Source organism: Botryllus schlosseri, chromosome 15, assembly GCF_051294905.1.
Source record: "Botryllus schlosseri isolate E-star chromosome 15, Bs_hap1, whole genome shotgun sequence".
Taxonomy (NCBI): Eukaryota; Metazoa; Chordata; class Ascidiacea; order Stolidobranchia; family Styelidae; genus Botryllus; species Botryllus schlosseri.
Window position 1 is genome coordinate 13,227,943 of NC_137250.1, and position 72,089 is coordinate 13,300,031.

The 72,089-nt window shown below is 40.4% G+C and overlaps 3 protein-coding genes across 5 annotated transcripts in view; 2 read left to right on the forward strand and 1 right to left on the reverse strand.

Moving 5' to 3' along the window:
• The first annotated feature begins 5,908 nt into the window (after positions 1-5,908).
• Positions 5,909-42,311, forward strand: LOC145457650 (uncharacterized). The gene is made up of 32 exons (XM_080335870.1): positions 5,909-6,142; positions 8,013-8,102; positions 9,595-9,663; positions 10,175-11,334; positions 11,532-11,694; positions 13,177-13,499; positions 14,082-14,249; positions 15,181-15,348; positions 15,969-16,136; positions 22,380-22,547; positions 22,662-22,829; positions 23,162-23,329; positions 24,096-24,263; positions 24,916-25,083; positions 25,585-25,752; positions 25,935-26,090; positions 27,102-27,275; positions 28,082-28,231; positions 28,711-28,908; positions 29,020-29,187; positions 30,175-30,342; positions 30,842-31,009; positions 31,645-31,812; positions 32,610-32,777; positions 35,377-35,544; positions 36,299-36,466; positions 37,030-37,197; positions 37,311-37,478; positions 38,400-38,570; positions 38,800-38,967; positions 39,891-40,058; positions 40,599-42,311. The coding sequence occupies exons 1-32, from the start codon at positions 6,088-6,090 to the stop codon at positions 40,773-40,775; spliced, it is 6,246 nt and encodes a 2,081-aa protein (XP_080191996.1). The 5' UTR covers positions 5,909-6,087; the 3' UTR covers positions 40,776-42,311.
• A 2,910-nt stretch (positions 42,312-45,221) lies between these two features.
• Positions 45,222-61,531, reverse strand: LOC145457652 (alpha-tocopherol transfer protein-like). Of its 2 annotated transcripts, XM_080335873.1 has the most exons (7): positions 59,183-61,506; positions 57,913-58,009; positions 57,745-57,847; positions 54,271-54,362; positions 54,106-54,207; positions 48,707-48,817; positions 45,222-45,434 (listed from the first exon to the last, which is right to left on the reverse strand). In XM_080335873.1, the coding sequence occupies exons 1-7, from the start codon at positions 59,359-59,361 to the stop codon at positions 45,276-45,278; spliced, it is 843 nt and encodes a 280-aa protein (XP_080191999.1). In that variant the 5' UTR covers positions 59,362-61,506; the 3' UTR covers positions 45,222-45,275. The 2 variants fall into 2 exon arrangements, with proteins under 2 accessions (XP_080191999.1, XP_080192000.1); XM_080335874.1 differs by lacking the exon at positions 48,707-48,817 and having other exon boundaries at positions 59,183-61,531.
• Positions 61,532-71,110: 9,579 nt separating this feature from the next.
• The window catches only part of LOC145457651 (cyclin-dependent kinase 9-like), a 2,950-nt gene continuing 1,971 nt past the window's right edge, over positions 71,111-72,089 (forward strand). For both annotated transcript variants that reach the window (XM_080335871.1, XM_080335872.1), the window contains exons 1-3: positions 71,111-71,702; positions 71,772-71,853; positions 71,911-72,017. In XM_080335871.1, the coding sequence (XP_080191997.1) occupies positions 71,569-71,702; positions 71,772-71,853; positions 71,911-72,017 (323 nt within the window). In that variant the 5' untranslated portion in view covers positions 71,111-71,568. The remainder of the gene's footprint in view (positions 71,703-71,771; positions 71,854-71,910; positions 72,018-72,089) is intronic.

The following is a 72,089-nucleotide window of genomic DNA, read 5'->3' on the forward strand; positions in this document are numbered from 1 at the left end:
GCCAAAAGATATTCAAATCGCCCATACGTACTAAACTAAAAGATTCACACGAGTTGAAATTGGTATGTCTGCACAGGCAATTAATTTTTCTCTGCGAGATGGCATAATTTTGTGGGGTTCTGATTGCCAGGACAGGAACATTTGGCGCCAGCCATTTAGGCGCATATATACAATTAAATATATATGTCTATCGTATATATATCGAAGTCGGTCAGCATAAAGGCAGGCCTTTTCCCTAAGGTTTTCGCGTTCTGGCCCACTTCTCGGAGTCGCATGTTACATGGCCTGAGACTATACATATCTCTTGGTGCGACATGGTGTGACTGATGCCGAGATGCCCATTTATATAACTCATGCATATTATTTCTTGGAGGAAGGGTATCCAATAAGTAAGAAATATGAGACCAAGAAAAGGCGCGCAGCGCGGAATTTTTTTGAAAAAGTTGCCTAAATTTCCACAATAATTATTGTTAATTCACGAAAGAATTGTGGGCCTCCTTCGATCTCGGGCCCCCATCCCAATTGGGGTTTGGGTGTGGCAGTTACGGTCATGGACGCCAATATAGCCATTTCAACGCGCCATCGCCCCCTATCGCCCCCTTCGTCCGTTTTCGCCCCCCTATCGCCCCCTTGGCTATTTTCGCCCCCCTGGACCGACAAATCGCCCCCCGGGGGGGCGATATCGCCCACGTTGGGAACCACTGGACTACACAAATATTTGCATGACAACGCATGATCTTGAGATTTCTTCTAGCTAGCATTCATGAATATTCTTGTTTGCAATACATTTGATTACATTCCAAAACATACTTGTGCTTTATTGCTTGCGACACGTCAAAATGAGGTAAAATGTGCATTATGGCTGTATTAAGTAAGTTCAACCTTATAAATTTGCGACACGAGATAGCGAAGTTATTGGGGCGTGTTCGGCCTATGATGCAATTCAGACATTATATCTGGGGCGTGTCGGCCTGAGTTGACACTCAGACATCGTGTCTGCGGCGAGTTCGGACATCATGTCTGGGGTGTGTTCGGCCTGTGCTGCCAATCGGACATCGTGTCTGGGGCATGTTCGGCCATTCAAACATGGTGTCTCGGCTGTGTTCGGACATTGTGTCTGCGGCGACTTCGGACATCATGTCTGGGATGTGGTCGGCCTATGATGCCATTCACACATTATGTCTGGGGTGTGTTCGGCCTGTGCTGCCATTCGGACATGGTGTCTTGGGTGTGTTCGGCCGTGTTGATACCCGGACAACGTATCTGGGGCGTGTTCGGACATCATGTCTGGGGGGGGGGGGGTGTTCGGCCTGTACTGCCATTCACACATGATGTCTAGGGCGTGTTCGGCCTGTGTTGATACCCGGACATCGTATCTGGGGCGTGTTTGGACATCATGTCTGTGGTGTGTTCGGCCTGTGCTGCCAATCGGACATCGTGTCTGGGGCATGTTCGGCCATTCAAGCATGGTGTCTGGGTTGTTTTCGGATCTGAGCTGCCATTCGGACATGGTGTCTTGGGTGTGTTCGGCCGTGTTGATACCCGGACAACGTATCTGGGGCGTGTTCGGACATCATGTCTGGGGGGGGGGGTGTTCGGCCTGTACTGCCATTCACACATGATGTCTAGGGCGTGTTCGGCCTGTGTTGATACCCGGACATCGTATCTGGGGCGTGTTTGGACATCATGTCTGTGGTGTGTTCGGCCTGTGCTGCCAATCGGACATCGTGTCTGGGACATGTTCGGCCATTCAAGCATGGTGTCTGGGTTGTTTTCGGATCTGAGTTGCCATTCGGACATGGTGTCTTTTGGGCGTGTTCGGCCCGTGTTGATACCCGGACATCGTATCTGGGGCGTGTTCAGACATCATGTCTGGGGTGTTTTCGGCCTGTGTTGCCATTCGGACATGGTGTCTTGGGCGTGTTCGGCCTGTGTTGATACCCGGACATCGTGTCTGGGGCGTGTTTGGACATCATGTCTGGGATGTGTTCGGACTGGGTTAGCAGCACTAGAAAGTCGTGCCTGGTACTGTAACTGACTTTATAGTGAATATAGCGACTATCCTTATTTCTGACATGACTATCCTCATTTCTGACATGACTATCCTCATTTCTGACATGAGACTCACCTCATTTCTAACATATTTGTCCTTATTTCAAACCAATCGAACCAACCCTGTAGGATGTCTGCTCTCTGTCTCTGGTGTTCGATCACTGCAGGGGATTCCCACTGAAGTCACTGGGGCATAACGGTGAAAGTATATTTTTCACATAGGGCTACTGGCCTGTGTGCATTGCAGCATGGCCATTTATATTTATAATTTACTGGCATTCAGTGAAGACTTCACGTCTTCTCTGACTCCCTACGACCATGTTGTGACGTCACGAAAATGGCCGATATTTTTTTACCTCCAGTGGCCGATACCGATATTTCTTTCCAAGTGTGATATCGACTCGATATTATCGGCGAGCCGATAATCGGTCGGGCTCTAATTATAACTCAATTATTTTATGTTGTGCTTGTCAGGTCTCAATAGCAATTTAATGTAATTGAAATTGTAATTGAGCAAAATTTTTGTCAAATTACTATTACAATTACAATTACACAAAATAAAAATGCTATAATTATAATTACATTACAATTACATTGAAAAATGTAAATAATTACATTCAGCTCAATTACAAATTACAATTGATCCAACTCTGATCCGTATCTGTTATTCTGTGTATTTCGACATGTCAAAGATAGGTCGTTCACGTTGTATTCGCAGTGTTTGCTGTGCCTATGGGTGCAGTTAAGGCAGAAAAGGGTATACTCGGAGTCGTATGTACCAAGTAATAGTGAAGGCAGTAGTGATGAAGAGTAGATGGTAAAGCGTGGATATTGGGGTGGAGTGAAAATGACTTTTTTTTTAATCGATAAAGGGGGTTGTTAAATCCTGACAAATCACCTAAAACTTGAATGAAAATTGGCTTTAGGGTTTACCCCCATTTTCCAGCCGGCAACCCCCCAATTGGGGGGTTAAAATGGCCCATCTCAGCAACCGCTGGTCGTAGAGTCATGATATATAGCTCAAATCTGCGGAAACATCATGTTTCTATCTGTCTTAAGAAGAAAGTTTTCTCTATTGTGAACACATAACGAGTTACAGCCAAAACACTAAAATTTTAAGCGGATAAATGGCGGGAGTAACTATTTTGCATGTTAGTGTGATTTACTCAATACCAGCTACCAGTGGTTTGGATGGAGGGATATCGGTGTTTGGGTGGGGATATCGGGGGGATATTGGGGTTGGGGGAATATTAGGGTCAGAGGTGTGTTAGGGTCAAAGTTGGGGTTACGGTATTCCAAGATTAGGGTTGGAGGAGGGGGGATATTAGGATTGGAGGAGGGGTGATATTAAGGTTGATGAAGGGGGGTGTTAGGGTTGGGGAAGGGGATATTAGCATTAGAGGAGAGGGGATATTAGGGTTGGGGGAGGGGGATATTAGCATTGGAGGTGGGGGATATTAGGGTTGGGGAGGGGGATATTAGAATTGGAGGTGGTGGGATATTGGGGTTGGGGGAGGAGGATATTAGAATTGGAGGTATGGGATATTGGGGTTGGGAGAGGAGGATATTAGCATTGGAGGTGGGGGATATTCGGGTTGGAGGTGGGTTAAGGTATCCCAATATTAGGGTTGGAGGAGGGGGTATTAAGATTTGAGGTCCCAGTTTGAGGTTAGAGTATCCCAAGATTAGGGTTGGGGTGAGGGACACGATATCCAACCCCAATATACCCCCTCTAATCTTAGGATATACCCTAACCCCCTCCAACCCTAATATCCCCCCACCTCCAATGCTAATATCCCCTATCCCAACCCTAATATTCCCTCCCCAACCCTAATGACCCCCTCCTCCACCCGTATATCCCCTCCTCCAACCCTAATATCCCCCACCTCCAATGCCAATATTCCACCACCTCCAATGCTAATATCCCACCACCTCCAATGCTAATATCCCCTCCCCCAACCCTAATATCCCCCTCCTCCAACCCTAATATCCCCAACCCCCTATTCTAATATCCCTCCACCTCCAATGCCACACTACAAAAAAATTAGACAAATTTTGTCTTAATGTCTCAAATCGATTTTTTAGAAAAAAAAAGTCCTAAAGACCAATTAGTCTTACCAAGTACTTTCTGTCTCAAAAGTAAGACACAAATTGATCAAAAACAGTAGCAGTGCTTTGGGGCATCCTTTTCAATGTTGGGGTCTGAGCGAAGAGGAAGCGCGAGAGAGACCTGTATTTGCAGTGTTGGGATAATGCTGTACTAAGGAGTTTACAAAATATGCACTTCATAAAGTTATCAAGGTACATATGCCACTTACTACTCACATTTGATATTCAGAACAATATATATACGGTTGTCTGAGTCAAAACTAGCATTTGTGGTGAGTGGGTAAAATGAGATTTTAAAAAAACGCAAAATTTGTCTTAGAAACGAGACCAAAAATACTGACACATCAAAAACTGTCTCAAAAAGCTAATTATGTCTCATGCTCTTGGCCCATGTCAACTTTTCTGGTCTGATTTTTAAGACCACAAACCATGTTGTTTCTTGATTAGCGAAATCCGTCTTAAAAACAAGACCAAAAAAACGGATGAATCAAAAACTGTCTCAATAAGCACAATATGTCTCATAAGCTGCGCTTAATTGGTCTGATTTTTAAGACCGAATGATTGTGACAGTTTTATAGGGTCTTAAAAAGCTGAATCAGTCTCAATTTTAAGACCTCACTTCATCAGCAAGACTGAAATTGCTGAAAATGAGACCAAATCATCCTCATGTCTTACATTTGAGACGAAATTTGTCTAATTTTTTTTGTAGTGTAGGCCTAATATCCCCTCCCCCAACCCTAATATCCCCCTCCTTCAACCCTAATATCCCCCTCCTACAACCCTAATCTGGGATACCCTAACCCCAACTTTTACCCTAACGCTCTCCCAACCCTAATATCCGTGTCTCCAAAGACAAAAAAAATTGTTTTGACGTTTATAAATTTTCATGTGTTCATGAGAAACATTCATTGGTGATCATGGTGAACATTGTTCGATGTCTTCCTACCATCGAAAAAGCGCCAAACTACTTACTTTAGGAGTTTTCAAATGCAACAAGATCTACTTCTACTTGGGTAGCTTTCTTGACTACTTTGACCACCTCTGATTGTCATAGTGCTCATACAATTTTAGATAGGGCATTGCCGTAGTTGCCCTATGGGACGAGTCACCACTGAGGAGGCTAGACGAACCGCGAACACTATCTTATTGAGATTCTCTAGTCGACCTCAAACCCCCAATCCATTGGAGTTTCAGGGGTGGGTTATAGCTTACCTAGGCTTACCATACGTCCTCTTTTAAGAGGATTTGTCCTCTTTTTTGACTTTTTTGAAAGTGTCCTCGGAGGACGCCCTTTTGTCCTCTTTTTTGAGATTTTATCCTCTTTTTTGAAAACTTAGGTCAGATTTAGTGGAAATCGCGAGTGATATGCCGTAAATTAGCGCAGAAGTGAAGCTCCGGCAAGTATTTCGGAGGGAAAATTGGTGATTTAAGCCCTGAGCGAAAAGATGACCTTTTTTTTTCTTTTTTTTAGTCAACCGATCACAAAGTGGGAAAAATTCACGAATTCTACTCCGGTTTTGCATCTTGCAAATTTCTGAAAAAGTTTCCTCTTTTTACATTTTCAAAATATGGTAAGCCTAAGCTTACCTGAATATCGCAGTTGCAGACACTGTATGGAAACTTCTGTCGTCCCTCACCTCACCTCTAGAATTCACAATTATGTATGTTCTGTTGTCTTAGTAATAGTTATGCTACTTGTCAAATTGGAGTAGATGTATTCCGTTGTTTTAAACTCAGTGAATGGAACTAGGTAGTCGAGTCGGTTTCCAAAATGGTTTCAGTTACACCTAACTGTGAGTTTGTAAATTAATAATACCGGTCTGCTCGATTTTTTGCAGTATGGTTGCATGGATATTTCTTACGAACTACATGGATGTGTAATTGATGACAAAGAATTATATTGACTGATGGGAATATTTCGCAGTTATGACCGAAGACTTTCACAAAAGTGTTGGTGGAACATCGGAGACAGATTATTCATGTAAACATCATTTTTCAACTTAACATATGTCCCTTTTGATGGCCACGGCCAGCTAAAATTTTAGTATCGCTTATCTCAGTGGTTATTAACCGTTTGGAAGGCACCAAACCACACAACCTGTATTCATGCATTCATCGAACCTTTTGCAGTTGTAAATAAAATGTACATTTTTCGGTAATCTTGTGTAGCTGCCTACCAATTTCGAACCGCTAGATCAAACCCCCTCATTAAAGATGAATATCGATATTGCGCAAGGTTGTAACCAAGTCACAAGGATCCGAGTCACAAGTCAATCTCACTTTTATAGTTTTGACTCGAGTCAAGTCGAGTCATTTTTAATTCATCACCGAGTCAAGTCGAGTCATTTTTAATTCACCACCGAGTCAAGTCCGAATCCAAGCCAGTGAGTAGAGGCCGAGTCCAAGTCATTGTGTTCAGTTCACTGTTCAGTTTTGAGTTCAATCCAGTTCAACCCGCTTTTTTCAACTCTGTTCGAGTGATATAGAATAGCACGGATTCATAATTTCATAATATTATAATATTCCCTAAGTCCTAACAGTTTCTGGCCCTATTTTCCAAGTATCAGGACCGACTCATGTGACTTAATTCGAGTCATGTTACGCATTTGAAAAAAAAGAACTCGAGTCAAGTCAAGTAACTAAAAAATTATGACTCGAGTCGAGTCATTACAACCCTAGTATTACGCCGAACAATTGCAGTGCTGCAGGAGATGTCAAGTAGTCATTGTTGGTACTCAAGTAAAGGTAGAAGTAACATTGTAAATTTAGTAGTAAGCCTAGTAGTAAAAGAAGCAATTTTCAAGTAAGTAAAAAACCAAGTATTTTAGGCCAGCTTTTAAGTGAAATAGAAGTAAAAGTAGTCTAAATCAGAACCAATTGAGGAAGTAGTGCAAGTGGTCAAAATTTACTTGAAGTAGGCCTACTTCATTAATGACCACTACGGCTGCTCAAAAATGATTTTTTTTTCAAATTCGACCAGGTATAGTACTTGATCAAATCATTAGGTTGCGTAAAAACCGCTGCACATCAATTCCATCCTGTAGAATCATTTCTGTTAGAGGATAAAGTTTTGGATTTATTAAATAGAAACAAAAATATAATTTCGACTCAATTCCAACCCGTAGAAGCGAAGTAATTGCAGTAGAAAGTTTTGGATTTCAAAAATTTTATTTGCGGTGGCTAGTTTTATAATTAGTAATTACTTTAATTAGAGAATTTGCCACCATAAATTTAATTTTATCAAATCCAAAATCGACTCCTATAACTTCGCTTCTTCGGGTTGGAATTGGGTCAAATTTGATATAGCCTACATCGATTTTTTAAGCAACCTAATAATTTCATGGCGTAGCTTGTAGGCCTAAAATTTGAAAACTATTATTTTTATGTAGCCCACGGTAATAATTCCAAACCTTTATCCTCTCATAGCAATGCTTCTTCAGGATGGAATTGAGCCAAATTGAATGTGCATCGTATTTTTAGTCAACCTAACAATCTTATCAAGCATCCAGTTGAATTAAAAAATTAATTCTGGACAGCCCCAATGACCACCTCTGCAGTGCTATTGATTTCAAGAGATTATTTCAAGATTGCTCTCCTATAATTATCACAAGGAAGTCCACTGTTTTCTTCGTTTTCATATATACCACGGTAATGGTAGTATAGGACTTGCTCAGATATCCTATAATATACGGTATGAGTATCTCAAACGCTTGACTCTGCCAAACCACTGGCGTTCGATCGAACCTGGGTCAAGAACCACCGGCTCGCGTTAAAATAATGAGCCAATTACCATTTCATGGCAGTATCCCTTCTCGAACCCGGTTTTATTTCAAATGATTTTATTTTACTAGGCTCTCATTCAGTCATACAAAATACCAGTGGTGATGCAAGTATAACGGTCAAGGACCAAGGAAGACTTAATGTGTATATCTATCCTACAGGTAAGTGATGTGTAATGTCATTCAACATTCAACTAAAACAATGTATCCAAGTAGACTGTATATATATATATATCTCATGAAAAATATCTCCTAAATAAAATTTTCAAAATAACGATTGACCAACAATTGATATTGTAAGCTTTCTTCCGTTATAATGGAAAGCATTCTGCACCTGACTATTACACAATCATTCAGGTTCGGGGCCGCCTGACCAATAAGTAGTCTACTATTGTAGAGTATCCTACCTGGTTCAGTGGGCTAGACTTAATTAATATGAATTCGTCATGCGTCCTGATCAGCCTGATATACGCAATTAAATCTTCTTCAATACCGATTATTACTCACGTTGGAATCAAATCAGTAACAAACACAGTCAAACGTACACACGATTTGGCGTATCAGCGTCAATTAATTAACGATTGTGCCACTGATAGTTACTAGTAACCAGAAATAATTCTCACAGTTCAGTATGAAGGTGTAGACTAGTGGTTCCCAAAGTGGGCGCCACCACACTCCTGGGGGCGTTGGCAAGCTCGAACGAGACGCAAGCTACAAATTGGAATATTGGGGGTGCTGAGAGCAAACGTGGGCGGTATGGACGATGGGAAACTGTCTGAAAAAATAGATCAGTCTGTGCACCAATGTCTGATTTATGAATATGTGGTCGGACATTCGCGGTCATACAAGGTGCATTCAATCGAAACTCGTCACCAACGCTCTCCGCATACGTTCATGGTTATTCAACATTGAGTTTTCTAACTAACCAGACAATCAAACAAAGCATAGACTGATTAATCAGTGACGCTAATCGAGAACAAGTTGAGACGGGCATGTAGCCTACAAAGAGGACTAAGAAGTTTTAGGCGCACATCGCACCACAACGAAGTACGGTGATTTGGAAGAGTAATTGCCTTGTACGCTTGATTTCCCTGATTGTGTCTGTCCTAGAATTCTTACGAAAACGTGAATCTGAAATAGCGTACATAACGTATATCGCAGGGGTTCTCAAAGTATTTTGTTGTAGTTCATTTTGTGGCCAATCCTGGCGTCCGTGCATCTGAGTTCAATTTTTGCTCGCATTCTAACACTTTGTCTAGTTTTCTAGAAAACGAAGACATAATAGCCACTTTCAATTTCTTGAAAAAAGAGGGTATAGGTAACCCTAATTTAACTGAGTAGGCTTGTGAAATCTGTATTCTATATATTTCAATTATGAACTCTGTATATGACTGCTAGTCAGTAATGTAGCCAGGGGGGGGGGGGTGTAAGGAGCCGATGCGACCTGCCCCCTTCTCCATTTTTTACTTCATATCGCAATGAATCTTCCACTTACCGTCATTGTTCAAAAAATCTCTCCCCTTCCAAATTCTCATCCAAGCTAGGCTTATGCTGACAGTTTCGCGGCATTGCGGAATCCTGGGTTTCGACAATGTTCGATGTTGTCATTTGGAATTTGATGTGCATGTTAGTGTACTCTACTACTTCGTTTCAGGAATCCCAGGGTCAAATCGCAAATCTTCCTCCCCGGACATATCGTTCAAACAAGACTATGACAAATACGGTGAGTGGAAGGTTGTTTTATTACATTATAGTGGTATATTTCTGTTACCGTATTTCAACTGACATTGAATTTGAGCTTTATTGGCGTATTACGAAATTAAAGTACCACTGAGCACCGTTGCCAACACACTGGGATGAATATTTGGCTTTTTGACAAGTCGAGGCTAATTTTCTGCTTATTTTCAGTTTAAGGTTTTCATACCCTTTCACCGGCAAAGTTTGTAACACCAGTAATAAAATAAACCGTCATTATTCATGATATACATGTAGCCTTATTTGAGGCATATTTTTAAAATAAGATGATATATATTGTTTACTATTCAGCTTCTAGCGATATTAATGTAAACTGTACTGTTTTGTTATTTTGCTGTCACACTATGAACACTGAGTGGTCCACTTTGTTCTTTTTGACAATCCCATCATTGCCTAGAATGAAAATGAAATCTCTAAAATTCAATTTTACTGAATAATATATTCATATTATTGAAGCTTTGAAGTCTTACATTTTTCAGTGAAGGGATTTCTCGACAAAGTCAAGCTGCACATGGACAAAAAAATGAAATGGGATAAGAATAAGCATTTTGAGTCGCATCCCACAAAAATCGTTGTCGACATGGAAAGCGTCAGGCAAACTGACTGGAAAACCGTTATGCGTGGCGATTCCGACACTTTGTATGGAAGTGATGTTGGAAAAGTTGATGTCACGCAGATCCATGATCCAATTCGGGATAATGGCAAGCAACCTATTCATGTCATGATTCTAGGATCCGCCGGGGCAGGAAAGTCAACCATCGCAAGTGATTATACATTGTCTGTTGGTAATGGAGATGTAGAGGCACTCAAGAATATCCAACTGGTATACTTTGTTAGCACAACTACGCTGCAATATGATAGGTTATCGAAAGCTTTCGATCTATTTTTCACTGACCTAATGGTTCACGACAAAGACACTGAATTGACTGTCAATGAACAAAAGGCTGGCGAGGATTGGGTAAAAAATAACTCCAGCAAGATTCTTTTAACGATAGATGGTCTGGACCAATGCGCTAGAGAATTCGGAGGAAAACATGTCTATTCAGCGAGAAGTGACAATTCACCAACGACAGCAAATGATATTATTGCTAATGTTATGGCTGGTAATATATGGCCCGGAATACAAATATTATCCACAGCACGCTGGAACATCTACTGGAATCTCAGGGATGATCAGAGGCCTCAGAAAGTGATTGGCTTGAGAGGCTTTGACGACGATAACATGATTAAAGCAATGTTACACCTGGGAGCTACAAAAGATGAAGCCATAATGATGGTTGAACAGCTTCCGCCGAAACTACTAGCGTTGTGTCGCAACCCTGTGTTTCTCAAGTACACAGTGAAGATATTTAACAAAAATCAAAGCAGTCTTCCCAACAGCGTAGCCGGTATAATATCAGCTTTCTTCAGAGATTTTCTTCACTCATGTCATCGTGACGATTATGAAGACCTAACCAAACTCGCCTTCAACGGAATGAAGGACAACATATATATTTTTCTCTCAAACTATCTCAAGAGACTTGGGGTTAAGCCCGGTGAAATCAATGACTTTTTGTCTCCTGGAGCTATATTAGAGGAAGATTATGACGTTGCAATAGCTGCAGACAAATTTTATACTTTCTCCCATCAAACTATGCAGGTCAGGCGGTCTCCTCCATTTCAATTTTTTCAGGTCACCAGCGCTATTTTTCTAAATCATTGATGGGTTTCTGTGGCACTATATTTTTAGTACTGGAATTGCGGATATCACTTCTGCTACCAATTACATATTCACAAAAACAATCAAATCATACTATACGATACACAAGGGATGTGAATAACCATTCTATTTTACAGGAATTTTGCTGCGCGTTACACGTCCTTAACCTCAGTCCGACTGATATCAGGAACTTTGTTGCAAATAAACTCAACGAGGAAAGAATGGAGTTGACAAGGCAAATACTATATGGATTGTTGTTGGATGCTGCAATAACCAATCAGATGATAGGGTACCTTGGACGTGAGTACAATGGAAATAGTTGAATGTGTGCAATTTTCTCCATTAAGACTTCCTAAAATTGGATGGGAAAATGTTGGTTACAAGTCAACAGTAAGACGAAGTCATTTTGTGCAAAAATTTGGACATAGACATTTTAATCCTACACTGTATACCATTATGAAATTTTGTTGCGGGGTGCAATAAGAAGGCAAGCAATTCAGAGGTTTCACACTCCTGAACCAAGTATAATGAATGAATAGTCCTTAATCTAAGTAGCATCTGTGAAATCGACACTAGTACGACTAACAAATACAAACAAACACAATTTTATGTTTGATTGACAAATAATGTGTGACTTATTCATTCGGTGTAGCTCTAGCCTAGGGGTGGGCAACCTGCGGCCATGGAAAGAAATTTGTGCGGTCGTGGACACGTAATTCAATTAGTATGTGTTGGCGGCCGTGGACACGAAAATTGAATTTACAAATTGACTCCCGAATTTTTCGCGGAATGCTCGAATCAATGCGACTTCGTTTTTTGCTGTTTGCAATCAGAGCCCCAGAGTACACATGCAAACAGCGGAGGAAAAAGATGAACCCAATATAGAAATACCAACTTGGAATCGAATGTAATTTGTTTCTGCTACGTTTGGGAGATTCCAATTACCAATATCTTACCACTAGGTCAAGAAATAACAGCATGAGACAAAGTGACTAATAACAATTGGCCCACCCGAACATGCATCATCATTTACAACTTACCATAAATTTTCGAAAACACTTGCTCCATCTACTCTGAATCTGATCAGTGGTCACATATGCTGAGAAAGGATTAATATATGATGGTAATATGGGAAACTACCAATATTAATAACCAAATTCATTCGTGAATTTGAAAATAAATTTTGCAGTTTGCTTGACTATAACCAATCACGGTAACTATATTCATTGAATGACCACTAGCGATTTCAATGCGTATAGTAAGACTATATGAAAACGTAGATTAGTCCGGAGTCCACAGCAATTGGACATGGACAGTTTAACATGGATATTTTATGTCCAGTTAGTTCATTGCAGCTGTAGGCTACATAAGTAATCGAAATGCGGCGATTACTAGCAAAAAGTTTGCCCATCCCTGCTCTAGCCTATATGCGTGGTATGCATCTGCATCTGAACATTTACACAAAACTGAGATATCCGGTGACTTAAAATCAGAAAGTTTGACATGACCGGGCTTGCCATCTATACATTGCCATCTTGCCTAAGAAATGTCGAAGTATTTTTATGTAACCGATACCACCCATGCTAAAATGTATGACTGGAAAGTGTAGAGTGGACCTGTAGTTAAAAAGATTGATTACCGTGCAAATGAGCTGTAAATATCATGCTCTAATGATTTGTCGCTCAATTAAGACATCATTCTGCTGACAAGCACCCGTTCAGATCCTATACATTTTGCAACTGCGATATTCTTCTCAATCACTTTTGATTTTGTGATGTGCAGAAAGAAGAACCAGCATTGAAGAGTGTCGCCAAATATTACAGGAGCAACTTCTCATCATTCTTCGAAATGGTGCTATTCGTGATATTCCGACACTTGACCTTCTGAGCGAATGCGGAGACGATACCATCCGTCAATTTGAACGCGACATTCGAGAGATTGATATCAATGTTTCGGATTTGCTGCGTGAAGAACAGTCTCTGCTTACTTCAATGATCAAGCAGTTCCCATTTCTACAGCAAGTGTCCGTCGCCGAATTCTTTTTGGTGGAGTCATTTCCAGTTAAAGATTTGAAAGAGTGCCTCCCTTATACTGGATCATTCAAGGTGAGTAGCGTACCCAGAGTGTGGTTTTCGGGGTTGAAACCCTTCTCGTTGCAAAATCGAAACTACGTCCTTTTGAAATTATATCTCTAATATTGCTTAGCTCATTTACATTTCAGCAATTCGTATATATATATATATATATAAACGGAGGAATATTGAACTAGTTGCAATTTATATTTATAGCTGACTATTGGCCATCATTTTGATTTTAGTAAAACTATATGCTCTTCCTCGAAACAATCTATAAATATCTATCACCAGTATATCCTCTTATGTGACAAGTGTTCGTCCATCCATTCAACGCTAGTCTGCAGGAATTATCTTCCCGGTCTTCAGAAGCGGCCTGGAGACATAACTAATACCGGCATCTGTTAGTTTCGCATTGATATACAGAAATTGATGAGAACCATTCGTAGAATCGAACAACATCTGTCTATTTCATTTTAGTGGCATATTCAGTGGTCAATGAGAGCCGCAAGAAGGCTAGTTTAGAGCCGCAGTTGGGAGTCACTGGTTTAGACACCAACTACTTATATCCCATATGCAAATGCACCCATAAATTCACTTGTTTTTTCTGTTCAGCTTAAAAGATTGAAAATAACATACGACTTGATGACTGAAAATGTACCGCATGACATCGCTGACTTGTTGAAAGAGACTCGATGTGACGCGTTAGATTACGTGAAGTGTGATCTGACCGCGCAAAAACTAGCTCGAATGTTGGATGTGTATAAAAAGAAAGATGTACAGGTAAAATTTTCATGACAATTTGTGAGTACAACTTTATGACCGCATTTTGCTCTCATAATAAAGATCCTCGTCAAAAGGGAGATATGTACTTACCTCAACCTCATACCAACCTAACTATGAGTTCTATTGACTACTCATGAACTATCGTTTCGAATGCATTGCTAGAACATATCTCTGAATTGTTGCATGATAAATTTAGGAAAGCCTTGCTTGATTATATCTTATTGCCATATTGACGCTGTTGCCCTACATCATCCAGGCATTGCTTCAGCATTTGCCGCTATCATTTAATTTTTAGTCAGATAGCAGCTAAAAACAGTGTACTTGTTTGATGCAAATGTGATCAGACTGGTTAACCTCCAGGGTTGTATCGATGGGATATGTGTATGTGATACCGTACCTAATACTGTGCATATATATATTTTCTGTATCTCTTGTTGTTCTATTGGATGAAAATAGAATTCTCTCTTATATCACGGCTTCTTGATCGGTAGGTTGTGGGTTTGATCATAGTGTCCTATATTAGGGTTACCCTGCTTCCTCTTTTAAGAGGATTTGTCCACTTTTTTGACATTTTTGATATTGTCTTAGTGGCTCTCAAATCTATACAGAAGGACAAGTTGCCAAAAGGAGGACATTTGGGCGTCCTCGGACGACATTTTCGATTTCCTGAAAAAGAGGACTTAATTTATCCTCCTAATGGTGGACGGATGGTATCCCAACTACTGGGTGCTATAATAGCATACTGTCTATTGTTTTGATGTATCTCTGTAACCTGTTAACGATTCCATCCAACATTTCCCTGAGTTTTGATACAAGGCGTGCCTACGCCATCAGCCATATCATTCCCTGTAGGAGTCGTAAAAGCAAGAGAGATGCGGAACGACAAAAGTTTCGGATGCATCATCATCATACAGTAACTTTGTTTTAGCTCACATCTATAAATACTTGGGATGAAACAATGTCTGCAGATGTTTATCAGGTCATTGCAAAAACCTACGCTGCTACTGGCTGTGATTGCGTATCATTCATTGATTGTGACCTGACAAAGCAGAAACTGGAATGTTTTGGTTTGGGATGTAAAGAAAATGAGTTATCTGTAAGTATCGGTATTTAATCTTATCAAGAGTGAACAGTGTGCACATAAAATGTGGGGCCTATCTGGTCAGAAAGCAAATGTCAAGTAGGTCACGGATGGAAATGGTGATAATTTTGTGTACGGTCCATTGGATGCAATGTAGATAGAATTGTATTATGTGTGGCCTACCCATAATAGCATGGTCATAGTGTCTCATATTGCTCGAAATCTTTGCAGCAAGAAAATGAACTTGATTTATTTCCTGGAACTAGAATTCACATATTTATATGGTTTCATTGATTGAAAAATAATGCAATACTGATGGATTCGAAGTTGGCAGCAAGGCCTAGATTGGTTAATACTAGAATTTACCGCTCGCATTTTTCGTAGAAAATAGGTCTGCACCGAATTATAAGATCGGAAGGATTCCTTGTGAAATATTGCAGGATTACCTCCATATTTACCTCTACAGTGAACATGAATTTCGCTTTTACATGATCAACTGTGTATTTCAGCACATTGCTTTCACATATTAGATAAACACAATCTCAAATAGATTAGTGAATTCACCTTAAAATTGGTAGAAGAAAAATATTACTAACAAGCATTTAGAAATCACATTTGTGGTTCCATGTTCTCAGCTACGGATGGTGACGATTATCGATAAATCAATGACTGAGGATGGGTATGAAGAGCTTGGAAACGTGCTTGAAGCATCATCTTGTCAGGAATTACAATTTCAAAGATGTCATCTTAGCAAGTCAAAGCTTGACCGATTATTAAAAGCCTGTCAAGAGAAAGACCATCATGTACGCTAAGTTGCATATATTGATTTCAAGACTAAAATCATTGCGAAATAATTTAAATAACAGATTCCAATGAAAAGTATGTCGCAACGTATGATGTGATAATGTAATTTTTGAAACAACACTAGACGAATTCAGCAGTATCGGTTACCATGCCGTAAGCAAAACAAATACAAGTATACTGTGCAACTTTGCATTTATTCATAGGTTAAATACCGTAATAAATGATCAAACTGAAATACAAAAGAACAGTTGCATCGACTAGCCTAATCCCTATTGCTCCAACAACTCACAAGACGTGGGTGTCAATACATACATGCACGCACGTCGCACAATCACAACAACAAGAAGACGAGATCGCTCATGCGTTTAGGGAAACTATTAGAGAGAGAGATAGTAGTAAGAGATAATCACACATCCCCCCCAACTCCTAACGAAATCAACGAGCATTGAGTGAGGAGTTCAAAATACAGCGAGGAGAGAACGTCCAACCAAATACTCTAATGGCGATTGAAGCGGGAATCAACATAAAATTTGTGCCCCAATAACGTAGTCCTTGTGCCATACTGGCGGAGTAACATTTCTGCCCAAGCGCTGGCGTCTATCATTAGACGGTGCGGCAACACTAGTGTCGTCGATCGGTACTTCAACTGGTAGATGATCTTCGGCACTCGATTCGGCGGATCTCAGCACGCCAGGGTCTACCTCATGTGACTGTCCACTTCGAGCGGGTGGCGAAACGACTTGAGGTGACGTAGCTGTGCCGGGAGACGAGACCGTTGGCTGAAAATATGTGTGCTTTTGGTTCGTGAAGTACGGCTCAATCTTGCGTAGAAATTTCGTGTTACGCAGCGTCAATCTGCCAGAACCGTCCACTTTCACGAGGTACTGGTCATGGTCCCGGCACTGAACCACAGTGCCGGTTCTGTCCCAGCGAAGGGGATAACGACCGTTTTGGTTTTGAATGCGACAGACATCACCTTCAAGAAGCGGTGATGGCTTAGTGTTCAACGACAGAGATTCCAGCTGCTTCGCAAATCTGGTACGTAACGTGTGCTTGCGACTCTGCCAGAGGTTCCTCCATAATGGCCTGATGTTGCGCTGGGTGAAAACTGGGACCCATGCTTTGATCGGCAACGCATCTTTCAAAGTCCTGCCAAATACTATTTCTGCAGGGGAGAGTCCATTCGCAGGGTCGGGGCAATTGCGAAACTGTAGCAATGCCCGAGTAATTGCATCGGTCCGGATGCTGCCATCCTGCGAAATGTTGCCGAGAAGGAGTCGTTTCATCGATTTCACCGCGGCCTCCGCGCGGCCATTTGATCTGGAGTGGTAGGCCGACGACAGCCTGTGACGCACCCCCCATTTTCGAAAAAATTCCCGAGTGCTGTGCGCAGCAAATTCGGGTCCCCCATCACTGCTAAGTTCTTCGGCCACTCCAAGCGTGCCAAAGTAACTTCGTAATGCATCTTGGAGTCCGAGGGCTCCAGACGATTGCCCACCGTGCTTCACATGAAATATCTCTGGCCAGTTGCTGAAGCGGTCAACAACGACTAAATAGTGGTGGCCTGCGGCGGTGCAATAATCAGCGGCAACAGCTTGGAAAGGGTAGGTCGGTATGAATGGCTCGGCCGGAGGCATGTATGCTTGACTCGGTGCCATTTTACTGCAGTTGTCACAACGTGCTCGTGTACGTGCTATACACTCAGTCATCCCAGGCTAAAATACTGTGACCTGCGCCCTCTGTGACATGGCAGCAGTCCCTTGGTGTGCCGAGTGTAAGATTTCACAGATAACCCCTCGCAGCGGCGGGGGAACGACAATCCGGTCATTATACATGACAACATCGTCTACGATCGAAAGGTTGTCGCGGTACCGCCAATATGATTGTAGTTGAAAAGGCAGTTTGTCCGATTTGTCTGGGAATCCAGAGATGATGTGAGTTTTCAACTCACTGAGGACAGGATCGTATGCAGTACTGCGCTTTACATCGTCCCAGGAGACAACTTCAATGGCATTCAATGATGCGCGGGAGGCGGCCACGATGCTGAGTTCAATCAGATTGGTGTCCTCATGGGCAGACACGATGCTGTCGCAGTGGTCCAATGGCATGTCATCCACTGGAGTCGAGGGAGCCGGGTGCCTGGAGAATGCATCAGATGCAGGAATGAGTTTGCCAGGAACATGGACGACACGGAAGCGCCATGACAATGTGCGCTGCTTCAGACGAAAAATCCTTGTGTTAGTAATTTCATCAAGGGAGCGGTCCCCAAAGATTTTTACCAAAGGTTTGTGGTCAGTGCAGATGATGAGATCGTCACATCCGAGGGTGAAGAACTTCGTATCTTCCAATGCCCATGCGATTCCAAGCGCCTCGCCCTCTATAGAACAATAACGTTGTTCGGCGGATCGGAGGAACCTTGAGCCAGCGAGAGTGATTTTCCACCCATGGTCGCAACAGTCAGGGGTCAAGGAAACGCATTTGCAGTACTTCTGTCGCAGCCAGTAGCCAATGCCAGACCGTGACCAGTCCGGGGTCAGGCACGTTCTTCTAGTGGGGTCAAAGATCCGTACTCCATTTTTGATAGCGTTGATGAGCGCGAGCTTGGAGTTCGCAAATGCATCATCAAGTTCGGAAGTCCAGCAAAATGGAGTTTTCGTGCTTAGTAACGGTTTGAATGGTGCCATAATGGTAGAAAGCCGGCCATAATGGGATACCTGGTTGACCAGCCCAAACCATGCACGTATATCTGCTATTTTTGTTGGCCGTGGGAAGCACTGTATTGCTTCTAAGTATTTGGGCAGAGGCCGAACATCCTCGCCAGTAATTTCGAAGCCGGCGAACTCGATGTGTCTGCGGCAGAACTGGAACTTGGAGGCGTTTAGGATGATACCTTCACGGCCCATTAATTCTAGATAGTCAATCATTCTCCACCAGTGCGTGGCAAGGTCATCGTCCCAGAGGACCGTGTCGTCCACGCACTTCGTTTTGCGTGGTGTGTCGGCAATGATGCTGTCGTAGCGGTAAGCGTACCCGTCGCCACTGGCCAGGTATCCCTGCGGGGCCACTCTATACCGATATCTCCCGAACTCAGTGATGAATGTCAGAAGGTGTTTATCCTCTTCACGCACGGGCACGGAATGGTAACCATACCAGGCATCTGTGACAGACCTGTAAGCGTTTGGAGGTATCGAGCGTGCTTGTTTGAAAGGAGGCACAACATGGTGTGTTTCTCGAGAGCAGAAGCGGTTCAGCGATTGGAAGTCAACAACTCTCCTCGGGCTGCCATCTGCCTTGCGGACCCATATGCCCCTATGACACCAGGTCGTTGGCGTGTTCGGCTCCACTTTTTCAATCACCCCTAATTTCACGTCCGCCTCCAACTGCTTCTCAATTTCCTCTTTCCAATGAAGTGGAATGGGAGCCGGTGTGTGGACTGCAGTCGGTGTCGCTGACGGATCGATATGAATGGAAATAGGCGGCCCAGTCATGGTTGGTAGTGGGCTGTGTTTGCACTTGTTGAATGTGGATGATGCATACCTCTCAATTAACCACTGCTTCATTTTATCAACATTCTCCGCACAAGGCTGGAATGGCAGCTGCTGGGGGCGTGGAGGAGGCGTGGACCTCCGTGGGCAGCTACATGTTTGATGCGGGTTACCCTCAAGGGTTGACTCTCGTGTCGCGTGGAGTGCCGCTGCCCCAATTTGAGGAAAATCGGGCCCAATGATGCCCAACTTCTGCATGGGATCTCGACTAAGGTAGAAGAGTTTCGTAGAATCCGTAATGTATACCATCTCAGCGGTTTCTATGACATCGCCAGAAACTGCTGCACCTGAAAGTCGCAGAAACACAGCGCCCAAGATGTGGATACACTCATCATTAGCTGCAACCATGCGTTTCTTCACCGGGATGAGATGCTGGTCTTGGAAGCCGCATGCTCGAAACAGTTTCAATCCCATCAATGATGATTGTGCACCAGTGTCCGATATCGCCTTTATCTTCTTGGGCGATATTTTGGGACGCTGGATATTGAACTGAGCATAATCGGCTTGCCGGGTGGAGACCAAAAGATCAATGGTCGGTTGTGCCTTGCAGTCTTTCAGCAACCAGCCGTATGTGCCATCGAATATGTGGTGGTCCAATATGACTTCCGAAGCATGAGACTCGACAGTGTTATTGGTACGGTTCGATACTGAAGCGATATCGATACCAGAAGCAGTGCCAGTACTAGGCGTCTCCGATTGTTTGCTTTTTCGCCAGCAGGCTAGACATTGTTTAAACTCGCGCAACCTCGGCTTACCAAACTTCCCATGCATGAATTTATACTTCTTCATGACACTGCCACATTTGCTACATTTGACGACTTGGGAGAGATCGGGCGAAGGCGTGCCAGTTGACTTGCTGGCTGCGACACTAGAGTCATGCTGATTTCTCAACTGGCAGGAGGTGGCACGGAGCGCCAGTTCCTTGTTTTCAATAATCTGGACAGTTTCGTCTAGCGATTTTTCATCGAAATTTTGCAACACCAAGGACTTGCCGCCGAACCTCATCATCAGCCAGGCCAGCGATGACAATATGCTTAACAATTCTATCAGAAAAGTCGTTGACTTGGGTGCAGTCATGCTTGGTACAAGTCATTTGGAACGAGCAAATTCTTGCGGACGATTTAACTTCGGCCAGAAATGCACTAAAGGATTGCCCTTGATCCTGCTGGGCCGAAAATACAGCAACGGTGCGCATGCTTGTGGCGATTTTGACAACTGCTAGAGATTCGATAGCTTTCAGCATATCACCTTCACTGACCTGATTGAAGTCACCGACTTGGTTGAAGAGGTCGTTCGATAAAGTGATCTCACAGCATTGCCAAAGGTGGCTCTTGATTAGATCGTCGGGTATCTCGGTCCCTTTTTTAAAATCGTCCCATTTTCTGAGGAAGATTTGCCATTCCTCGGCAGTGGAGCCACGCGAAATGACGGGTCGTTCCATGGCAGGGGGTCTCGAACGCGAGACAGGACGACCTGCTGTGTGGATTAGACCGTGGATCGCTAGCTGTGCGGCGGCGCCGGTCACGTCTTCGGTTTCAGTCTCATACTCGCAGTCTTGGATTGGGCAAGAAAGCTTCGGCATTTTTAATCCGTATTAAGTTTGATCATGTGCAACTTTGCATTTATTCATAGGTTAAATACCGTAATAAATGATCAAACTGAAATACAAAAGAACAGTTGCATCGACTAGCCTAATCCCTATTGCTCCAACAACTCACAAGACGTGGGTGTCAATACATACATACACGCACGTCGCACAATCACAACAACAAGAAGACGAGATCGCTCATGCGTTTAGGGAAACTATTAGAGAGAGAGATAGTAGTAAGAGATAATCACACATATACAATACACATAAAACGTTAAACATATATTATTATTGAAATATTTCAAGTCTGTAAAAAACTCCCTCTGTCGGCATAAATGTGAATTATGTAATTTACCTATCTTGACTCCAATACAAATAGAGGAAATGCTGATTACGGAAAATTTTCTAGTCCTTGTATGTATCACAGATCCATCATATGCCACATAGATGCATTTTGGTGTCATGTAGCAACGCTATGAAGCTGGAATCCTCATGATGCCGCCACCGGCTTGAAATTTCAAGTAATCGAGGCTAAGAGATCGCTCAAGATCAACATTGTTTCTCGACAGTCTGAACTTGCTCAACATTCGAAATTTCATGCCAGTGACGTCAAATTTGGTGATACGATTGTTGATATACAATGTTATTTCCAATTCTATACTAGTAGATGACAATTACCCCTGACAAGTGTCAGCCAAAAATATTCGGATATATTTCAATATGAATACATTATTCAATTGAATATTGAAGTTCCGTACCTCCGAGAAGCTCTTTAATTTAATTGCTGATACCAACCATGTTCTCATCTACGCATTGAAGACTTTGGAACGCCGTGTGATTCTTGTCAACCACCATGTAGACATTGGCGTACTATACAGTTTTCTGAATCATTTTCTGAAAAGTTTCTTCAATAGCAGTAGGACATGTAAGAACAAATAATAGGTGCTCAAGAAAGATCAGAAGGGTCTATACAAGGCTGCGAATAATGGGTGCGATAAAGGCAAACTATTCTTTTTAGCTGCCATTAGTTATCTAAGGAATAATGCTTTGCTTACATACTAGGCCTAAACATGAAAATTAACAAACACCAATATGATTGTTGGGTTTAGATATCCAAACTACGTATCATGGATGCATCAATGCCGGCTGATGCTTATTGGGTTGTTGCTGCGATTCTCAAGACTACAAAGTGTATGGAAGTAATTTTCTTGAACTGCTCTCTGACAAGAGAGAAGGTTTGCAATTTCAAAATGGGGTTGGAGGAGAACGAAGTATTTGTGAGTTATATTCGACATATATATGTATAACAGACATCACAGTTTGTCTCTGAACTTTTGGGTAACTTTGCTAGATTCTTTTATGGCTTAAAATACAGTATGCTTTTTGTTCAGCTCTCCAAAATAAGCGTAAAGGATGCAACGATGCTTGCGGACGTTTATTGTGACTTTGCCGCAATTCTATGCAATTCTCAGTGCCACGATGTTGTTTTTCTCCACTGCAATCTAACAAGGGAAAAGTTATCTAATTTTGGAAGCGGATTGGAGGAAAAGAAAATATTGGTATGACACCACATATAGCTTATGGCATACTGCCAGCTGTATAATTTATTCAAAATATCTTGAAGATAATTAGATACAAATAACAGACGTCAGAGATTCGTACTACGTAAAAACGGTCCTTGGTGCATAGCTGACAAAATCATGATTTCTATGCATATGAAATTGTTATTGACTGGTCCTTTCCACTGGCATAGCTTCTTCAACAGGAAGCTGGCGCCCGTCACTTTCATTGCAAAGCTTTCAGAATGCTAGTATCTGCTTATTAAAACATGAACAGAAATCGTGCAAGATGATATTTTGTATGTGACAGTTTACTTTTTTACTCTTTTCAGTTGAATTTTCTCACAATAATCGACGATAGGATGGCAGAAGATGGATATGAAGTGCTTGCTACCTCGCCAATCCTAAAGGCGTGTCAGGAATTGCAATTGGAGAGTTGTGATCTCAACACGGTGAAATTGAACCGACTGCTGGCAGGTCTTAAAAACTGTTGTGTTCATGTAAGTCAAATCTATCTAGAGGTAGAGTGTCTATGGTGCATAGTGCAATCAGATTTCCGAATATATGCAGAGGTAGCGTTCAATAGTCAGCAATAAAAACCCATAGAATATCAGTGTCCAATTACCAACGTATCGCATTCATATGTATATGTACTTGTCACCTTTATACGATACCTATATCGACCACGAAACCCCGATATCAGTCGGTGGTCCATCTCTCTGTAGCGCACATCTTCAAGTTCTGCTTATAATATCAAAGTTCAGTAAACATACTTTCCGAGGTTGCCAGTAAACTCAGACGGCAGCAAATTAACATTTTTTTGACGCTCACTCCTGATAGGAATCAGGCGAAAAGGTCAAAGTAGGATACATTTTGCAATGTGAATTAATCTTTGTAGAAATACTGAGACAAAGAAAACTCAAATCCCCATCAGTGTAGAAGTACTAAGAGTACTTAATCGAGGAGTAAGCGATTGTTTTCGAAGAGACTTGATTAACACAATCACACCCCACGCCTGCAGGCGTTCATACAAGAAGGAAGCGTGCTAGTCTTGTGTCAAACAAGTGTCTAACTTAGTGGCAATAAAACTAATCCATATAAATGCACCCCAAATGGCTTTCAGTGTCACATCAGTACCTGACGAATGCGGCAATCATAACATTACCCTATATTTTTATCACTATTACGTTTCTAGCCATGAGCCGTTCTGCAGGTAACCTGTTTGGGTAAATGCTGAAAGTTTATACTGCTTGTTTTTTCAAACAGCTCCCCAAACTATCCATAAGCGATTCATCAATGACTGCAGATGCTTACAGTGCTCTTGCGTCAATTCTCTGCGCTGTCCGTTGTACCGAAGTGGGTTTCCTCAATTGCAATCTGACGGAAAACAAACTCGACAACTTTGCCAATGGATCGAGGAAAGATAATTTAAGTGTGAGTGAATATTTGAGGACACCGAAGTTCTATACATTAGGACTAAATGTGATCGACTCTATTTCTTTGGGCAATTTCTGTGCTTCAGGCGTGAAAACCAGGGCTGGAGGACTTTCTAATTCACAGGTGTAATATCGATGTATTATTGTTGAATACATGATTGAATATTGGTTATACAAGGAGAATTAACACGCAAGCAGGGTCTCACTGTTGACAAAGTCATCAAACAGCAGATTTGTATGTGGATGAATGAGACAAACGAATTCCGTTAAGATTAAGAAAGTGGTCCTTGCTCACTATCACGCTCTCATAATCCACAACATCATCCCGACATTGAAATCAATCAAGTCATGCAACGAAAGCTCGGAAATGCAGTTATCCTGCGCCATAATTTAACCGGGCAAATTAACCAAACTTACCGAACATATCATTTTCCAAGACCCAATCCCTCACTTTACCAAATACGTAATTAGTAGGGTGATTATTTGCTGACGTAAGAAATCAAAATTTTGACACTTTTTAAAAAACTTGGTTTTGATCAAATTATGCCTTCAAGTATTTCAATTAGGCATTGTTTCACAAAATGTTAGAATTTTAGTACATTTTGAGGCGGTACTGTTGCATCTATACGTCATTGGTATTTTTGTTTCAGCTTACACGACTACGTATCAAGGATGCAACAATGACGGCAGATATCTATCGCCACATTGCAACAGCTTACCGTGACGCTCGTTGCATACTCGTGGCTTTACTCGACTGCAATCTGGATCGTGATAAACTTGACAATTTTGCGATGGGATTCAAGCAAAACAAAATCACTGTGAGTTGCTACACTCAAAGGGATAATAGGAATGCACAGTTATTCCAGCACCAAATCTCAACACGTTACTTAATGTTCATAAATCGGACCTAAAGTCTTGCAATTTAGGTTCAAGACACTACATATCGGTGTTCTTTTCCATCTCCGTTATCGTACTTTTGGCTGTTGACAATAACTCCGTTATCTAGTCGGGGCCATTTGGATAACTTGAAACCTCTGGTGGATTTACATTCCCACATCATAATTTTACTACCAGCTTGTTTACTATTTTGAATTGAGATATTAATTTGATGACAGGGCCTAGGAATTTGAAGCTGCTACTCCAAGTTTTGTAAAATGAACTATTCCTGGCCCGGAATCGTTTGTGGCTTGGAAATACTTGGACAGAGTTCATGGCAGGACTCGATAGGCTTGAAAAATATGAAACCACCACTTTATAGATATCTGTATCCGCACAGCGGTAAAGATTTGTACTTACTATAGTTATTATTTCTAATGCAGCTTTCAAGACTACATATCCATGATGCTCTAATCTCTGAGGATGATTATGGTACAATTGGGGCGGTTCTCCATGCCTCTCAATGTGGTACGGTTGCGTTCTACAACTGCAAACTGACGATGCAGAAGATTCACAATTTTGGAAACAGTTTGAAGGAAAACCAAATATCAGTAAGTTTGATGTTACATCGTTGAATAGTCCGTCCGCCTTTACCCAATATCATCAGGGATGCTCATAAAACAAATACGTTATTGATTGTTCGGAGGAAATAAAATAATACAGCATCTGTTGGATTCCAGCCTCTCAGGCTTCCCTTTATATTCTTGTCCACTGTCAACATTCAACATTCCAGCTCAACTTGCTTGTGATTGAAGACAAAGTGATGGAGGAAAATGCATATAGAGAGATTGCAAACACTATGCCATTGGTTCGAGGACTGCAATTGAAAAGTTGCGATCTCGATAAGACAAAACTGAACGGGCTATTAGAAGGATGCAAGAAGGAAAAGGTGTGTGGCGTAGTTGGGATGTGAAACCGGAAAGGGTTGATGGATATGATATTTAAAATTTCATACTGCGCCGGTTGTACATTGCGCTGCGAGGACATGTTAAAGTTGTTGCATTTTTCACTGTTCTTCGCTCTTGCTTATTGTGAATGCCAACACGGCAGGTACTCCTCGTAGTGAGCTAATGTACGGCCATGTTCAAAGACTAAGCCCCTTCTGTCCTTTCTATTGTGTTGAGTATTATTTTTATCTAGTAATAAAGCCACCAATAGTCACAATAGCTACTGGACTCTGATAAAATATGTAATTGCATGTTCATTTGTAAAGAAATACCACATTCAGTGGTCAGTTTGAGTTTTAACCTAGTGCGGTTGATTGAGCTCCTGAAGTAGCAAAGTAGCGTAACCTGGTAGATTGTAGGTAATTGCTGCGCTATACTTAACTTGAACGTCAACTCTTCTTGTAAGTCCTTGAACCAAGAGATTGCTCAATACAGAATTTATTCGTAGATGTTTGCAGTAGGTAGCGTAAAATGAGTCTAGTTGATACAAGACAGGCTCGATAGTTTTGCAGTCTCTCGGTTCGAAAGAGTGGCTGTGTAGTATGTGATATATTTGTAATAAGCTCCATGCTAATTATTGGGTGTGTGTTAACTTGAAACCCTCAAGTTGCCGAGCAACTGCACTAGCCCTAGTGTGCATAGAACAACAAGCATGTTGTTCACGTAAACGATTTCAGTATTTTGCATTTTTTGCAACCAGGATTTTGTAATTTCATTTTTACTATAACCTTATCAGGAAATTCGAAGACATTTTGAAGTTATGAGGGCGCCACTAGTGTTGATAAATTTTCAAAGAAGGGCCTATGATACACACAAATGCCACCAATCGTGTTCAGTATAATTTGCATTCATTAGTCAAGTATCAAGTATATATAATCAATTGCAAGATGCAAATTAAAATAGCAGGTGCATATCAATGGCAATTACCAATCATGTAACTATAATTGCTTCAGATGCCTCTTTCAAGATTGATCATCATGGACCCATCAACGCCAGAAGATGCTTACACTGAGATAGCAGCTGTTCTTGGTGTCACTCAATGTCGCAATCTCAGTTTCTTCCTCTGCAATTTGACCAAGAATAAAATCAGTAACTTTGTGATGGGATGCAAGGAACACCAAATATTTGTAAGTTAAGATAATAAATTTTCTCCAATAAACTGGCTTCATAACTTAGTGATCGAACTTGCATATTACCGTCAATACTGCTGCTGTGTATCTTTATCAAAAATTACCTGCAATGTAATGACCGTTCACGAAACACGCCACTGACACCTAGGCACCAACATGATTTATAGAGATGAAATACTACCAAGATACATTGCTTCTTCATGAAATTGACCCCTCTGCCCAAATACCAGAAAATTGATTGTACTAAGTATGGGTGGACTTCGTCATGCCAAATAGTTTCAGACTAGCTATGGATCAGCAGTGATTGTCTAAAAATGTGCATTCAGTAGATCCAACATAAGGTATATGCTCTCTTAATATGTTAGTGGTTCATGACTGGTAACTATTACACAGATTGTGAATCATAAAATGTCTATGCCCTGGGCATCAAACCGATTTCTGATTAACCACCACTGATAAGCATACTAGTGACCAGGCCTAATTTTGCCACCCTTTTTACGTTCTATCTCCATGACAATATTAATTCCTGATTCTTAGGATGGTCGGTTTGGTGCCGTCATGTGATACAATACATGATTCCCTTCACGTGTGCTTGAACACCTCATTTCAGATAGGCTTACGCTTGACACCCCGTGTGGTAACTATGATAGGAATCAATGTTCAGTGCTTTTTACCATTGCAATACAATTGCAATTGCTGGGTTCGGAGTTATTCAGTTACTCTCTGTATAATTGCAACGAATAGTTGAAGGACATTTGGATCACGAGATTTAATGAACTGTGCTAATATATTTTCCTACCCAGCTTTCTGAACTTTGTATCAGCGATCCATCGATGCCCTGTGAGGTTTATGGTGATGTTGCTGAAATTCTTCATGCCACCAAGTGCAATATATCTTTCGAAAGCTGCAATCTAATGAGGGGAAAGTTGGCTCATTTCAGAATGAGATTGTCGGTGGGTTTGAATTAAAGACTTCAGGGCACTGATCATGTTACTTATGACACACTACATCAGTTAATTATTAGGTTTTAACACCTATGGCTCAACAAGGTTACCGCTCTCGGTAAAGATAATTGTGGTTTCTTGACTACTCCTATGAGTAGATGGTACACTGTACCTAACTGTCCCCAGTAGCATATTTTTGATAAAGAAGATTTCTTGAAATCTATGCCCACATGACACAGCATGATATTCCAATTGGTGGAAGGTGGAATTCATATATTTTAAATGAGAAATCATGGACATCTGATCTTTGTAATTGATGCTACGACTTTTGGTATGGGGAGTGTGATGGAGCTGATCGGACCATTATTATGACACAACTGTGGATTTTTAATACTGAACCCACTGCGTCCAATTTAATTTATTTAGCTGGTGTCAAAATAAGCATTCGCTTTCCAACTTCGACTTTGCTGTGACTTTCATATTTTCAGTCCCTTATGTTACAAAACACTCGGCAATTAAAAATGCTCACCATCGTTGACAAATTGATGGCAGAAGAAGGATATGGAGAGCTTGCAAGAACTCTCCAACAAACGCACTTTGGGGAATTGATGCTGAAGGGTTGTAATCTGAATGAGAAAAAGCTGGCTATGCTAATGGACGAATGGCAAACGGATGAGAATTGTCGGGTAGGTTAATAGATTACCTTCCAGATTTTTCACAGCTGGAGTTTCGTCTAGTTCCAATCCTTTCCATTTCGACATAAATTACATAAAACTAATAAATGATCCGCCCGACAGTTTCCTAAACTATGGATCTGTGATACTGCGATGCCTGGAGATGCTTACGGTGATCTCGCGGCCCTTCTCTGCAAGACTCGCTGCAGAAATATGGCTTTCCTCAACTGCAGGCTGACAAAACTGAAGCTTTCTAACATGGAAATGGGATGCAACAAATTCTCTGTGTCTGTGAGTTGAAAAATGTATATCAAATTATACCAACCAGATACAAAATAATCTATAATCCGTCCCGTGATAGCATGACATACTGTATCAATATAGCGCATTTACTAACCCGTGTAACACTTAACTAATCTGGAAGCCTTCGCGGAACCCCAAATTTTCGTCTAAAAAAACAAAAAATCTAACTACACATCTAAGACGTTACTACAGATTACTGGTGCACAAAATGAATTGTGCATCAGCAGAGTGAGAGCGAAACCATTAAAATTTAGTACGCTATTTTGGATTCACATTTTTGTAAGAATTCTAGGACGACAGACACAGCAGTGAAATCAAGCATCAACGCAATTTCACTTCCAGACCTTTGTACTTCATTGTGGTGCGATATGCGCTTAAAACTTCATAGTCCAATCGCCCAATTTGTAGCTTGTAGGGGCGGTGGCACCCACTTAATGAACCACTGAACTGGAGTGTTAGTCATGCTCGAAATGGGGCGGGGATTCGTAACTTGTAATAGTGGCAAGCTGTCTTGAATCTGAAGATCGCCAGTAGAATGGGATGAGGGTGACTTGAAACGGACAGTTTTCATATCGACGTGACTATGATTACCGTGCCTGGGTTTGTTATACTTATATGCATGGTTCGATAAACAATTGTTGCAATGTGTAGTTTGATTATAATATAATAATTATCAGCCATCTGGAAGTTTTGGAACTAAATTTTCATTCCTATGGCGGACGCATGGGGTTTCCATGCATAAATTGAAATACTACCAATTCGTTAGTAGGACAAAATACTCAAAATGTTCTAGTAGCATTCCTATGCGTGACTTCAAGTCTGCATGCATGATTTCTAAGAGATCACTCTTTTAGCCCTTTTCTTTCTGGCATTCATTATTATAAAATCTTCATTAGTTATCCATGATGGGATCATAAATTTATTATCTAAAACATCAGCAATACTATTTAGTAATTCTTCATTGCTATTTGTTAGCTTTCAGAACTATTCATTGTGGATCAATTTATGGCTGCGGACCTTTATTATGATATTGCCGCCATTGTCCAAGCCGCTCATTGCAACGAGGTAACTTTCGGAAGCTGCAATCTTACAAAAGGAAAGCTTGAAACTTTCGGACTTGGCTGCAAAGACAGAGACGTGTCCGTGAGTATACTGGTTTTGATACATTTGCGCGCACTGTGGCTGTATCCAAATAGGAGTAGTTCATCTCACAATTAGTCGCTTTATATAGAGAATATCGAACTTTTGAAATTCGAAATTCCAATATAAATTTTATATTTATTGCTGCCCGTTTCTTTTACTACTTTTCCAGGTAGCAATCTCTATCTGATTGAGGTAAACAGCTTGTGACAATCAATCATGAAGATAGAGTATGTTACCTGCATGTGAAACATCAATTTCGGTACATGACATATAACATGCCAATGCATAAGAACATAACAATAGATAGTATCTTCTTCAATATTATTTCAAAGAAATGAAATGATTTTGATGGCGCCAGCAACGTATATAAGCTCTAATGATTTTACAATTGCAATACTGCCATCCATAATTACTGTTGATTTATTGATTTTGACTGCACCTTAAAAGCTTGATAATCTAAACATGGTACAATGTATTCATCATTATTTTCTCTTCTCAGCTATCTAAACTGCATATCATAGATGGAAAAATGCCCGCAGACGTTTATTCTAACATCGCAGCTACCCTCAAAGCCGCTCATTGTCAGAAAATAATACTACGTGAATGCGGTATGAAGAAGGATAAGTTCAAAAATTTTGGAATAGGATTTCAAGACACCAAGACGTCTGTAAGCTTAAATAGCAGCTTTTTTTGTGAATCTATGGGTGATACGGTTTGATCATATCGGTACAGTACATGCACATTGCACAACCCTTCGATAACATGCATATTCTATCAAATCGTATAACTCTGACATCCATTTTATCAATGACACACCGCCATGAAATCTCATGGTACCTACTTCGCTCACTTTACAGTCTACGCATCTAATATGTTAATATAGATTACTGGTGCACAACATGAACTGTGCATCAGCAGAGTGTGAAAAGAACGATAGCATTAAACTGCTATGTCTGCAATACATCTAGTTGATTGGAAATGCATGGCCATACTTTTGCTTTAGTACCGTCAGTGACTACTTTGATCTCCTCTGTCAGTAGTATATTAATCTACATGTAGTTGAGTACCAACAATGACTTGACCACCTTTGAATTCAACTGAAGTGTCGGAAAAGTCATACATCTTAGCAACATGTTGCTGGTGTTTATGCTGACATCCACGATATTCTATCCCTTGACGTTCAAGTCTTGTATACTAGATGGCTTTATCGGTAAAGAATGTGATGCTGCATTATGATAGTTCAAAGCTGTTAAATCTGTGTCTCATATTGTACCCTTTCTGTAATATTACCGAATATTGCAGCTTGAATTTCTGTCCATTGCCGGGCAGTCCGTTGCTGAAGTGGACTATGAAGAGCTTGTCAGAGCTCTGAAACTTTCGCGTTGCCAGGATTTCGAGATCGGAAGTCGTTTTCTCAAAAGTATGAGCGCGAATCGACTTCGCGAAGGATTTGAGAAGCAAAATTTCACGGTATGATGACCAGTATCGGAAGCTCATGCACGTGTTAGATCTCGTTCAAGCTGTCCTTCTTTCATTCTTAGCGAATTCTACCATTCCAAAGTGTATAGCCACATTCAGCAGACGCATACATATCCATAACCCGGCTAAAATGTTATTTCCTTATAATAGGTGTACATTTGTTTGCGACAATTAAAACAGGTCTCCCAATTGTTATAATGACTTGATCCAATGGTAATCATTGCAAATTCCAGTTACATAATTTTTCATGGTGATATAATTTTCCAGCGCTTGACCTTTTTCTGTGTGTCAGAAAGAGGGCTTCGTACTGACTACTTTTATAATGATAATGATGATATGAACATTAAACACCAATCTCTACTGATGATGTCACTGTGAGAACAACGTCATTAATTTAAGTGAACTGTGGAAAGTTCAATGTTAATCAGGCTTGATTTCTGTAATTTTGCAATCTTCAGTTACGTTCAGATTACCTGCAGGAGTCTTTCAATCAAACACCCATCTAGGCGTCTAGAAGATTTACAATTTTACATAAGAGGCATTCACATTGAATCGGAAGTAACAGATGATAACAAAAAAAGCACAATCAATAAAATGAAGTGGCATGTCTCCGTAGGCAAATGGATATATCAGCTCGTTGTTCACTAATATCAAGTACAGATTAGTATTCATTCTGTAGAATTCACTTGTATTTTTACCTTAAAGCAATTTTTGATCCATTTGAACACCTTCGAAATGACTTTGCCTCTATGAGATTGATAGCTTACCCCTGGCTTTTTCACATGCAGCTTTCGCAATTGCGCATCAATGGGGCATCTGCACATCCCGAAATGTATGACAATGTTGTAGCAGCTCTCTGTGCAACTGGATGTGACAAAGTTGCCTTCCTCAACTGCTACCTGACCAAGGAAAGACTCTTGCATTTTGGCAAGAGTTTGAGAGACCACCGAATGTTTGTAAGTTGATGCAGTCAAATTTTACCTTAAAATCGACGAAATATCAAAAATTTTGTCTTTGTCAAGATCGAATACTGCCAGGATGTATTTTTCTATACATTGCATGAGGTCGCACCTCGAATATAAGTTACACTTCATTGTATATCGTATAGTAAATCATAATTCCTTCTCCCCACAATATGACTAAACAGCATATCAATATCTAAATCTACTTTACCATGACTATCCAGGTAAAAAGCGGCTTACAAGTACAATATTGTGCCATTTTTACCGTATTGTATTGTATATATGGCATGGTCCATTATCTAGAAATGTAATATATGATATGTATGTATATTATGTTTCATCATGTAGACCAGTATTTCTTAACCTAGGTGCCAGCGCCCCCCAAGGGGTGATTTGAATTTTGAATGGGGCGTTAACAGGGTTGTAACCAAGTCACATTGTTCCGAGTCACGAGTCAATCTTGCTTTTCTGGTTTTGACTCGAGTCAAGTCGAGTCATTTTCAATTCATCACTGACTCGAGTCCGAGTCCAAGTCACCGTTTAAAGGCTCAAGTCCGAGTCATAGTGTTATGACTCGAGTCGAGTCCAAGTCACAGTATTGAAGTCATGTTCAACTCATGTTTTCAATCCTGAATTAGCTTATAGGTTATAGAGAATCAACGAATTCATTCTACATGCTATCTGATATAGAACCAACGAATTCACGTCTAGATTCCAGATGATGGAGAATCAACAGATGCATGTTTATGTAGATGTACAGTTTTTTTCACATTGTCAGGTCGTTGACTAAAAAAGGTCAGCTTTTCTGCTCAGCTCCCGAAATAGATGCCGGAGCGTTACTAATATGAGATGAAATTTTGGATTAACTACAAATAGAGATTTTAGAATTTTACCGACCACCTCATGATATTGTTATATTGTGTAAAAATATGATTCATAGCAAATTTGGCTCAATTCCAACTAGAAAACGCGAATTTATTAGAGTGGAATATTAGTCGGCTTACTAATAGCATGTAATTATATTATGTGAAATAATTTCGCACCGAAAACTCTCCCTTTATTTTCAAATATAAAATTTTCTCTCTCATATCATTGATTCTACTTTAAGCCAGATTCAGTGTTCTTTTTATGCAACGTAACAATTTTACCAAGTAGCCACCCAGTAAAATAAAAAAAAGTTGTTTTTGAACAACCCTATTGTACAAACATCACACAACATTAGCCATTCATTATTATTACTCACTGCACAATGCACATACCTAACAAAACGTCAAATGGATGAAGTGTATTGTGTGTTTTCACTGACAGCAGATCAAATCAATAATGAGTTACAATTCAAAAATACCAAAGTGGAAAGGAGATACTCATAGGCTATATGTTATAGCGGCATGGCCTTAGAATAAATCCACATCTACTGAAACACGTTCCACTGGTGCACTATGCAGGAATTGACAAGCATTTTGAACCACATTGAAGAGCATTGAATACTCATTATTTCTGGTCGCCCAATAATGCAAAGAATCAACGCCTCCAAATCTACAAATGAGCTTATCAGTCTCTTCCAAGTACTTGACCATCTAATGTATTTCATTGCCTCTAATTGAACTTTGCTTCGATTGTTTGCTTGTATAATTGAAAAGTCTGGAGTACTTTGATCATGGAGGATCTATTAGCCTACCTCTTCATCACAGGATGATTTTGTACAATGCATTGCTACTATATGTGTCATTGTCTGTTGTTTTTACGGCGGCATATCTGATATGAGACGAGTGCAACGAAAGCAGTGGCGACAAATAGCGATATCGGCAGAATTCGTCATATATGCATGAATCTAGCCAGTACGATTCGCGAATTTCTTTATCTTCAAGTCATATAAAATATGCCGAGTCAATGACTTGGGTCGAGTCATGCGTAATGACTCGAGTACAAGTCGAGTCAATCCAAATATTGACTCGAGTCGAGTCATTTTCCATTTTCAAGAAAATGACTCGAGTCAAGTCGAGTCACCAAAGAATCGTGACTCGAGTCTGACTCGAGTCGAGTCATGACTCGAGTCATTACAACCCTGGGCGTTGGAGAAAAAGGCCGTCACAGTAGATCATGTAGCAGGGACATATGATTATATAGTAGAATGATAGTTCTTTATATCCTCGAGTGAATGATAATGAAGGATAATCCGAGAATTATCAACAACAAAAAACTCAAATAACTCCGCTTCTGCTAGTTGCAGTTGAGTCAAATTTGTTTTGCACCGTGCACTGACAATTTAATCAGTGAATGGCTGAAATCCCGAAAAAAAAAAAGTTACTGTGTCAGAACAGATTCAGTTCTCAATAACTATACTGTAGGGAGAAGTGTGACACATTTGTTCAAAAACACTTATCAGAAGGTAACCGACACTCAAACAGGAAGCATTGCAGCCTGCTTTAGATGGAGACAAATCGTCCCAAATAACTTGGTAAAGCGCTGAGCTTTAATACTTTGCGTAGCTCTGATCTGTCTCAAGTAAAATTCGTCACTATTTCATCCACCGGCAAGACTTTTGAAGTAATGTAACGTAAACAGGATCATGTTATAGATTTTTTTATTGCAGCTATGGGAGCTTATGATAAGTGATGCTGTGATGCAAGCGGATGCTTATTCTATTGTTGCGAGCATTCCGTGCCATCCTCTCCATAGCTGCATAGCTTTCGACAACTGCAGTCTTTCGATGCAGAAGTTGAAAAATTTGGGAGCCGGATTCAAGAAAAGTGAAAGATCTGTGAGTTATATATGCTGCATGATACAATTGTGATTAAAATTTTGATATTCCAAATTAAGTGATTGCTGATGATCAATCGTTAAAATTATACTCACCGCTCGATATTCAAGCTGGGCGAAATGTAAAGAGTGTTGATTACCTCGGAGATTATGACATTGGATTGAATCTCGGACAGTGATATACCCAGCACTATTAGCTAATTGTCCGTTAAGTTTAAAAAGAATAGCTATATGCACTACATGCAGTGCGGTTCATGCCAATGTATTGTGTGAAATGATTTTTTGTAATCTAAAACAGTTCATAATCCTGCTGTAAAGGTTTTAAATGGTTATATTTGATTAACTTGTTTGAATTTTGAAATATCTTTTTCATAGTGCATAAATGGCCTGAGCCAATGTCTTCAAACTTTTGCAATAGGCGAATGTTTTTCTTTGTGATTGAATATCATGCGCGGATTGAGGTTTTAAGAATAGAAATGAATTTCGGTGACTATTGCGTGCCGTTAGACAACACAAGTAAGGATATTCATGACTGTCCGACTTACCAGATAATCCGAAAAGCATTTATATCAAATACTATCAGAATATAGTTAGCTGTTCTATTCCTGTGGTCTTAGTGCCATTAATATTTGTCGTTTGACGGAACTATGCCATATCATTGATATCACTGAGGCATTGTAAAGGAATCTCTATAACTAGATAACGGGCCTGCTATTGCACACCAATTATACATGTTATACATTTCTCTGTTACAGCTTTCCAAGCTGAAGATCATGGACCCAAAATTACTTCCGGCTGTTTACAGTGACGTTGCAGTGTTTCTTAACGACGCTCGATGTAGTGAAGTGGTTTTGACGAGATGTCATCTTACAAAGGAAAAGTTGACTAGCTTTGGTAATGGATGCAAAGAGAAGCAAATTTATGTGAGTCGACTAATCTATAGACGGAACGCACTAGACTTGGGCTGTGACCTCAACTCACCAAGTATCACCCAAACCATATAATTTTATGATCCGTGGACATATGAGCTGTGCCGCTGTAGCATGCCACACTTCAGCATGTTAGTGTGAGGTTAGGGGTAATTTCGGGGTTATGAAGTCACATGCTCAACTGTCGTTTTTCATTGGGCTGCATGCCCGGGTTACCGTACCTATTGTCACTTGGTTGGTTGGTTGGTTGCTTTCATTCATTTGTCTGCTCTGTCTGTAAGCAATTAAAGTAGGAACGGGTAATAATGGCTTTGAATGAATATAAGCAAGATTTCTGTGACCATAGCAGACCATGCAGCGAACTGCATCGATGTTTTATGATACAATATGCTCATCAGAAGAGGTATAATTGTGATAATTGCGATGGAAGCGATTAGAATTGGGAATTTATAAAGAATGGTGTCAATTGTAGTGACTAGTAACATGCATCTTATGTGACCTGGTGCCAGACAGCCCTATGCCTTCATGAATTGTCAATTCATATTCTCTGGTTGCAGCTTTCAGCACTATCTGTAGATGATAGGGAGATGCCAACCGAATCGTATTCTGAAATATCAAATATTCTTCACGTGACGCAGTGCAGAAACCTTGATTTCACACGATGCAATCTGACAAAGCAGAAGATGTCGAACTTTGGAATGGAGTGTGCGAAAAACCAAGTTTCTGTGAGTTTATTGAAAACGAAAAAGTCGAATTATGTATGATTGTAAATCCAAACGTTTGAAATTCAACCCTTACAAAGTTTGTTTGTCAAGTTATTTTTCTTAATCGATTTCAGCTTCATCAGCTAACTATCCATGACTCTGAGATGACGAATGATGTATACGAAGAGCTTGCCAATGTTCTGTATATGACCAAGTGCGAGGGATTGAAACTCGAAAAATGTGAGGTTAACGTTGCGAAGTTAGATCGACTCTTACGGGGATGTAGAAAGAAGAATATCAAGGTTTGCCACGTTATTCAAGTTTCATATTCAATCTCCATATAATGTCAATGAAACACATAAAAATGTTGACTGTCGATTTACTCCACAAAAACTCCAATACCTGCAGAGAAGAAATATATCTATGCTGATCTCTTCTCTTCAGTTTGAGGTTGCATTTAAAACTGAAATGTAAGAATATTTCCGGGTAAATAAGTAACCTGTACTTTACAACCTTTACTTGAATATCAACAGTGAGCAAGCAATATACTCCGAAAGTGCATCGATCAAACCTCATCTATTTGCTATGATTATTCAAATTCTGATGTGATATGTTGTTGTGATAAGTTTTTGGAATTCTTTGACGATTGCCACTGAACAGTGTCAGCTCGAGAATATAGGATTTATTTCAGGTATGGATATATTTTGCAAATCTCATTGCGTCTTTCATATGTTGCTTGATGTATTGCGACACAATAAATTTCATGTCCACTGATACAAAACAGTCAGTTCTTCGTTGTTAGAGCATCATATAAAACCTAAGGATTTCGAATTACACGGCTGTTTTATTGAAATAACACGCTGTGACACTAATGCGATATTAATTACAGGTTTGTTAGAGTTCATTGTTATATGGATGTGATTCTCCTAGTGATGATAAATCTGAGATATTTGTGATCCCGCTTTTGAAAACCTAGATTAAAACAATATTACTTTTAATGTTAGTACATTCAAAGGTACATTCATAAAAGAATGTCTATCAAAATCAAGGCTTGCGACTTGCCTCTTCAAAGACTGCACTACATAACAGCATTTTGTTTGTCACAATTTTTATGGGGCGCCGAGTTGTTGATGTTTACCTTTCAACGCAATGGTTTACGATGGCCCATCGATTATGCTGAGGCTGTTCTATCCATAGTGCTCATGGAAATAATTTTCTTGCAGCTCGAAAATGTCTTGATCAACGATGAGCTCAAGATTTGTAAGGATTTGTACGTGACCCTCGCTAGATTGCTGAAACAAACGCGGTGCTCGAAGCTTGAGCTTGAAAACTGCGATCTCAGCAAGGAAAAGCTGAGCGGGATTGGCAACGAGATAAAGGAGCACAATTTCAAGGTGCAAGTAATTAAGAATAGGCGATGATTATGTATTTTCATATGTATGTCGCATACAACAATTTTTGAGGGATATGATTTGCAAATCGATCTCCCTATTTCTTGGAGCATAGATAATTTTTCATTTCACGTATGTAATATTCAAAATGATTGTATCGAATAATCGAGCTCATGTACCACCTGAAGACCCACCTTACGTTTCTTGCAGCATATTCGTGCATGTATTTCAGCTGCCGGAACTTTCCATCGTTGACAAAAGAATGTCGGAAGATGTATACGCCGATGTTGTCACTGCAGTGCAACAAACGGGCTGTACGAAGCTTTCTCTCAGAGGGTGTGAGCTTGACGACGAAAAGTTACAGCGGCTAGGCGGAGAATTTTTTTACCAAGAAGTTCAAGTACGCTTTTGTTGCCACTTCGAGTCCGTGATGAATCGGTTTTAAAATTGCATGTTATTTTTGTTGCCCGTGACCTTTGTTATTCGGTTTTTCAATGTAGTGATGCACGTTTTAGTATGGCTGTTGTATATAATGCATACTCTGATTGCCACAAGGTTACCCATTTTATTGGGGCCAGCACTGGAATAAATTTTGGTTGAAGCTGCAAATGCAATTTAAACCCGAGCCTGTGGATTACCAAGTCAGTGCTGGCTTGTCTTGTATTTCCTGTGCCCGTTATTCGTATGCCCATGCCAATATCTTTAAACGGCTTGAGAGATCTAGTTCCATATAAGTAAATGCTAATCGTTGCGTCGCATCGTTAAGCTTGTATACATTGTGGGGTCATCTCTGAGTTGAATTTGCCTTGGAGTCATGAGAAGGCCGCACTATGCTACTGTTAAAAGTAACCGTAACATTGTTACTCCAAACATTCCCAGTTGTTTTTCCAATCAAAGGCAGTTCTATCGATATCAGCCACGGCCACAGTGTCAAATACGTTAACAAAAATGTTATCTGTCAGATGATACAATTCAATGGTTGCCTAAGAAACACTGTACTCTAAATCTGGCTCGAATGCTACCAGTATAAGCGATTTTGTGACGATCCAAAGATATAACCATTGGGGTGGAAGAAGAGTAATTACTTCCTTCACATATTTTCACCTTCAGAATGGCCTCCGACTGAGTCCGGACGAAAATATTGATAACTAAAATGAAAATATTTTTCATCATCGTCATCACACATTACTGCATGTAGCCACATAATGTAACCTTTCCCAATCCAATCATTTGACTAGTGCGACCACATCTGTTGTTTGAACGGCTTGAACAATACTGTGCGTTCTTTGTATTTTTATATCAAAATCGCTGGTTTTCATTTAGCTCAACAGTCTGTGTGTCTCGGATAAAGTGATGACGGAGGAGGGATACGCAGAACTCGTTCATTTGCTCAACGATACAAAGTGCACGAAACTTCACCTCGAATGCTGTGCGTTAAATGAGAAAAAATTACTTCAGTTCTGTCGAAAATGCAAGGAGCTTAATGTGAAGGTACGGATACAATATTGCGCTTTATTCTAGTTGAAATGGGTCTTTAAACACGCTACAACATTTTTATGTCTGATTTACCTCTCTAAATATTAGAGTATTGGTGTAATTTGACGCCAGGGCGTTGACTGTTTGAGTCAGCCATGGAATTATGAGTCGAAGATAAGGGAAATGGTGGTATATATCGAGAAACGGGGATGTTACAAAGTCCGATATTTTCCTGTGATCTGTTCATTGCTACTTTTTACGTTTGTGGGTAGTTCTCGTGGGTAGCGAATATCACTGTGCTATTAGCCATAACTAGCTAAAAAACCGTGTGCCAAAATGCGGACTTGTGCATTGCAGTTGAAGAATTGGCTATCTTGGAAAACAAAATCAGCTGCGAAACTCTCGCCCCAATATACTAGGATCTCTATGTGCAACGGTCTTGTCCCGGCTATGTTTGTAATATGGGTCATTTAGTCGACAAAAGTCTGCATTTTTTTACCCGGAACAAAACTGGCAGTAGCAGGTTGAGGTACTGATACAAAATCTGCATTTCAGATTGCTGAACTGGTGCTTACTAGTGAACATTCAATTGGAACAGAACAAATCAAGTCAGCCGTGTGCGATTTGAAAACGCATGTAATAGCCTTAAAATGGTTTATCAATAAGAACGGCAAGCTGAGCCCGGAAGAGACATCAAGGCTGCCGTATATGGATATTGGGACGTCACAATAAGTTTCAACTTAACATTGATGCTCAGTCTCCAATGCAGTGTAGGCATTTATTCAAATACCATGCGCAGATATTGTGTTTGGATGTGGCAATGATGTGCCAGGCATGGCATCTTAAGTTTTATGAATGTAAACATTTTGCGGTTTTGCACCGCGCAATTACCTGTATATGCCCACTATCCCGATTCGCTGTACACTGCACAACGCCACACCGTTGTATTATGGAAACACTCCACACCAATGTTAGTAACCCGAGTGGGTTCTGTTTTAAAATGTCGTCTAAGTACACGATTCCAAATTGGTATTTCTACACTGGAAAGCAACTTTACTCTGTGGAATGCCATTTGTCCTGTAAGGTACAGATTGCCAGGACAGCGAAAGTCGGCCTCAGGCAGTTAGGTGCCTATGGACAATTTGACATGTATATATCGAAATTCTCGATCAACAATGGGCAGTCGTTTTCGACCAAGGAACACTTTTCGAACTCTGTGTTAGCATTAACTTCATCATGTGTTGGCGTGGCAATGCCAAAATGCCTACTATAAATCATGCGTATTTATTGGAGGAAGGGCATCCAATAATCAGGGCATTCGTTGACACTGAGTCCAGCAAAGCGTGAAAAAGAATATGAAGAAAGTTAGATGAAGTTTCATCGAAAATACTCCATAATTTATGTTGATTCACGAAATAACTTCAAGCCCCTTTCAAGCTCGGCCCCTCTTCAATTGGGGGGTGGCAGTTACGGTCCTGCACCAAATGAATAAATCGAAATCGAACATGTTTCGAGACCTAATGTTACCTCACGACGTTCTGAATCAGTTTAAAATTTGATGTTATATTTATTTTATCAATGCAACATATTGCATCTTGAAATTAAGGTATAAAATTGTAATACACCTGGCGGACCGGCGGTTGAGAAACACTGATCTAGGCCACGCTAATGAATGGGTATTGAACGCGATTCAATCTTCACCATTTTTGTGTCCGGACTAAATCTAAAATGATACCCCCATCCCACGACAGCAAATGAGTGCAGTGTAGTCCTCTATCAAGACTGATTATGCTCTGTTGCTCTTTGCCATTCTTGATTGCGTTTTGCAATTATACCAATTCCCACTACTGCTCCTGGTGGTAAATGTTTCTATATATATTTACGTTGATACGTACCTTGTACGTACGTAAAAGTACTGCAATATATAATTAACACTTTGGTTTTAATCAATCAATTGATATTGATTGGATTTATACCTTGGCCAATAGCGCAATCGTTATTAACTGTTTATTTCCATAATGACTTTTTCAAGTAATTCTCCTTGCTGACTTTATCTCTTATATTATTCCATAATCCCGCACTCTGTATATTTTTCAACATTGACTATCATTAAGTCATTATTACAGGCAGATCGTGGAAGATTGTCATACCATTTGGTTCCGTGTATTATTTTTTTTTGCAAATCTGTGACGCAATGTTGATATCTCTTTCAAAAGACGTGTTGTGATCGGTGTTTGCTGATAATTAAATTTATCACGTCTGGAATAATTGTGTGTTATGTGGCTGTCAATGGGAACCACCAGCAGTGGTGGCCCTACGATTGAGGGGCTGGGCGATACTTACAGGGGATCCCCATAAAAGTATGTAATCGCAGCTTCTGCGGCTCCGCACCCCAGACCCCCCGTTAGTATATATGTTTACCATCTTAGTATTGGTGCGCTATATGGAACGGAATTGCGTGATGCTTATATGAGGCTAAAACACGGCTTTTTTTATCATAGATGGTCAAATTATAAAAAAAAAGTGACCCAGTTAACCATAGCTCATGTCTTCACGTAGAAGATGTATGGCAGGTAGCTTGAATAATAGAATAGTGATGCAACTGCTGCAAGTTGAATAGGCCACACTAATTTGGACAGCTATCCGCTTACATTAGTGATAAGCCAGCACACCACGTCAAGGTTTGAGCCAGCGGTGGATTAGGCCGTATCTATTATTGCACGGTTGCAAGGCTAGAGTACATCAAAACCAAGTACCTCCACCAAATGCAGTGACTTGAAGATTTATCGGGATTTGGGAGTTTTTTAACAAATGCAGATATTTGATGAGTGACCTATCCTTGTGGAATCATCTTCTCGACTGGTTCACGGATTTCTACGTTTTTTCGCTATAATCCTTGGAAAATGCGTTTAAACCAGAGAGGGGGGCCAGGGCGACCGCCCACCTCAAAAGCCACCAGTGGACTGCGGTAACGGTGAAACTTATGTGAACCTTAATAATTTAGACGTTACCGTTCTTAAACGAACTATATTACGCATCTGTATGTAACGAAAATGAATGATTTCCGAACGCTGTCACATTCCGGAGTTAAATATGGCATAGTTTATTGTAACTTCCACCCACAAAACAAGAGTTTTAAAATCATGGACTCTGAAAATGAAGCGGAAATATATCCATATCAACTTGTTTAACTTGGAAATCACTTCATGCGCTTCGCTCGAACTATTATTGCACTAACATTTTGACGAATGCATCATTGTAATTCACGAAGATATAGGCTACTTCTCGGAGCCTGCATGTTACGCCATTTCGGCCTCGAACACGCATTGTAACTTCAAGTTGGATCTCTCTGACTAAGCATGGATAGCATTGGTGTTGGCTGATTAGTGTAACGAATCAACATATTGACCATGCATGCATATTGAATATGGGCGGGGGCAATTTGCCCTCTAAGCTGCGCGCGTGCGCACTGCGCATTGTTGACAAAGTCTACGCTCACAGAACAATGTGTGCCGCGCACAAAAAACAATCCACCTGATGATCATCATACCAAATTGACGACCAGTTCAATCCGCATCGACTATGTTGGTGTATATTATGACATTTCGCGCTTATGGTAGGCGTTTGCCCCACTCTACCCCATAATGTCTATCCTATACTAACAGAGAGAGAGAGAGAGAGAGACTCATGTGTGATACAAACCTACTGTTTGCTTTATCCTTACAATATATCTGGAAAAGTCAATGGTTGTCTGGTTTCTCAGGTTATCGGACACGCTGAACGTTTCACAATCACAATACCATAATATGCCCTGGCCATCGGCTCGAGAGACTGCGGTTATAGGCTATAGCAGGGTTGTAATGACTCGACTCGGGTCACGATTTTCGGATGGCTCGACTCGACTCGGGTCATTTTCTCAAAATACGGAAATGACTGGACTCGAGTCAATCTGTGTATTGACTCGACTTGGACTCGAGTCATTGCGCATGACTCGAAGCAAGTCATTGACTCGAAATTCAGACGGCGAAGACCGACATTTCATTGTAATTTCGAAGCAAACACACTATTGGGATTTCGTTTGTTGGTACTGGTGCTTTAAAATGCGACCAGAAGCTGCTAAAAGTGAGGAAAATTGATATATTATAAATGCGAACCATTCAATATCATCAAACAGAGTTAAAAACGTGGGGTTAGGAAGACTTTAACTGGAAACTGAGCAGTCAACACAATGACTTGGACTCGGACTCGAGTCATAATACCATGACTCGGACTCGATTCTCTGTTCGCTGACTTGGACTCGGACTTGACTCGGTGGGAATTGAAAATGACTCGACTTGACTCGAGTCAAAAATATAAAAGTGAGATTGACTTGTGACTCGGAGCCTTGTGACTTGGTTACAACCCTGGGCTATAGCACGTCTCGAAATGTCGGAAGTTCGAGCGCTTACCATTGCAACCCGATTCTTGAAAGTGTCTTTACAAAATAGCCCAGAGAGAGGACGTTGAAGGACGAATAATATTCAAGCAAGAGAATGAAAGTAGTGTGGAAGCGCCAAAAGAAACATCGAACATTGTTACACCAGCCTTCTCAGTACCTCTAGGCAGGCTCTAGCTGTAGGCCGAGGTGAATACTAGTGATACACGTCGTTTCGCCAACCTCATATCACATATCTGTTCATTAGCCTACATCGCATTGCACAATGCACATTAAGGGTGTTCAAAAATAACTTTTTCCCCGATTCCAGCCATTCACTGATTAGATTGTCAGGCTACCCTAAAAACGCTGCACACCAAATTTGGTTCAATTCTAACAAGTATTAGACTCCGCAGATCCATTAAAAATTTTAATTTATTAGAGAAAATTGAAAAAAAATAGGGTAACCTGACAATTTAATCAGTGAATGGCTGGAAACCGGGAAAAAAATTATATTTGAACATCCCTAATGCACATTGAGTGTCTTGAACAGATGACATTATTAAAAATACCCTGGCCGTAAAACACATTACAATATCTTGACACACTGTTCCATACGATTCTATACGTGCGGTGTGTACACTGTACGCGTACACGTGTACAGTTCTCGGATAGGCTCTATCAGTCTGCCTACCCCTATAGGCTACCTAAAATAATCAAACAACCAATACCCGCCTACCCTACATGCAGAACATAGGCCTATAATCGGTTCGCCAATTTTAGCATTCAAATCTCATCCAGGCGTGGGAAATTCGCATTTATAGATCAGTACGTTCCCCGTGGCCGACAGTGCTCAATAGTCGCTCTTTCCAACCCGCGACATCAAGATCGGGGCCCGTTCCAGCGAGAAATTGCGGAAGGCCCTTAGGGTCAACGTCTTCGTGAACATTCGTGAGGTTTTCGCCGTGCATCCGCATCTGAAAATCGCGAACCGCGATAATCGTTATCAATGCCCATTGCCCATGATCCAATAACTAGTGCCGCGCTGTACGAGATGCTTGGCATTATCGTTGCGTTGAGGATTGAGAAGTCTCGTTTCAGACTCGCCTAATGTAATAGCAATATAGGCGCCACAGACGCGGTTTTACTTAGTTCTATATGTTTGATGGCCCGCAATTTGCTCATATCGATTTATTGATATCGAATATGTTCTTTATTGAGCTTGGGCGAAAAAGGTAATGTCCAGACCAGCGAATTTCTGAAAATCGTCCGCAACAGAATAAAAATGTGCAGGCCGAAATCGTGGATAAACTCGGGCCCAGGGTATTGCATCTATGTATTTTATTAAAATAATACAGCCGGATTCACGGGGCTTGTTAACGATCCATAGTCGACAGTCACTGAGAGACCATGTGCCTTATGAACGAAAACGTGCTGCTGATTATGTAGCATTGATAAGCAATACGATGTCTCAGCCATATGATATATCACTGACTCGATTGACGAAATAATAGGTAAATCCGTAAACGGTAAAATGGGTAAATGTTGACATTCTTTTCGAGTTAGCGTTTTCACGGTAGGAAGTAGGTTAAACACTTCTTGAAATTGCTGCCCATGAGATTTATTAAGTGGAAACAAGCTGATTTGCTGTATAAGTAGGTGCTTTATATCATTTTATCCTATGGTGGATCGTTGGTCCTTCAAAATATTTTCAATCGATTAAATAGAAGTTAGACACACCCACTACACAGGGTTGCATTTAAAACAAACGGTGTTTTAAATCACTTTGTTCAAAACATGTACTAAACAGTGTTTTGAACAAAGGCCTTTTAAAAACAAATTGTGTTTTTTTAAGTTGTAAAATTATGCCATAATTGTGTAAATACTTTCCAAAAAACATGTTGTATAAGCCTACGGACGATTACCACCTGATAAAGCCGACGTATACGATATGGGAGGGTTGGAACCCTCAAAATAGTCGGTTCAACAGCTATAGTACGCTGATATTTCGCCAAGAGAGCTGTATTTACCCTGTATTTTCAATTGTCAATGTAAATCCAAAATGACGTCACAACTGAATATTCGTGACGTCATGACTTGAAAAATGTTTTAAACAAGGGCCATGTTTTAAGCATGTTCGTCTTGGATTGATTTTTGTTTTAAACGCAACCCTAGCCAATAGCCATGCCCCTGATATTTATACAGTAGGCGTAATACTGATTAGACGGAGAGTACGAAGATGCCATCAGGCGCATCGCATTCGTCGCAACATCGCTCATAAACTCAGCCATGTAAAGCATACTGGATTGTAGTGTCGATTTTAATGATCAGGTAGCCTGGAAGTTTCTCTGTGAAGAGGTTGAAATTTTCCTAACAGTTGTGTCCGGATCAGGACCAGTGACTGATTTGAAAATTATATTTTCTTCATTTGAAAATTCCAATGACCTGATTGGATTGTGGTTTATAAAATGTCCAAACACAATAGTTGTAAAGAATTTTTTCGTGGAAATGTCCGCTATATTTTTGCCCCGATATAGGAAATTTTCCATCACCAATAGTAAACATAGTAAACGAGGGATACTTACTCTTTTTTGAAGAGCTTCTTGGAGGTACAGAACTTCAATATACAATTAAATAGTATATTCATATTGAAATGAACCCGAATATTTTCGGCTGACACTCGTCAGGGGTAATCGTCAGCAACTAGTAGAGAATTGGAAAGAACATTGTATATCAACAATCGTATCACAAAATATGACGTCACCAGCATGAAATTTCGAATGAGAGAGCGTTCAATGTACTATTTTTAGGTGATACACGAACTCCTTTTGTTGACAGAGTTTTGGTTGGTGTATTTTGATAAAAGTTGATTCCAAGGCACACAAATGGAATTGTGAACGGCCTCGACCTACGATTCGAAATCGGTCGTCTCGATAATTATTCGCACAAATCGGATTATCCAACAGATGTTTGCCGATGGCAGAATTAATTGCCTTTGATCGATCAGCATCAATCTTAAGTGGATGAGTTAAGGGTGAGCTTTTCACATCGCGTGACGCACGTGTTCTGATAAATCTGGGGACATGTTGGTTTATGCGGTCCTGCAGACGTCTTGACGTTCTTCCCACGTAGCCACAATCACAGTGGCACCTATATTCGTACACTACATTACTTTGTTGAAGTGCAGGAAGCACGTCTTTGCGTGTTGAAGGGAGCAGTTGTGTTGTTGTAAAAATCACATTGGTTTTGACTGTATCGTAACATTTACCGACAGCAGAAATCAATTGTTTTTCAAAGCGGGTGGAAATGGGGCCAATCCAAGGTAGATGGATATAAACATCTTTTATTGTTCGTGCGGTGGGCTCTGTTCGTTTTTCTGCGTTGAATTGCGTTAATTTCCTCTCCATGCCGCGGCTGATGACGTGTTCAGGGTAACCGTTATCAAGTAAGATTTTTCGGATGTAGTCAAGTTCTAAACTCAGTTTGTTACCCGAACATATCATCAACGCTCTATGCACGAGTGTGCCTATGAGGTTAATTTTTCTGCGCCTACCTTGGATTGGCCCCATTTCCACCCGCTTTGAAAAACAATTGATTTCTGCTGTCGGTAAATGTTACGATACAGTCAAAACCAATGTGATTTTTACAACAACACAACTGCTCCCTTCAACACGCAAAGACGTGCTTCCTGCACTTCAACAAAGTAATGTAGTGTACGAATATAGGTGCCACTGTGATTGTGGCTACGTGGGAAGAACGTCAAGACGTCTGCAGGACCGCATAAACCAACATGTCCCCAGATTTATCAGAACACGTGCGTCACGCGATGTGAAAAGCTCACCCTTAACTCATCCACTTAAGATTGATGCTGATCGATCAAAGGCAATTAATTCTGCCATCGGCAAACATCTGTTGGATAATCCGATTTGTGCGAATAATTATCGAGACGACCGATTTCGAATCGTAGGTCGAGGCCGTTCACAATTCCATTTGTGTGCCTTGGAATCAACTTTTATCAAAATACACCAACCAAAACTCTGTCAACAAAAGGAGTTCGTGTATCACCTAAAAATAGTACATTGAACGCTCTCTCATTCGAAATTTCATGCTGGTGACGTCATATTTTGTGATACGATTGTTGATATACAATGTTCTTTCCAATTCTCTACTAGTTGCTGACGATTACCCCTGACGAGTGTCAGCCGAAAATATTCGGGTTCATTTCAATATGAATATACTATTTAATTACTCTTTTTTGTATCTTTTCCTTTATGAACGGTTTGGCTATTGCATAAAATATTGAGAATATTTTGTATTCGTTGACCATGTGCACTACTTTGACTCGCAGTGGCATCGCGTCCTAAATAAACCAGGTCTGCATGGTCATACATCACGGTCTGCAGGTAATACTCTACGAGTTACGTAGTGTTTATACATGTAGGCCTATATAAGTTTGGCCCAGTGTTCATAAAGAGTTACCTTTCCAATATTGCAACTACAAGGGATAATATACATATGAGACAAAATGTGATTGAAAATAGCTACGATTCACTACCGATTATATTAACTCGGGTCGATAAATGAACTCCGAACGCGCGTTTAAGATTTTGTCTTTGGCGCTATAGTATTTGCGTCATATGAAAATCTTGCCGCTCTGGTTTTAATTTATTCATATAATTGTTGTTGTCATTTTGAAACTAATTAAGTGCGTGTGTGTCCTCGCCCTGCATTACTTAGGATTCTTTGTTCTTAAACTATAGCTGCACTTATATCTTAAATTTTGTAAGCTAATCACAGAAAATCCTTCATACGCCTTTTATAGACTTTTCTAATTCCAAGCTTAGAAAGTCGTTTCTTTACAGATTGAACCATTGTTAATAGGGATGGTGTGAACCTCTGAAAGGTTCAGGTTCGTGTGAACGTGAACGTTTTTGAAAGGTTCTGTGTGAACGCGAACGTGAACCTCATGACGTCACGTGACGTCATATTGCTAATTCCAGCCCTACATTTCAGTGGAGTGATAGACTATATTAATGTACAGATTGTACAATGTACACGATGCCTAGCGACGACTCAGGCCACATAATGCCACAATGCAGAAGTAGGCTACATATTAACGTTTTAAACGTTGCAAAATGAATCAACTGAGACAATCAAATAATATAATGATCCCATGAAATCAATTTTTTCCGTCGCTTTGCCAATAATCTCGACGACGACTTGCTAGGAATATAAAGCTTACGCCTTAAAGGCCATACCAGACAATGTATTCGGCGTCTGAGTATTGCTACGAAGATCTTGAGCAGAGTGTAGAACCGGTTTCTATACTTAGTACCAGGGCTGTGGAGTTGGTAAATCTTACCGCCGACTCCAACTCCGACTCCACACATTTTCAACATGCCGACTCCGACTCCTGAGTCTTTGAACGTACCGACTCCGACTCCAACAGCAATACCAATTGACTTCGAAAATTGTATACCACAGTAACGGTTGAATGACTATCATATAATCATTAAACATATGCAAAAATGATTAACGATGGCATGCAAAATTGCTTCATTGTGGCACAGCTCGAATTATTCACTACGCAATTAACATGAAAGATTGCCTTTCTAAATATCCTTCCCTTCTACATATATGTGGTAAACATTGACTCTCTAATATCCTAATATGCACGAATCATTCGAACATGACATATATCCAATCTTGTATGATTAAAATGTAGATAAAACAATCGAAGTGCAGCTCTAGTGTATGAATCAGCAACTAATACAGAGATGTAACTTACTAATTTTCTCATTAGACACTATATTAACAATATGAAGTTATTGTTTCGCGTTATTCTGAAGTTCTGTACCACAAATGGATTGTTCAAACACTATATTGATTATAAGAACACAAACTTTTACTACTAATAGACATTGGTCATTAATAAAATTCAGGAAGTGTAGTCAAATAGCATATGTATAGTCAACATGCACTAAGTCAAGTATTCAAAGACTAGGACTTGCAGTCTTTCTTAATCAATCGACCCAAGCAGCTAAGCTACACTACAATATTTATAATTTTGTCAAGTGGGTAGCAGTGTTTGGTTCTATTTACATCAATTTTACAAAACCATACGCAAATAATGTCAAATTTTATCGATATCAGGGGTGGCAAACCTTTTCGGCCAAAGGGCCCCATGAGATGTACTAATCATTGCGAGGACAACTGGAATGTTGATAACCTTTTTTAGTCGCCCGATAGGAGCGAACCGAATTAGGTAACATTAAAAAACATTTATGTCATGCAACTGTGCAGTGTGCAGTCATGCCGTGGTCGCGCGAAGAGCGAAATTTTTTCAAAGGTAATGAATGAATTTTATCAATAAATATGCTAGTCACATATATTGGGCTCATTTGGCAAGGACAGGAATATTTCGCGTTTAGACATAGCAAGATCAACGGTTGCGGTGAACATGCCTCTATCATTTTGTTGCAATTTTCTAATCTCGAGAATTACCTCGCATGCCACACAAAACCTTCTGGCGGGCCGCATTTGGCTTGCGGGCTACGGGATGGCCCCCTAATCTGTATCGTTATTAATAACGGTGATTGATGAAACATGACAATCCTATTGAAAATCCTTTGAAAGTAATTGTTTTCATGATGAAGAAGTTGGAGTCGGAGTCAGAGTCTGAGTCAGGGTCATTTTCACAAACTCCGACTCCAGTCCATATTTTTAACGCGTCCGAATCCGACTCCGACTCCGCAGCCCCTTGGTACCGATATTACGAATAACTCCATTAACAAGTTATGCATCAGTATAGCCAACACTCCAATCGCACGGATTTGGTTTTCACGACACAATAAACATATAAAGTCAAGATTGACTCCGTACGCCTGCTAGATTTTTTACATCAGACAACGATATCAATTTCATTGATTGGTGGAATAAGCATCATTCGCTGACTACATGTGGTATATTGCACTCTTGATGTTGTGTGATTGTGGGTCAATCTCACATCAGAAAATTTTGAGGTTGTCAAGGTGCAAGCTCGTTTGGTCTTGATATTTTTTACGCTGCCAGCGCCATGCATAGAGTGACCCGCAGTTGAAATGCAATAAATTTCAACCAAAGATGTTGAAATGAAGTGAAAATTGTAATATATGAAAAAGGTTCACAGTGCAGAACCTACCAAGGTTCGTTTGTGAACGTGAACCTCTAAATTTCTGAGGTTCACACACAGATTGTGAACGTGAACCTCGCGTTCACACCATCCCTAGAATACCGAATGTGTCACAATCACTATCGCTATAGACAACGCAGACCCTGTTGCACATGCAATCACAGACAAAATTGCAAGCCTGCATGAATTAGTCTCAGACGAACAATATTTGTATTATTGAGAACTTTTTATTCAGATCGGTATTTGTCGATTGAGTGTGAGTTGAGGTTTTGAGTGGCCCGTGGGATGAACTAAAAATTTAATGAGCCTCACAACGAAATTTCGGATGTTGATAACGAAAATATCAGTTCCGAATTCCAACAAACTGGTGTAGCCAGGGGAAAGCCATATAGTTCGTAGATCTTCGTATATCGCCACGAAGTAGACTATTTCGCGGCAGATTTAATTGACTCGCGCGACTTATTGCCACTCGTTTTCTTTTTTACATAATACATTGGTACCCCTGAGAATTAAAACACGCTAAATATACAATTGAGTCTAACTGTATTCACAATTACGTGAGAACGCGCCGTTCAACATGAAACTTCTTCGCGTGCGATAAAACCTTGGCACAAAATGATAGACGTATGTCGGCTAAATCCGTCGATATTGATATGTCCAAGCGACGATAGGAGTCCCGTCCTTGCAAATTGAGCCTAGCGGTATGCAGACTGCAGAGGCAACCCACTTTATATGCAATTAGCAATATTATTGACCTAACTCATAGATTAACTTTGAAATTTTTTCGCGCTTGTTGGTTAGGACATAATTGCGCAGTGAGTTTTCATGACATAACTCTAATCGATTTTGATGCGTAGTGAGAAAAGTCTCATTTTCACCGTTACCTATCGGACGGTCATCAACATTCAAGTGGCCCGCGCACTGGTTCGTAAATCTCATGTGGCCCTTCGGTCGAAAAGGTTGGCCACCACTGTACTACTGTATAACATTTGTGGCTATTCGGCTACCTTGATAATATTTGCTGTTGCAACACACATGTGCAGGCCGTGTTATTTTTGGCATATGCCAAAACTGCCAAAAATAACTTATTTTTGGCATTTTTCGATTTTTATTTTTGGCATCATCCTCTAAATAGATAGTTTCAGCCTCGAATTAGTCACAAAAACGCTTTATTTGGGCGAGTTTGTTAAAAGACACCACAAAATGTGCAGCATCCACTTATAATCAGTGCCAACAAACAATAAGAAGAAAAAACCTAACGATTTCATAGGTTAATAATATCAAACGAAACCACAAAATGTGCAGTATCCATCGGAATCGGTGCCAATAAGCAAAAGAAAGAAAAGCCTAACAAACACGCTCAACAGCTGATTGTTACAGCTATTGAATAGACTTATATCGTTTGCACTGTAACAGTGCTTCCAAACTCAGGTCAGCTAAGTTTCTCCTAAATTCATTTCTCGCCCAGAGAATCTGGGAAATATCGGCTTCAACAGTAGCCGTTGAGGGAAAGAATGTTGCCAGTCATCCACAAAAGGTTTTCAGAGCTTCAAAACCTTTGGAGGGCCAAACCGGCTTCCATGCATCATGAAAAGAGATCACTTCGCCAGTGCCATCGATCTCGTCGCGGAAAGAATTGTCTTCCCGATCCTTTTCCAGAAGTTTCCTGTGTTGTCTCTCACCACATTCTATTTAGTAGCCCGACTATCCTTTCTCCTTCAGTCTGCTGATATATTCACTTCAGGTGACTTTAATATCACAAACTCGCATGGAAGAGTCCTGGGAAGGTTAGCTTGTTTAAGAACATTGACGCAACAAGACTGTCTGGCAAAACGAGACTATATAGCTCAGAAATAGCCAGACAGTTTGTTGCGTCACAATGTTCAACTCGATCACAATCCAAAAATCGTGGTTGATTTTGGGGGTTCCAGTTCCATGAGCAGAATATAATTTATATTTTAATAATCATTACTGCGGCAGCATCTCATTGATACCCGTTTTATCAAATTTAGCGCTCGACAAGCCGGTCAAAAATGGTCGTAAAATTGCCTTTGGACAAATGGAAAGTATGACGTAATCCAAATGCAGTCAGCCGTTCAATCTCGCTGTGCCCACACCATTTATGACACCATGCTTTCACCCCTAATGGGTGGGCTGGACCCAGATTAAGAAACCTGCCTTTCACAAACGCTCTTCTCGCTTGTAACGCGGTCCTGTTAACACAGCACCATGAACGAAATTCACTATTTGGCGGGCCGTGTTATTTTTGGCATATGCCAAAAATTGCTTATTTTTGGCATTTTCAAATTTTTATTTTTGGCAGTTTTGGCATCTGGCTCCTGAAATGTCAAAAATAACACGGCCTGCACATGTGGAAATATCGTAAATACAGGAACAGGTCAAAGGTCATGCACTGTCGCTTGAGGAAACGCTATACTTGAAACAACAATTCATATATGACATTATTGTAGACTTACGGTCATTACTCCTGATAATCGCTTCATGATAGTTGGAGATAACATTTTCAGCAAATGCACTCCAGCTTGCGCGTAGTCATTAATTTGCGTGATGCCGTTAATCTGAAATTAATTTCGAACTTAGGTGGCTGATTCGCGTTCTTGTGCTGTGCATTCGTTATTCACCTGGACCGACTCATCTTCTAGCAAGTACTCCAATAAGATGATTCCAACTGCCATTTGATCATACATAGTGACACCTTCATGCCAGTTAACTCCTGTACATTGTACATCGAAGTGGTCAATGTTACAGTATGAAGGAATGGATATTGGAGTAGTCGACGGTATAAAAAAATATTGTTTTGTGTGACAAGAGTGCTGACGCAAGCAACAAAAACGCCGTCACAGTGCTTAGATCGGAGGTTGGCAAACTACGGCCCGCAACACCGTTATGTGCGGCCCGCGAGAGTCTAGAGAAACTTTTTACAAATATTGATAAAATGTGTACTAAAAATCGAATTAATGCAGGGACTTGATTAACTTTTTCTTAGTATATTCCACAATGATAAGTCCAAGACAGCGGTTCTCAAACTGGTGGGCGCGCCCCCTTGGGGGCGTGGAAGCATCTGAATGGGGGCGCGAAAATGAGCTCGACTGAAAAAGATTTTTCACGCTTCGCGTGATATACATCCAATTCATACTTATTGCTCTGTATTTAGTGTGAATTACATATTTAAAAATCTCTCATCCACAGTCGTAACCTTCCATGCCATCAAACTACCCGTTAGACTCGCTAGCATCCTGGTTGTGTTTTTGATATGACGATAAGGGGGCGCGAAATCTTTCACCAGCGTGTACTCAAAGGTGGTGTGGACACTCGGAAAATCACGTGACTGTCAGGCCCAGATACCTTTGACGACTTTGTTATTGTCGATCCGTCTGCAACAGTAATTAAAGGCGAAGTCGCTATTGGTCTTTGTTGATTTTAACTATGTTCCATATCGACACTGTACTAAGTTTCAAGGCTTTGACTCAATAACTACAGTAGTAAGTACGTTATCAAAGTCGAGTATCCAGGGTCTGCGTGAGATGATTTGGCATTGAGCCTACCGCAAACTGGAATTTTCGCAAAATTTGATATTGGTATTTGTGAATTTTGAAAGTGTTTCATACCGAGATGGATGACGAAATTCGGAATGGTATATCTTGGTTGTGGTCTCCAGCTTCGGAGTAAGTTTCAGGATTGTCACTCAATGATTAGCATATTAATTCCGTTATTAAAGTCGTCAATATATCGGTGCGCGTTGATCTACCATATACTCGACTTCGACAGCGAAATTACTACGCTAATCATCAAGTCACAGCCTTGAAACTTGGTACAACGCTAGATGACAGCATCAAAATATACCATACTAAATCTTGTCACCCGAGTCGATATGGAACATAGTTAAAATCAACAAAGACCAATAGAGACTTCGCCTTCAATTACTGTTGCAGACGGATCGACAATAACAAAGTCGTCAAAGGTATCTGGGCGTGACAGTCACGTGATTTTACGAGTGTCCACACCGACTTTGAGTACACGCTGCTTTCACCATCATGAGGGGGGGCTTGTCTTAAAAAGTTTGAGAACCACTGATCTAAGGTATTTACATAATATCACATCTGCAACGAGATTGACATAATTTGGATCACGAGTGGGAAATCAGAATTGGCCACTTCATTTTTAATTATTTCGGTGATGAGCTTAGAAAACGATTCGGGCGTGCCTTAGGTAGATTCGCTGTCTGTATGCGTAGAATTGGGGTATATATTTTATCTACACATAGTAGAAGCGTGTTTGAAGCTAGCATTGTTATGATGCTGTCAGCATTGTGTATCCTGGAAATGAACCAAAAGTGGAATTAGTAAATCTATGAACAGATCGCTTCTGACAGATTTAAATTTCAATCTTGTTCTAAGAATCGGGCCAACCGACTTTCATCTCATAGTTTTGACAAATTGGTTATTGAAGTCCGCCAGACTATGAAATCTCGCCACTATTTGTTTCTGTTCTGACACATGTACGATATCATCAAAGCAATGTTTGGCTTGTTTTAAATAAGCACATATATTATATCCATGTCCTCACTATATAATCAAATATCAATATTGCGTTTTGGTTTATAATCCCAATTTTATATAGTGCGGCCCGCGAATGAATTCAGATGTTGAATGCGGCCCGCGAGCTCAAAAGTTTGCCCACCCCTGGCTTAGATAGTAATGTAGCCCAGTGGTTCTCAACCGCCGGTCCGCGGACCGGTGCCGGTCCGCGACGACATTCCTGCCGGTCCGCGAGGAATTTTACAATTTTATACTTTAATTTCGAGATGCAATGTTGCAGGCTTGTCCTTTGATAAAATAAATAAAACATCTAATTTTAAACTGATTAAAAACTTCGTGAGGTAACATTAGGGCTAGAAACATGTTCGATTTGACTTTATGTACAAGACGTTTCATTTGACGACATGCGAGCGATAAATACAGAACAGATACGAGCTCACTCATCGCTAAGCAGCGCAGTTTGATCATTGGTTTTCGATTCATTTATTTTGTGCAGGACCGTAACTGGGGCACCCCAAACCGCCCAATTGGAGAGGGGCCGAGCTTGAAAAGGGCCCAAAATTATTTCGCAAATGAATATAAATCATAGCGTTTTATTTAAAACTTTTTCCAACATTTTTCAATTTCTTTTTGGGCTTTGCACGATTTAGTGTCCCTAAATGTCTTGCTTATTAGGTGCCCTTCTCCGAGATATACGCATGATTTATAGGCATTTCAGCGTCAGCCATTGCCGCACCACGACGTATCCACACATAATGAAGTTTAGGTTAACATATGGGAAATTTGGGCCTAAAATTCGACCGCGAGAAAAGCGCTTCAGTCGTGAATGATCGAAAATTGTCGCCATTGTCGCGATAAGCTACGTAAACTCTCTGCTTATACGCTGAGTAGAATGGATGTGATCACAAGTACAGGTGAAAACATCCACCCAAGTGTAGGGTCTTGGGGCGAAGCCCCCGGAAGTTTGGCTTATCGCCCTCTGGGGGCCCCAAGATCAACGTTTTTGGGGGTGGGCTGACGAAGTGCTTTTTCGGCCCAGATTTGCGGATGGCCGGTATAACTGCTGTAATGTGTTTTATTGCGGCACGCACTGTATTCGCAGTTGCCGGAGTAGCCTGCGTCTGGTGGCAGTGGGCAATGAGCAAGGTAGCACGACAAGGTGCTTGGTTCGACTCCGATACGCTTCTTCTCTTGATATTGTCTGTCGGTATTGAGTTGGCGTGGCCGTTTAAACCCCTTTGGCGCGAAAGACTGTAAACGACTCTCAGCGGTAGCACGTTTATCTGGACAAGGCAGTTTTACCTCGACTTGGCAGACTCACTACCATAAAATCACATGGATGCCATCATGAATATTATTAAATACGATCAAAACCCTCCAAATGTCACTCTCTAGCATCATATAATTGCCAAAAACGGTTGCATACTTTACATTTTGGCTTCATTTCAATTTTGACAGTTTACCGGTCCGCCAGACATTTTTTGAAATTTTACCGGTCCGCGAGGCGAAAAAGGTTGAGAACCACTGATGTAGCCGACGGAAAATCTTTACACTTGCCGATTCTACTGATTATAACAGTTGATCCATCCTTTGCTTTTTGTCTGATTGGTACGACTCCGCCTCGGTCAAGCAAGTGTGCCACCTGTTGTGGGTCGTCAACCTACAGCATATTTAAGGTGATGTAGCGGCTACAATCAGTTAACTGTACTATTATGTGATGCTAACCTTGTCAAACACTTCCCTAATCTCGCTTCGCTTACGATGGTAATTTACCAGCGTTGCAAACGCTTTGTCTTGGTTGAACTTTTTCGCTCGTAAAAACCTGCATCGGATTGACAAAATTGCGATTGGTTTATTTATCAGTAATTTATAGACTACAACGGTCAATATCTGCTATATCTGCATATTTATACGGAAACCATATCATATTCGCATCTATCTATAGCTGCGCGAGTTCATCACGAACTGCATCGTAATCGGTCAAGGCTCAAGCTAGCTAACATTACACCACCACCACCAATCCTACTCGTCATGGTGAGATGAACGTTGCTAGCCACATGGACAAGTTGCAAAACCATCGGCACGCCAGATTGTTTATGCTCTATGCATTCGATATCCGTTATTATGCTGTAAGAGTGTAAGGCAAGATTGTCAAACTCAACTATATAACTAGCGTCGCGAGCCGGTCAGCCGGATTTGACAGGCCTTTTGATGCCTTGCTGGTCGGGCCAGTGAAATGATGCCGAAATCAGTGCCTTTATTTTGATAAGATGTTTCATTGTGAAGGTTATACATAATATCTACTAATACGAATCATTAGCTCGTTATTAACGATAGCTTTATTTTCACCACGGCGGAGAAAGTAAGAGATGTACAATGTGCATAATCTGCATATATTATGTTTCCCGCAACTGGCATACTTCTACAATCTACAGTGCCATCGCCAACTAAAACCATGACAGTGCGTATTTGATGAATAGGATTTATATATATTAAATTGTCGTGCACACTGCACAACTTGGGGGAATGACTTATGGAGTTAGAATGAGTTATAAGCGGTGCAAAACCATGTCGGACTGGCATACATAGTAAAATGTCAGTAATAGAAATCCTGACTTTGTAGCAATGTGTTGGGGATAATACTAGCATATTTTCGTTTATTTTACATCGTCGGGTGGACCGGATCAAGCCCGCGGCCGTCTGTTTGGCTTGCTTTCTGTATTGTACTATGTATGAGTTCCGGGTGGAGTTGCTGGGCCGAATTTTATTAGGAAAGAAGGTAGGGTGGTTCGGAGTATTGAATACTTTACGAATTTTGTTCAAGGCAAAAGCATTTACGTTAACTGTATGACAGGACTGTTCTTAAACGAGGTTCCGTGAAAGGGAAATACTGAAACTATACAACTATGAATTATAAAACTCGACCCATTTATTGCGAACATTGTTTTAGATAGAACATTCGATAAGTTAATGAATGATGCCCGGTAAAGGATACCTCAGAATGAATGCGTCATCACTCCGAAGCAATTGAAATTCTTGCTGTTCTTTGAGAAATCGATTTCGCAATTTGTCGATTTCCTCCAGTCTTTCGTCGTTGTTTTCAGGTTCGTTCAATTCTGTAACGGCCTTCTTCAACAGTTCGGAATCCAATTTGCATTCATACCTGACTGTCATGGTATCAACTATAACTACAGTCACCAACCGCCAATGTTATACTGAAGATATGTTTGGTTATAATTGAAGGTCAGAAATGTTTGAATAGAGAATGTAGGCCTAACACTCTGCCGGTAACACTGACATATAGTACAAATACACACAGCACACGCGCTTCAATATTCACAGTGTAGCCTACATATGAACACAAAATCTTCTATAGTCGCTGAGGCCATGCATTGTTATTGAGGTGCCGCTTCTATCACGACCGGCCTATAAGCCTCCACTGCTCCGCTGCTCAATAAAGCTGACTAATTCCTTGTAGTAGACGACATACAACCAAACCACTGTTCTCAGCTGCATGCGTGCATTAGACTCATTGACCAACTTATACCGAATACCCTGTGATGTTTGTTTAAAATATTGACGATCTGAGCCTCGGAACAAATATAGTTTCGCTACATTAATCGGCTCGTAACCTTTGTGCGCCATTCTCAGCACTGGTAGGTCGTAGGTTCAATCCCCGACCGGGTCCGACCAAACAATTGAACCATAGTGTCCTATATTGTGTGGACACAAGCAAATCTCACGTCTCAGTGAAATTGATATACGTCACACTTTCCATTTGGCTGAAGGCAATTTGACGGTGATTTTTGACCAGCTTTCCGATCATCAAATTGGATAAAACGGGTATCAATCGAAAGCTGCCGATGTACTGATTACGAAAATATAAATTTTATTTCGCTCGAGTCTCTGGATCCCTCACAAATCACAATCAGCCTCGAATTTTTCATTATTATGGAGAGTGGCATAGTGACGCAACAATGCTGTCCGGCGAAACGAGAGCGTAGCTCTGGAGCAAATGAGTGGCTGCCAGAGGTGGTCAGTAACGAAGTACTTCTACTTTTTCGAAGTGCTCAAGTAGTTTTCCTCTACTTCTGGTACTTACTCAAGTAGATCTTTTTTTCGCTACTTCTACTTCATAATATTTTGTGAACTATTTACTTACTTTCCGCTATTTTCAGTTTGTCAAGTAGAAGTAGTTTAATCCCCAATAAGAAAGATAGCCTGAGGAATTTCGGGGCTGTTTTCACGGATTACCAACATTTAATTTTCATGAAACTCATTTAATACCAAGAATTTTTGTTGCGCTTCGCGCACAGTAGATATGGAGTGACAAATGTATTTTAACGAAAGTATCGCTGAATAAAATTTAGATATCGGGTTGCGTGGTTCCGTTCACATTGCATTGCCTAAATGTCCTCCTTTTTGGCAATTCGTCCTCCTTTACAGCTTTTAGAGCTACGTTAGTCGATAGATTCGGGTGAAAATGGGCATAAATGAGGGTAAATAGGAAATTCGTGGTTCGAACGAAAGTGACAACCTTTCTTTTAGTCGACCAACGCCAAGTCTAAAAGAAAAACTGTATTTCTGGAGTTGAGCTGGAAAGTTGATTTTTTTTAGTCAACCAACCACAAGTTCATGGAAAATTTGCCATTTTTTCCGGATTCTACTCCAGTATTCTAAGTCTGAAAAAGTGTCCTACTTTCCCGATTCCAAAATATAGTAACCCTAGTTTCATGGTAATGAACAAAGGCAGGCAATGCGTTACGTAAATACTATATTATTCTGTTACAAATGAATTGCAGCTGCGCTGCTGCAGCGATTGGCACAGACCGCATGTAAAGTAGGCCTACAACAGTTATAACTTTCAGTTTGTGCAATGTGCAATCTTTCGATACCAAGCGATCCAACTGATACTGTGGTTCGACAAAATTGTTTTGTTTATTGCTCACACAAACTACGTTAGTACTTATGGCCTGTTTAGAATAATATAATTCATATGCAGCACGATACAAGCTATTTCAGAGTCACAACTCTGCGGAAATTTCAGGACAGAAACTATCAATGAATAGAATCGTGCAACCAATCTCCCTTCGAATGTAATCGTATTTCGTTGCGGTGCAATAATGCTCTTAAAATCATTATTCGCTCGTTGTACAGTACAGGCGGGTATAAACGTGCGTTCAAAAAGCTTCGCGGCCTAATAAAGCTGTTTGTTGTGATTGACTGGTTAGAAAAATCAATATTGCATGACAATAACAAAAATAAACATCCATGGTGAGTAGGGCTCTTCAAAAATGACTTTTTTTTCTCAAATCGTACTGGGTACTTGATAAAATTGTTAGGTTACCTAATTTAAACACACACACAAAATTTGGTTCAATTCCAGCCAGTAACCGCTTTGCTACAGGAGAAGAAAGTTTCTATTTATTATATAAAAATAAATAATAAAAAATTTGAAAATTTTCTTTTCACCGCATGAAAGTGTTAGGCTGTCAATAGAAACTATCCTCACCAAATTTGGCTCAATTCCAACCGGTGGAAGCAGGGTTAGTGATGTCTAAAAATTTTGATTTGAATAAAATAGTATTTACGGTGAGCACAACTAAAATAAATAAACAAAGAATCGGTCACCGTAAATACTATTTTATTCAAATCCAAATTTTTCGACGGCAATAACTCCGCTTCCACTGGTTGGAATTGAACCATATTTGGTGACCATCGTTTCTATAGACACTTTCATGGGGTGAACAGAAAATTTTCAAATTTTTTATCATTTATTTTTAATATAATAAATATAAACTTTCTTCTCCTGTAGCAACGCGGTTACTGGCAGGAATTGAACCAAATTTTGTGTGTAGGCTTAAATTAGGTAACCTAACAATTTTATCAAGTAGCCAGTACGATTTGACAAAAAAAGTCATTTTTGAAGAGCCCTAATCGTGAGCTTTGGTGACGATGAGCGGAGATTAAAAGCGTCTCGTTGTTCTGCTGCTTGACTGAAAGAGGAAATTGATTATTTATATTACTGGCAAATATGATTGGGTCACTCCGGCCTTGAAGACTTCGGTTTCGGGTTAATTGGTGTCCGAATTAAGCGGAGTCTACAGTACATCTTTGGAACGGACAAATCCAATTTGCTGTAACTGGTTAGACTATTTCAAATTTATGTTCAGATAAATCCGAAAAAATCTAGCTTACTCATAGATGTTGAAAAAATCCTGTTAAGATTCTAATTTGGAATTATTTTAAATGTTACAGTCCAGCAAAAATCAGTAATTAATACCGGATCCAGTATAGAGGGTATTAGAGGCTGCAGAGTGCTGATATAGCTCAGTACTGCAGACTATAATTTAAGAACCGGGTCGTTTTAGTTTACTGTTTACCGCAGTGATGAGCGGATCTTGATTTCTGAGAATCAGAATCCGTCCGACATCTTGAGTCCCTGAGGAACAATATCAATTTAATTCAATTTATTGCTATAAATTTCATCATTTCAATACACCGCAAGAGTGCGATACAATGAATGATATGAAGGTGTCAAAACGACTTCAAAAATAATAATCAATAATCGTCAGATTATAATTTCATTTGAACAAGACACACACAGTGTACATGTACAATGCGATAAGACACAATGCGATGTAACATGTAATGAACAGATAGGAGGATGCCGAACGACCGGTTGCGGTTGCAGTTGCAGTCTCAACTGGCATCCACCTCGGCCTAGCGCTCTGCGATATCACAGTACCTTTTTCGATATTCTTCTCTATTCCGCAGCTTAATCTTGTTCTTTCCATTCTTTGTGAGTGCGTTCTTTCATCGGGTCTTTTTTCTTGGCTTTTTTGTCGTCGTAAGAACAGCGACGCGGGGAGGAGGGGCCCCGAATAACCTACGACGGGGAATCGACTGTTCAGAACAATGCTGATTTTCAGACTTTGAGGGGTATTTCGAGGGGGTTCTATAGCCCTGATCAGATTGTAATGTATATTATCAGAATCAGGGGCTTCATCATTCGCATATATAAAACCCAGTTACACAATTTAAATACAACGCCACAACCCGTAAGCTAAGATGACAGCAGAAAGAGAGACAGAGACGTATCGTGACCTTAATGGACGATTTTCATTTTTGCTCTCGGGCGCCGCCATCTTGGCCTATGGTTGGCCAGAGCTGAATCGAGCTTCATGGGAGCAGGTCGCTGTTTTGGAGTAGGTTGCGGTATTTAACGCCGTGCGTTTTCGCTTTATGGTTGTTCCGCGTTTTGATGCAAAGTAAGTATTGATAAAATACTCATCAATACCATACAATGTTTTGAGCGAAAAACCGAGCTGGTTTACAGTCGTTTTACAAAGCTTTCTTGTGCCGGTGTGTGACAACTTTTCACTCACAAAAGCCGGGGAACAAGTAAGGCCCTGTGGATATGCAGCTGTATCACAGCTGTTTCAGTTGTATCACCCAAGTATCAGCTGTATCACTCAGGTATTAGCTGTATCACAGCCAAGGCGGCAATGACTCTAGTCATGATTTTCTGATGACTCGACTCGACAGCCGTATATCCACAGGACCAACAAGTAATACCAGATAGACTTTGAGGCCATAGCATAACCATATCTGTGAAATAGTTGGTCATAACGCATATAAAGTAGTGAATTTATTCGACTAATAATCTTTATGTTTTATCTGTACAGGTTGATTTGCAAAGTACCGTTAAAAAAATCTATAGCCTATTTTATATAGCTTATAGGAAATCGGATATGAATGTAGATAAGGGACCGCGGACTGTGAAAGGAAGAGCCCATTTGCACTGTTGCGTTCCGAAATGCAACAATGACTCAAGAATGACGATGAATTTATCTTTTCACAGGTTTCCTGTTAAAGAAGAAACAAGGAAAAATGGGTATTGCTAATCAGTTGTGGTGTGTGGCATGTCTTCTCACTAACTTCAGGGGCCCGTTGTTTTGAATATTCCTACCATGTAACCTTTCTCCATCACTTTTTATGTAGTTTCTAATGCATCTGGGACAAAGGTCCTCTGTTGTTCCTAATATGCTATTATATTTTGCAATTTGGAAACTAGTACCTTGGCAGTTGGTATGTAATTTGTCTGAATTTCGCAATCTAAAAACTGTAGCATGTAGGCTAATTTGTTTGAATTACTTTTCATGTAGTTTCTAGGAATCTGGATTTAGGTCCTTTGTTGTTCCTAATATGCTAATATAGTTTAGTTTTCTAATTGACGTTCTATCTGCGCTGCTCTATCTGCACTGCCAATTGTCTCTCTCTTCGCAGCTAGCGATCGCAAGGTCTGAACGAAACGTTATTACAAGGTTCAATGACGTTGCGTATATTCACAAATCCTCTAGCACACTGAAGGGAGGATACACACAAGTCTTGAGGCATGGTTGACTGCTATTCTATCATAGCATGTAATCCTTTCATTTCCCATCTGTTCAATAAATGATCAACTTTCGACAGTTCTGTGCGTTATTTATATTGACGAATTAGGCACGTAGACAGTTATGCAGAGCTATCCGGGGCACAACTGGAAGTGAGGGGTTTGGTGCATGAGAACACCAAACACCATGGAGTCCAAAGTATAAACCCGGTTAAAATGAACCCTTTCATATCCAGCAAATGGTTGGGTGTCACTGACAGTTCTAGGCAGTTCGTCATCAGATCTTGAAATAATGTCCATCGTTCCATGGTCCACGGCGTTGTGGTTGGTCATATGGCACATCTGCACCTGGAAAATAAGAATATGCAGCAGTATTTTGTACTCGTATTTAAAGCTTCGTATAATTCGTTATTATTTGTGAACAATTTCACTGCTTATACTTAGCTCTACAAGTTATTGCTTTACCAATATCACGCATTTACAGCAGCGAGAGGCAAAAAAAATTTGAAATAAAATTTTTGAAGTTTGGAGAATATTTCTTTGAATACAATCTCTTCAGCATAAATTCGGTTTATGTAGACCCTTTTAGAAGGTGTGTAGACCACGAAATCACACCATGACAGTCCTGTTAAAGCTAGTTGGCCCATGACCTGATAAAAGTAATTGTCATTCTCTTTGAGAAAAGAGTCTATTGATTGTCAATTTCAAATTGTGAAGAATTGTTTCTCGACATGGTATGATAGCTCTTCGCATGCACGTAGAAAATTGCAGTGTCGTGACCAATGTTACCTCTAATTTTTGACGAGTTTGCGCACACTCGCCAACTCACTGCGCAAACGCTTGGAAAACAGTGCGTAACGACTTAAAAAAAGGTCATCACTTCAGATTTTTTGTGCGCAACTCAGATTTCCTGTGCGCAGAGACCGTGAAAGCACTGCGCATTTGCGCACGTGCGCAGCTTAGAGGGAACATTGGTCGTGACATGCTGAAAATACAAATAACTAAAAATTTGATTCAACATTATATAACATCACACTGCCTGCAAAATGCTGTACATCGCTCAACACTGTACAGATACCGAGATGATCAAACTCATTACTGATGCTACTTGCGAAGTCATTACTACTAGTTCTCAAATAAAAATACGGAAAGGCAGGTGAGAGCCAACGACTGAACTGCTTGAAAATATCTACAAACGACCTATGCAGGTGTAAATTTCTACATACCTCTAAAATCTGTTATATATATAAGACTCAGTGAATAATTTATATCCTTTATCTTTGTTATTTCCACTGCCCCTCGATTCACTGGCAATCCGCTGTCTACGTCAGCAAAACTGAACGTGGGTAAACCCGTCAACAACTCAGAATATACTAGCTCCATACTCTCGGTTCGATTACTGTCTATAATGTTCCTGCCATTTGTGACATTGGAGATAAACATTGGCATCAGTGCATTTTGGCAAAATGCAGTTCAACGGATAAGGATTCTCAAACAACTAGTGAAGAAATAGGGTCCTGATTTTGATAGCAATGACATGAAATCAGTCATAAGGACTGTAGCAATAATTAGGAACCCATACACTCGCAGTAAAGCGTCGCCAGAAGGGCAAAATAATGAGATTGCCTTTGCTGACAATGCTAGCCTTATGGAGGCGAAATCACTCTGGCCAACCATCCACAAGGGGCGCTAAAGTGGTGAGAATCGTCCATTACCAAAGGGAGAGATCGTTATCAAGAAAGCGCGTGAAGATCAGATTACAGCACAGCGGGAGATCTCTCAATTTTGCGTTCAAATATGAACATGAACAGTGAACACTGAACAGTGAATACTGAACAGCGAAGATGCGCAATGAATTAGCCTGTTGCCTTTTGTATCAATTGTTCAGCCTGTTTTTGCACGTGATCTGGATTAAATTTGTTTTGAATCAATGTGACGTCTACTGTTTGCTAAGATGGTATAGTATTTTGGCGTGTGGAGATGGTAAAATCCAATTAATGTTCGAACTTGTGCGATTGTATCTCGTGAATAACATTGGTCCGGCGCAGGCTGAGGCTGCAATCAAAAAGCTTTCCCAGATGCGTTTGCGGTGTAAAAGTGACAATTGCGAATTGTCCAGGCCAAGACTACAACTTCTCGTCATAACAACATTACATCGAACATTGATAGCGCCCCATCACGCGCCGCGAGTCACGGCGAGTGGCCTAATTTTCCTAGCCTCCGAATGGCTCCGATGTTTTTACTACTGGCCATGTAGGGAAGGCAAGCGTGTTAAAACAGGACAATCAGCAGATGCGTCAGAGGCCCGAGACACGCAAGAGTGAAAATCTACACCACAACCAAACTATATCAATCTATTTTGGTACCATAGGGATCTGCTATCTCTAATGATACAAGCCTCTGGTGCGGGCTTATTTGCACGCGCAATGGCGAGATCTGTGGTGCCTCGGTGCAGAGTTGGATCAATTACATTATTTCAGTTCAATTACAATTACAATTACAATTACTTTCATGAATGTTTCAATTACATTACAATTACAATTACTCCATGCTAAAAATATCAAATTACAATTACAATTACAATTACTCCTTGCATGCATCAATTACATTACAATTACAATTACTCCTTGCATGCATCAATTACATTACAATTACAATTGCTGCTGTTGAACATGTAATTGAATAGTCATAAATTCAACCGTGGTCCTTGACAACCGTAGCGTATTTAAGAACAATTCAAGTCTAGTTCAGATTGTGTAGTAATAAATGCGTTGATGTGCGTACATAGTATGCTATGTAAGATGTCACTGTGACGTAATGTAAGCGTGTTTTGTATGCTAGGTAATTATGGCTCACGTAATTGGAAATGTAAAATGTTATTTACCTAATTTCCTATGGGTTAGGATTGAGGATAGGGTGCAGTATGTCGTTGAAAAAGTATTATAATATATGCATGTGTTGGATTTGCGTATATAGTATATAATTAAAGAAACAATATTATTTTTATCGAGGGACGTAGGAATTAGGATGAGGAGTAAAAACAAAACCGTGCTTTGTCAGATAAGAGGTTATATAATATCCAGTGGTCTGGTTAGTTAGCCAGATGAAATAACGATGCATCATCGTGATCTGAAATCGTATTGTACATTGCCAACCCACGGATAGATGCGCAAGATGTGAGTCACGGATGAATGCACCGACAAACGTACTGAAAAGTCGGCTAAAACCAGCAAACTTTATAGTCCTAGAGCTGGCGATCCATGCGTCCAAATTTGATGCATCTGGTCTTCATCGTAAGCTATTGATGTACTAATTCCGAAAATACAAAATAAAATCTCGTCAGGGCAATGTAACTGCTCCAAAATAGCCGTTTAAGGCCGACTGTTCTGAAAAGTGAGAGCGCTGCAGCAGCATGACTACAACAATTACCAGTTACGCCCATAGCGATTGTTCAGAACAATGCCGATTCCCAGACTTTCACGACTATTTTGGGATGGTACCATTGCCTGGAAATATACTTTTATTGCGGAATCAGTGCGACACTAGCTTTCGATTTAGGACCATACATATCAAATTTCGACTCTTGGATCGCCAGCTATGGGACTATCAATTCTGCTGCTTTTAGCCGGCTCAGCAGTTCGCTTCTCGGCGTATTCAATCGTGAGCCACGTGTTGCGAATCCATCGGTTGGTTAGTAATTTAAAGATTGTATGGAATGGCAGCCGAGGCCAGCATAGCGGTAAAAATAAAAATAAACCTCGCCCGCAAGGGCGCGGTCAATGGCTTCCGCGAATGGATCCACCAAATTCCTTGTCGTTCGTTTAAAGAGAATGCATTATAAGTCAATTGTTTTATGTTGTGCTTGTCAGGTCTCAATAGCAATTTAATGTAATTGAAATTGTAATTGAGCAAAATTTTTGTCAAATTAGAATTACAATTACAATTACACAAAGTAAAAATGCTTCAATTACAATTACATTACAATTACATTGAAAAATGTAATTAATTACATTCAATTACAATTACAAATTACAATTGATCCAACTCTGCTCGGTGGCAATGTAACGTGATACGCTGATTATTCCCACTGTCACAGACGAGAGAGGATAGGAGAAAAAAGGGTATTGTCGCATTTATTGTTCTGTGAAAGCGCTGATTGTCTGAGCAATTGAGCATTGGCTAATTATACGAAGATAGCAACAGAGAGCTGGATTTTGAATTCAATAGGGATAGTTGAGCTTGGGAACGGGGATATTGGACACCCATTACCCCCCTGTCTACACCCCTGATCAGAATCAGCGTGACTGTAGCTTTCAAATGAGATCAACTTTACTTAATTTTAGCGCTCGGGTTGTCATCTATGGGATTAGCAATTACGTTGCCGTTTCATGCTATGAAGCGACGCCAAATCTGTCGAATCTCGCATCACTCGACCGTGAATCACGTGTTGGGCCTGGGCATCTATTCGTAGGTTAGTTATCTATACTCGATGCGCATCACTGCTCTCGTGCTTTGCTCTGGTCGAAAGCGGGCTTCTACAACACGCCTCTAGTGACTAAAATTTCACAACAAACAAACCAAGTCGGGCTAGTGTAGCTCAGTGGGCTAGTGTCTGTGGTCCAATGTCCACCTGTCCACACAAGCGGAAGCGCCGAGGAGGGTTGGTTCGATTATGTTCACAAAGAAGAACAGTTTTGTTCAAAATAAGGACAGTCTCAGTTCGGTTTATTAGGAATTTTTATCAGTTCAATGCACCACAAAAAAATTGCGATACAACGAAAAGATAGGAAGTTGCCGAAACGACTTGGCGTGGTCTTTGGAATCAGACACCCACCTTGGCCTAGGCGATGCAAAGAGGAGGCATGCACACTGAATGAAAAGTAAAAAAAGATGGTATAGAAAAAGCAAGCGACAAAAATGGGGTGGCATATCACGGAAGGCGAGATCGATAGGTCAGGTCGTGGTCCGGTAATCTTGAGGGGGCGTGAAGGCGGACTAGTATATTTATTTAGTTAGTAGATGTTGCTTGTATTTTGACTTGAATGTGGACATGCACGTCGGATGGCCGGCGGGATACTGTTCCTGTGTTCCACACGTCAGGTCCGACATATTTCATAGAGTGATGATCTTTTCGGTCAATCATATGATATTTGGACGACGTTGACACGTGTGTGTTGTACTTGTGCGCTTATGATTCCGAGGTAAAGAAGTCATTAAAATATTCGGGGCAGTAACCGCAGTGGAACTGATACATAAACTTGGCAATTTCTAGTTTCCGCATATCTTCTATGTTTAGGACACCGAATCTCTTCAGCAGCGACTTGTTGGATGGACAACTAGGTCTCATGTTCACAATAAGAACAGTCTCATCTTCACAATAATAGGGACAGTCGTTATATTCATAATAACGTCAGTCGCAGCACCAATATATCACAGACACGATGCCCGAGTGGCAATATACAATCCGAACACCCCCCAGACTGTTTCTATTGTGAACATTACTGTTCTAATTGTGAACATGATGGTTCTTATCGTGAACAGGACTGTTCTTATTGTGAACATAAGACTGTTCTTATTTTGAAAAAAAATGTCCTTATTGTGAACATGTGACTGACGTTATTTTAAACATGACTGACCTTATGGTGAACTGGAAAGTGGCAACACAGTCCGATCATACCTCAGACATCATGTCTGGGGTGTGTTCGGACATCGTGTCTGGGATATGTTGGTGATGCGACGACCCTGTGGATATAACGACTGTCCTTGTTGTGAACATGAGATTGTTCTTATTTTGAACATAATCGAACCAACCCTGTAGGAACCGCCATTCGTTTATAGATATATCAACATCCTTGCTTCCCTCCAAGCTCCGATATATGAGCTGCAGTTGTGTAGAACTTTGAAAAACGTAATCTGCACATATGGTTTTTCAATGTCCTGCTTTCAAAGGTAAAGAGTACCGTGGTCCAGGAGATGAAGTAGCGGTGCGTAAATTTACTTCGAAAAATATTTCTCCAGACGAAAACGGGAAGGTATCAAGCTGCTGCGTTGTGCAATTTGACTTTTTCAAAACTCCCAATGGATTATTTAAGTACTCTTTTTGGACTGTGGGTTCTGCCATCATTGCATTGTTGTGTATTGCATGTCTAGTGAATATCTGGCAGGATGCGTTATGGATACTGATGGCAATTCTCGTATTCTGCTGGTGCTGGTATCTTCACACCAATTGGATTTCTCATGAAAACATGTTGGTAATCAAAGACTCCGGCTTGCAAATTGAAAGAACCTATGTTACTGGTCGCAAGATTGTCCATTTTATTCCAGTGTCATGCATAATAGACGTGATGGTAAAAGAAGCTGTTACTGTACACCGACTTGAGAAATTTATTGCTATTAAGGTGTCGAATGCTAATGATCAAGTGGAACTGTTTGAGGTCGGAAGAAATGTCGTTTGCGAAGATCATTATTCATTGAAGCAAGTCTGTGGTGATGTATTGATGGTTCTGAAAAATTCCAAACAATCCTAGCAGTATGTCATTGAGTATTTCTGTTATCATTTCTCAAATTGCTGACCACCTGGGATGTAAATCAGAACCAAGATGAATTTATCACACAGCATTCAAACTTCACTTTGGTAAATCAAAGTACCTTATTCACAATCAACTGGATGTGATGGGAATTTCCGTACTTTTCCTTGTGTCGCATGCTCAAATGTTAAGCAATGGTTCGTTTGGTGTGAAATATTGTGCATAACATACAAAGATATTCAGACTTATAAGTATGCTTTACTTGTGCGTGTTATTGCTCTTGTTATTGTATATTGTACTTTCGATTGTAATCCAGGCCAGAATGAATTTGCAAGTCCAACGCAAAATTGTTCTTATTATTAAAACCATGTGAAATCCTGTACGATATCATAGGAGAACTTCATGTTATATGTCAATATTTGTGTCTTATGAATTTTTAAAACCTACACCATCGTTTTTATGCAGATATTATATCTTAGGTATCATTATTCCACCATGACGAATAAAAAAGACATTACCTTACTAGATTTCCCTTTATGTCACGATGTCGCCAAATACGAGCGGATCACGAAAATTGGACAAGGAACTTTTGGGTGAGTACCATATTATATTCCGAATCTTCACATCCAACCAGCTTATTATCATTCTGCGAACATACATAGGGAGGTGTTCAAAGCAAAAGACAAGAATACCGGAAGACTTGTCGCTTTGAAGAAGGTAATAATGGAGAATGAAAAAGAGGGAGTAAGTAAACAAAATGATATTTTTAGTTCTGCTGCTTATTTCCGATCTATTTTGCAGTTTCCAATAACGGCCCTGAGAGAAATCAAAATACTCCAGCAATTGAAGCATGAAAGTATTGTTGACTTGATTGAGATATGCAGAGCGAAGCCTACACAATATAATAGGTACGGTAGCATTTCAATCAATCAATGTTTTGATATGTTCAAGAAAAATTTGGCGTTAATGAGCTGGAGAAT

Bases quoted from the DNA above. Each gene is read 5' to 3' on its own strand.
- LOC145457652 (XM_080335873.1), bottom strand. From the start codon at position 59,361: ATGACAGTCAGGTATGAATGCAAATTGGATTCCGAACTGTTGAAGAAG. The intron at 58,010-59,182 runs GTATCCTTTACC...AATCCGATGCAG, and splicing joins GATGACGCATTCATTCTGAG to GTTTTTACGAGCGAAAAAGT. The intron at 48,818-54,105 runs GTAAGTCTACAA...TGGTTTATTTAG, and splicing joins GATTATCAGGAGTAATGACC to GACGCGATGCCACTGCGAGT.
- LOC145457650 (XM_080335870.1), top strand. From the start codon at position 6,088: ATGACCGAAGACTTTCACAAAAGTGTTGGTGGAACATCGGAGACAGAT. The intron at 31,010-31,644 runs GTAAGCTTAAAT...CGAATATTGCAG, and splicing joins TTCAAGACACCAAGACGTCT to CTTGAATTTCTGTCCATTGC. The intron at 40,059-40,598 runs GTACGGATACAA...TCTGCATTTCAG, and splicing joins GCAAGGAGCTTAATGTGAAG to ATTGCTGAACTGGTGCTTAC.